The sequence below is a fragment of the Salmo salar genome, chromosome 15 (assembly GCF_965601325.2).
Source record: "Salmo salar chromosome 15, fSalSal1, whole genome shotgun sequence".
NCBI lineage: Eukaryota > Metazoa > Chordata > Actinopteri > Salmoniformes > Salmonidae > Salmo > Salmo salar.
Genome location: NC_138305.1, coordinates 75,901,512 through 75,962,790, shown reverse-complemented (window position 1 = coordinate 75,962,790; position 61,279 = coordinate 75,901,512). Strand labels below are relative to the sequence as shown.

Sequence of the window (61,279 nt, the reverse complement as noted above, 5' to 3'; positions counted from 1 at the left end):
GCATACTAGGCCTTTATTATCAATGATAGAGGGAAGCTCTAGTGATGTGCGGGTTAACTCATGACCCCGCGGGTTAAGGTCAGAAAATATAATATTTAAAATCGGGTAGGTGGCCGGCAAAATCTTAGGTTAAAAGAAAGCAAATATATAGCCTATTCTTCAATAAATCAAATGTTATTTGTCACATGCGCCGAATACAACAGGTGTGACCTTACCGTGAAATGCTTACTTACAAGCCCTTAACTAACAATGCAGAGTTGTTTTAAAGTATGAAAATATTTGCTAAAAGAAATTACAAATAATAAACTCAAGTTATTTTTTAAAGTAACACAAAATAATAAGGCTATATACAGGGGGTACCGAGTCAATGTGGGCAAGTAAAGGTTAGTCGAGATAATTGAGGTACGGGAACACGAAGTGTGGTAGGTGGGGGTAACGTGACTATTCATAGATAATAAACAGCGAGTAGCAGCAGCGTAAAAAAGGGGGTCAATGCAAATAGTCCGGGTAGCCATTTGATTAACTGTTTAGCAGTCTTACGGCTTGGGGGTAGAAGCTTTTAAGGAACCTTTCAGACCTAAACTTCATGTTCCGGTACCGCTTGCCGTGCGGTAGCAGAGAGAATAGTATGACTGGGGTGGCTGGAGTCTTTGATAATTTTTAGAGCCTTCGTCTGACCCCACCGGTATTGAGCTCATGGGTGGCAGGAAGCTTGGCCACAGTGATGTACTGGGCCATACGCACTACCCTCTGTAGCGCCTTTCGGTCGGATGCCCAGCAGTTGCCATACCAAGTGGTGATGCAACCAGTCAGGATGCTCTCGATAGCGCAGCTGTAGGACATTTTGAGGATCTAAGGACCCATGCCAAATCTTTTCAGTCTCTTGAGGGGGAATAGGCATTGTCGAGCCCTCTTCACGACTGTCTTGGTGTGTTTGGACCATGATAGTTTGTTAGTGATGTGGACCCCAAGGCACTTGAAGCTATCGACCCACTCCACTACAGCCGTGTCGATGTGAATGGGGGCATGCTCGGCCCTCCTTTTCCTGTAGTCCACGATCAGCTCCTTTGTCTTGCTCATATTGAGGGAGAGGTTGTTGTCCTGGCCCCACACTGCCAGGTCTCTGACCTCCTCCCTATAGCCTGTCTCATCGTTGATCAGGCCTACCACCGTTGTGTCGTCGGCAAACTTAATGATGGTGTTGGAGACTTGCGTGGCCACGCAGTTCTGGGTGAACAGGGAGTACAGGAGGGGATCATGGAGCAAAGAAGCCCTGGCGTGGCAGATGTGTTGTTGCCTACCCTTACCACCTGGGGGCGGCCTATCAGGTAGTCCAGGATCCAGATGCAGAGGGAGAGGGAGGTGTGAGCTTAGTGATGCGCTTTGAGGGCACTATGGTGTTGAACGCTGAGCTGTAGTCAACTAACCAAATTCTTACGTAGGTGTTCCTTTTGTCCAGGTGGGAAAGGGCACTGTGGAGTGCAATAGAGATGGAATACTATTGGTAGGAGAGAATAGGGCACTGTGGAGTGCAATAGAGATGGAATACTATTGGTAGGAGAAAATACTATTGGTATTTGAATGGCTGTCAATTACCCATTGGATATTTTGACAGTATGAAGATCGCAACATTAAGTTGATTGTCTTTAGAATTCTACCTTACTGGCATATCAAAGAGGGAAAAAAGTCAGATATGAACAGCTATGAGAACTTACCAGTTTGTGAGTGTCCTCTGCCAGGTCCAATGGTCTGAATCATCATCTGGGATCCAAACCACCCGTGGAATGTTTGATGTCATAGACAAACAAAGCTCTACAATGCACCCGTATTTGTAATGTCATAGACAAACAAAGATCCCCAATTAAATGTCATCCTTTTATGACATAATGCCACCTCCCTCTGTCAATATTTTCCACCCCTGTCCGCCGGTTATTTTTCTATTTTTTTTAACTGTTCTTTAATTTCCTCTGTATATACAGTGCCTTCAGAAATTATTCACACACCTTGACTTTTTCCACATTATTTTGTTACAGCCTGAATTTAAAATGGATTAAATTGAGATTTTGTTCCAATGATCTACACACAATACCCCACAATGTAAAAGTAGAATTACATTTTTAGAAATGTTTACAAACTAATTAAAAAAATTAAGCTGAAATGTATTGAGTCAATTCAACCCCTTTGTTATGGCAAACCTAAACACGTTCAGGAGTAAAAATGTACTTAACAAGTCACATAAGTTGCAATAATAGTGGTTAACGTGGTGTTTGAATGATTACCCTATCTCTGTACCCCACACATACAATGACCTTACACAGCCTGAAGGTGTGTTTTGGGTCATTGTCCTGTTGAAAAACAAATGATAGTCCCACTAAGCGCAAAACCGATGGTATGGCGTATCGCTGCAGAATGCTGTGGTAGCCATGCTGGTTAAGTCTGCTTTGAATTCTAAATAAATCACAGACAGTGTCACAAGCAAAACACCATTACACCTCCACCTTCATGCTTCACGGTGGGAACCGCATATGTGGAGATCATCTGTTCACGTACTCTGCGTCTCACAAAGACACGGCGGTTGGAACCAAAAATCTAAAATTTGGACTCATCAGACCAAAGGACAGATTTCCCCTGGTCTAATGTCCATTGCTCGTGTTTCTTGGCCGAAGCAAGTCTCTTCTTCTTATTGGTGTCCTTTAGTAGTGGTTTCTTTGCAGCAATTTGACCATGAAGGCCTGATTCACGCAGTCTCCTCTGTACAGTTGATGTTGATGTTGTCTGTTACTTGAACTCTGTGAAAGCCTTTAGTTTGCCTGCAAGCTGAGGTACAGTTAACTCTAATGAACTTATCCTCTGCAGCAGAGGTAACTCTGGGTCTTCCTTTCATGTGGCGGTCCTCATGAGAGCCAGTTTCATCATAGCGCTTGATGGTTTTTGCGACTGCACTTGAAGAAACTTTCAAAGTTGTAATTTTCCACATTGACTAACCTTCATATCTTAAAGTAATGTTGGACTGTCGTTTCTCTTTACTTATTTGAGCTGTTCTTGCCATAATATGGACTTGGTATTTTACCAAATAGGGCTATCTACTGTATACCACCCCTACCTTGTCACAACACAACTGATTGGCTCAAATGCATTAAGAAGGAAAAACATTCCACAAATTAACAAGATACACCTGTTAATTGAAATGCATTCCAGGTGACTACCTCATGAAGCTGGTTGAGGGAATGCCAAGAGTGTGCAAAGCTGTCATCAAGGCAAAGGTTGGCTACTTTGAAGTATCTCAAATATAAAATATATTTTGATTTGTTTAACACTTTTTTGGTTACGACATGATTCCATATGTGTTATTTCGTAGTTTATGTTTTCACTATTATTCTACAATGTAGAAAATTGTAAAAGATTAAGAAAAATCCTGGAATGAGTAGGTGCGTCCAAACTTTTGACTGGTACTGTATATACTAAGCGGTGTCAGAGGAAGGCCCAAAAAATGGTCATAGACTCCAGTCACCCAAGTCATTCGCTCTGCTCTCTCTGCTACTGCACGGCAAGTGGTACGGAGCGCCAAATCTAGGTCCAAGAGGCTCCTTAACAGCTTCTACCCCCAAGCCATAAAACTGCTGAACAATTAATCAAATGGCCACCCAGACTATTTACATTGACATCCCCCCCTTTGTTTTTACACTGCTGGTAGTCGCTGTTTATTATCTAGGCATAGTCACTTTAATCCTACCTACATGTACATATTACCTCGACTAACCTATACCCCCGCACCCCCTGTTTATAGCCTCGTCATTGTTATTTTATTTTTTACTTTAGTTTATTTAGTAAATATTTTCTTAACTCTATTTCTTGAACTGCATTTTTGGTTAAGGGCTTGTAAGTAAGCGTTTCACGGTAAGGTGTTGTATTCGGTGCATGTGACAAATGCAATTTGATTTGATTTTAATAAAAATATTCAAAAACATGCATCCTGTTTGCAATAAGGCACTAAAGTAATACTGAAAAAAATGTGACAAAGAAATTCGATTTTTGTCCTGAAAACAAAGCATTATGTTTGGGGCAAATCCAATACAACACATCACTAAGTAAGGTTACCACTTCATATTTTCAAGCATGGTGGTGGCTGCATCATGTTATGGACATGCTCGTCATGTCATCAGCAAGAGAGTATTTTTGGGGAATAAAATTTTACGGAATAAGGCTAAACACTGGCAAAATCCTAGAGCAAATCCTGGTTCAGTCTGCTTTCCAACAGACATTGGGAGACAAATGTACATTTCAGCAGGACAATAAGTGTCAGGGTGTTGGGTGCGTACTGGTAGCAAAGTCAGGTGCAGGAGAGCAGAGAGTTGTGAACGGGCGCACACTTTATTGAGGCAGGAGAAAACAGCAGACGGACGCAACTGCGTCAAAACCTCCAGCCACAATAGCAAAAGTGCAGAGCGCAAAACACAGTCACAAAAGCTAATGATATCAAAATAAACATACTACGTGCAATAACACGGATCATAAACACCAGCCTGGCGCGTAACCTCAAACACGTAACACAAAACTATTTCACACAAAGACATGGGGGGAACAGAGGAGGTGTGCAGGGAACAAGACAAAACAAATGGAACAATGAAAAATGAACAATGAAAAATGGAGCGGCGATGGCTAGAAAGCCGATGACGCCGAACGCCGCCCGAACAAGGAGAGGAGCCGACTTCGGTGGAAGTCGTGACAGTACCCCCCATTGACGTGCGGCTCCAGCGGCGCGCCGACACCAGCTTCGGGGACGACCCGGAGGGCGAGGCGCAGGGCGATCCGTCCGGCGACGGTGGAACTCCCGCAGCAGTTCAGGGTCCAACACATCCGCCACCGGAACCCAGCACCTCTCTTCCGGACCGTACACCTCCCACTCCACAAGGTACTGAAGGCCCCCCGCCTCGAATCCAGGATGGAACGAACGGAGTACGCCGGGGCCCCCTCGATGTCCAGAGGAGGTGCGGAGGAACCTCCCGCAACTCAGATTCCTGGAGTGGACCAACCACCTGAGGAGAGACACATGGAACAAGGAGTTAATGCGGTAATCAGGGGGAAGTTGTAACCTGTAACACACCTCGTTCACTCTCCTCAGGACTTTGAATGGCCCCAAAAACTACGGGCCCAGCTTCCGGCAGGGCAGGCGGAGGGGCAGGTTTCCGGTCGAGAGCCAGACCCAGTCCCCCGGTGCGAACACCGGGGCCTCACTGCGGTGATGGTCTTTGCCCATTTCTGGCACAGCCCAGCGCGCTGAAGGTGGACATGGGCGGCGTCCCATGTTTCCTCCACGCGCCGGAATCAGTCGTCCACCACAGGAGCCTCGGTCTGACTCTGATGCCAAGGAGCCAGAACCGACTGATACCCCAATAAACACTGGAAGGGGGTGAGGTTAGTGGAGGAGTGGCGGAGCGAATTCTGGGCCATCTCTTCCCAGGGCACGAACGCTGCCCACTCCCCCGGCCGGTCCTGGCAATAGGACCTCAGAAACCTACCCACATCCTGGTTTACTCTCTCCACCTGCCCGTTACTCTCGGGGTGAAAACCTGAGGTAAGTCTGACCGAGACCCCCAGACGTTCCATGAACGCCTTCCAGACCATCAACGTGAACTGGGGACCCCGATCAGACACTATATCCTCAGGCACCCCGTAGTGCCGGAAGACGTGTGTAAACAAGGCCTCCACAGTCTGTAGGGCCATAGAGAGACCGGGCAAAGGGAGGAGACGACAGGACTTAGAAAAACGATCCACAACGACCAGGATCGCGGTGTTACCCTGTGAGGGAGAAAGATCGGTCAGGAAATCTACCGACAGGTGCGACTACGGCCATTGTGGAATGGGTAAGGGTTGTAACTTACCTCTGGGAAGGTGCCTAGGAGCCTTGCACTGGGCGCACACCAAGCAGGAGGAAACATAAACCCTCACGTCCTTAGCCAAGGTGGGCCACCAGTACTTCCCAGTCAGACAGCGCACCGTCCGACCGATTCCTGGATGACCAGAGGACGGTGTCGTGTGGGCCCAATAGATCAACTGGTCACGGACAGCAGATGGAACGTACAGACGCCCCGCTCACACGACTGGCACTACCAGGCAGGAGGCCGGGAGTATGGGAGTCTGATCCATGGGCCGCTCTTCTGTGTCATACAGCCGGGACAGTGTGTCTGCCTTCATATTCTGGGAACCTGGTCTGTAGGACAGGGTAAACACAAAACGGGTAAAGAACATGGCCCACCTTGCCTGACGAGGATTCACTCTCCTCGCTGCCCGGATGTACTCCATGTTGCGGTGGTCAGTCCAGATGAGAAAAGGGTGTTTAGCCCCCTCAAGCCAATGTCTCCATGCCTTCAAAGCCCTAACCACAGCCAACAGCTTCCGGTCCCCCACATCATAGTTCCGCTCTGCCGGGCTGACTTTCTTCGAGAAGAAAGCACAGGGGCGGAGCTTCAGTGGCGTGCCCGAGATCTGAGAGAGCACGGCTCCTATCCCAGCCTCGGACGTGTCCACCTCCACTATGAACGCCAAAGAGGGATCCGGATGGGCCAGCACGGGAGCCGAGGTAAACAGAGCTCTTAGGTGCCCAAAAGCCCTGTCCGCCTCAACCGACCACTGCAGACGTACAGGACCCCCCTTCAGCAGTGAGGTAATGGGAGCCGCCACCTGGCCAAAACCCCGGATAAATCTCAGGTAGTTATTGGCAAACCCTAAAAACCGCTGCACCTCCTTTACCGTGGTGGGAGTCAGCCAATTACGCACGGCTGAAATGCGGTTACTCTCCATCTCCACCCCTGATGTGGAAATGCGATACCCTAGGAAGGAGACGGCCTGCTGGAAGGACAGGCATTTCTCGGCCTTAACGTACAGGTCATGCTCCAATAGTCATCCAAGTACCCTGCGCACCAAGGACACATGCTCGGCGCGTGTAGCGGACTATATCAGAATGTCATCGATATACACCACTACACCCTGCCCGTGCAGGTCCCTGAAAATCTCATCTACAAAGGATTGGAAGACTGATGGAGCATTCATCAACCCGTACGGCATGACGAGGTACTCATAATGCCCTGAGGTGGTACTAAACGCCGTCTTCCACTCGTCTCCCTCCCGGATACGCACCAGGTTGTACACGCTCCTGAGATCCAGTTTAGTGAAGAAGCGCGCCCCATGCATTGACTCAATTGCCGTGGCGATGAGAGGTAGTGGGTAACTGTACCTCACCGTGATTTGATTGAGACCTCGATAGTCAATGCACGGGCAGAGACCTCCCACCTTCTTCTTCACAAAAAAGAAACTCGAGGAGGCGAGTGAAATGGAGGACCGAATGTACCCCTGACGCAGGGATTCAGAGACATGTCGCAGTCTCTGCTTGCGACAGGGGATACATGTGACTCCTGGGAAGTGCAGCGTCTACCAGGAGATTTATCGCACAATCCCCCCATCAATGGGGTGGTAATTGAGTCGCCTTCTGTAAGCCAAATCAGCATATTCTGGGGGGATGCGCATGGTGGAGACCTGGTCTGGACTTTCCACCATGGTAGCATCAGCGGAAACCCCAACACACCTCCCCGAGCACTCTCGTGACCACCCCGTGTGAGCTCTCTGTTGCCATGAAATGGTGGGGTCATGATGAGCTAACCAGGGAAGGCCTAGCACCACGGGAAACACAGGAGAGTCAATGAGGAAGAGACTGATTTTCTCTTCGTGACCCCCCTGCGTCACCATGGCCAGGGAGATGGTGGCCTCCCTGATTTAGCCCGGACCCTAATGGTCGACTGTCCAGAGCGTGTACCGGGAAAGGTCTAACCACAGGAATAATGGGGATCCATAAACTAAGGGTGAACGCTCTGTCGATTTGAAATTCCCAGCCGCGCCTGAATCACCTTATGCTGGGAATGCGGGGAAAACTCAGGAAAACAAACAGGTACAAACAGGTGGACAACAGAGGACTCTGGATGAGAGTGGTGCAGACTCACCTGGGGTGACGCCAGAGTGCCCTGCCTGCTGCCTCGACTCCCAGAAGGACCGACCGGCAGTGTGCCCGCTGCGGCCACAGATGGTGACCGTGAAGACCCCTCCTCCAGCCTCCCTAAGTGTAGCCCCTCCCAGCTCCATGGGCACCGGAGCGGGGGTGCTGGAAGATGGAACCGACAGAGCCCTCTCTGGACGTCGCGGGTGACCAGCAGGCTATCCAACCGGATGGACAGATCCACTAGTTGGTCAAAAGTGATGGTGGCTTCGCTGCAGGCCAACTCCCGTCGGACGTCCTCGTGCAGGCTGCATCGGTAGTGGTCGATAAGGGCCCTGTTGTTCCATCCTGCTCCGGCGGCCAAGGTCCGGAATTCCAGGGTGAACTCCTGGGCGCTCCTCGTCCCCTGCCTCAAGTGGAAGAGCCGTTCCCCCACCGCTCTACCCTCGGGCGGATGGTCAAAGATGGCCCGGAAGCGGCGTGTGAACTCCTCGAAGTGGACAATGCGATCCATCGTGGCACCGAGATGTTGTAGCATTGCCGAGTGTTCCCGGACGCGCTCCTCGACTCCTCTGACCGGGGTACCTGCTCCTGCTGACTCAATGGGTGGTGTGAAATTCTGTCAGGGTGTTGGGTGCGTACTGGTAGCAAAGTCAGGTGCAGGAGAGCAGAGAGTTGTGAACAGGTGCACACTTTATTGAAGCAGGAGAAAACAGCAGACAGACGCAACTGCGTCAAAACCTCCAGCCACAATAGCAAAAGTGCAGAGCGCAAAACACAGTCACAAAAGCTAATGATATCAAAATAAACATACTACATGCAATAACACGGATCATAAACACCAGCCTGGCGCGTAACCTCAAACACGTAACACAAAACAATTTCACACAAAGACATGGGGGGAACAGAGGAATAAATACATGCAGTGTGATTGGGAATGTAAACCAGGTGTGCAGGGAACAAGACAAAACAAATGGAACAATGAAAAATGGAGCAGCGATGGCTAGAAAGCCAGGTGACGTCGACCGCCGAACGCCGCCCGAACAAGGAGAGGAGCAGACCTCGGCGGAAGTCGTGACACTAAGCTAAAACTCAAGGCCAAATATACACTGGAGTTGCATCCCAAGATGACATTGTATGTTCCTGAGTGGCCTGGTTAGTTTCGACTTAAATCGGCTTTAAAATCTATGGCAAGACATGAAAATGGTTGTCTAGCAATGTTCTACAACCAACTTGACAGAGCTTGAAGAATACAAAATACAAAAAAGTGCCAATATTGTACAATCCAGGTGTCCAAAGCTCTTAGTGACTTACCCCTAAAGACTCGCTGCTGTAATGGCTGCCAAAGATTATTCTTAACATGTATTGACTCGGGGTTGAATACTTATCTAATCAAGATAGTGTTTTATTTTTTACAGAGTATTTTGAGTATATCTTTTTACTTAGCCTATTTCTTTTATTTTCATGTTTGCCTGTGCCTGGTCGGCGGAGGTCTCACTTTAAAGACTAATTGTGCAGTAAAAATCGTGCACTTGATGCAGCTGTTCTGGCCAACCGGGTCAACAAAGAATCTCATCAAGCGTCTCCAAAGTGGGCTTATTTTAGTGGGTTGGGCGGGGTTTTGTGTCTGATTGGTCTACTAAGTGTCAATCAAATCTGGAAACACTTTAAGTACACAACTTTTTGACTAAAATCATATGATATCGCCAAGGAAGTGTTAGGCTGAGCATTGGTGAAGATTTAAACCGAAAATGAGAGCTTTTTCCTTATTAATATTGGCCTGGATGTCCTTGCTTGTGGTTTTACCAGTGATACGTTGTAAAGATCAGCGAGAACTATCCGAAGGTAGGACAGCTCAAATAGCAACTAAACTTGCATTCCAACTTTCCATTTTAAATGTTGCTAGTAATTAGCAATCTCGCTAGATATAAAGTTGGAGTCATGGAAGTCGCTATTCAAACGTTATTACATTGTAATTTGCATGTAACCCTCTCGGACTGATAAAAAGCAATTGCATTGCAGATACAAAGTTCCACCGGGTGTTCTCGAGAGTTCCATGCCGCTGACGTGGACTGGATCGCGTCTGATTTAATTCAGACTTGTGCCTAATGTTCTGTTGAACAAAAAATACATGACAAGAAAGATGCCTACAATGCTTGATAGTATATTATGGTTTTCATCAGAGGTTGAAGTATTTTATGCGCAAGTGGCAGAGAGCAGTTAACATTAGGTTACTTACTTTTAGCCTAGTCTAATATTTTTTTTCCTGTAGGAATTTTCTAGCTACTGTACACGTCCGAATGTTTTTTTTCTCCTTCAGTTTAGCATAATGTTTACCGAGCTATAAATCAACATTGCATGTGTGCTGGAAGTCTTTTTTTATTGATAGAGATTGATGGAAAGTATCACTTCACAGTTTTAAGAAAAGACTCATTAAACATACACTAATAGCGTACTACACAGTATGCTATCATAAGAGAGAAGGGAAACATTTCAATGGTCAAGTAGACACATCTATACATTCTCAGAGACCACCTCCGGATATATTATCCAATTGAGCATGGTTGGTACAGACATTTACTTCAAGTTTTATGTGATTTTACATTGCACAAACACTACACGGGCCAATTCTCGCATCAATTACATACGTCCATTGTTTTTAATTTATTTCAGGCAACCTTTTAGTTGTGACTGTTGCGACCAAAGAGACAGATGGCTTCAGGCGTTTCATGAGGTCTGCCCGGCACTTTAACTACACCATCAAGGTATGGAAAGTTCTGACAAGATACAACTGATCCAACACTTGTGTCCAGACAGTGACTGGCAACCCATTCACTCTCTCCCTCTGGAAAATATCAATGCCTTAGTGAGGAGCCTTTTTGAAGAAGGTATCTATCTTTTTGTTGTGGAGAATGTGGTTTGCAGTTGTTCTCTTTGGGTTTGAAGGTGCTTGGCAGAGGGGAGCCATGGAAAGGTGGGGACTATATGACCGCGCCAGGAGGGGGTCAGAAAGTGCGTCTTCTTAAAGCTGGTTTGCAGGAGATAAAGGAGGAAGACAAGGTTGTCCTCTTCATTGACAGGTAGCCTTCAATTTGCCTTCACTCTTATAAGCATTATTTAATATATTATTGAATATATTCACACACAAAATTCAGTGTACATCAAAATTCAGCTTAATAACAATTGTATTTATTTATCATTTTTTCCTAGTGGCTTTGTGATCTGCATGGCTTTAAGTTGCTATATTTGTTATATATGCACATATTTAACCAGGGATGTTTTCACTTCACACCATGAATTCAATTTTACTACAATGTTTGAAAAGAACAAATGGAGAAGAGCAGTTAGTTTGATTAAGCTAAGTTTGTTTTTTGCCATTTTTTGTACCAGAATGTATTTTTGAAAGCTTTTTGTTTTGGTTCAGCACTGGTCTTGTTCAGCACTGGTCTTACCCCACCAGACATGCCACCAGGAGTCTTTTCACAGTCCCAAGGTCCAGAACAAATTCAAGAAAATGTACAGTATTATACAGAGCCATGATTGCATGGAACTCCCTTCCATCTCATATAGGGAAAGTGAACAGCAAACTTGGTTTCAAAAAACAAATAAAGCAACACCTCACGGCACAACGCCTCTCCCCCATGTGACCTATTTGTTGTGTGTATGTACTGACATGTATGTGTAACTGATAGATGCGGGCACACACACACACACACACACACACACACACACACACACACACACACACACACACACACACACACACACAGTAAATCTTAATGTTTTTAAATGTATGTCAATTGTAAAGTATTTAGTCTGTAATGTCTTTTTCGTTATGTGTCGGACCCCAGGAAGACTAGCTGTCGCTATTGGTGTCGGCTAATGGGGATCCTAATATACCCCCCCCCCCGAACAATGAGGCTCATAAAGGTTCTCTTTTATCTCACTCTGACCAGCTATGATGTTGTCTTCGCCTCCGGTCCCAAAGAGCTGCTGAAGAAGTTCCAGCAGACAAGACACAAGGTGGTCTTCTCCGCAGAGACCCTCATCTGGCCCGACAGACATTTGGAGGACAAGCACCCCCACTTCCGAGAGGGAAAGAGGTTCTTGGGCTCAGGGGGTATGTAAACACACTCCTCTTGATAACCTAGCAATGGAAGGCAGCCATTTTGTTAACTGTCAACAGCAAGTGGTCAGTTAAACACTAATACTAACAAACACAGCTTTGCTTTTTAAACATTGACATGCAACAGTCCAGTTAGAAGTTGTCTCAAGTCTTAGTCATTTTTATAGAAAGGAGGACATTGGGCCTAAGACATAGGAACATGGCACGAATTCACCTGGCAGTTTATCCAAAAAGGTTTGAGACTGTGAATGGCAGTTTTATAATCTTAATGTTTAAGTCAGCTGCTGAAAACCAGAGGGACCCATGTCCAAACAGGAATATGAAATCACATGAATTGGACCTCTAGTACATTGACCATTTGTTTTAGAAATTCCGGTTCTACTGTTCAAACTGCTTTGTATTTGTCAAATCAACTTTTATTTGTCACGTGCCGAATACAACAGGTGTAGAACACACAAGCCCTTAACTAACAATGCAGTTTTAAGAAAAATAAGTGTTGAGTAAAAAATAGTTAAGTAAAAAATGGAAATAATTAAAGGGCAGCAGTAAAATAACATTAGCGAGGCTATATACAGGGGGTACCGGTACAGAGTCAATGTGTGGGGGCACAGGTTAGTCGAGGTAATTGAGGTAATATGTACATGTAGGTAGAGGTAAAGTGACTATCCATAGATAATAAACAGAGAGGAGCAACAGTGTAAAAGAGAGGGGGGGAGGGTGCAATGCAAATAGTCTGGGTAGCCATTTGATTAGCTGTTCAGGAGTCTTATGGCTTGGGGTTAGAACCCGTATCGTTCACACACGTTCTATCTTTGTCCCTAGGATTCATTGGCTATGTTCCTAACCTCAAAGAGATGGTTGCTGACTGGACAGGGGAGGACAATGACAGTGATCAACTTTTCTTCACCAAGATTTATATCAACCCAGAGAAAAGAGTAGGAATCTACCTCTATACTGATCTTGTTATGGCTCTTTAAGTGGTCTCTCTCAGAACTACCTCAGCACTTTACTATCTATGCATTTCTTCTTGGTATGAGTACTGTATGTGTATTATACTGTAACATTATATCTATGCAGTATGTTTCCTCATGCTGTTTTTGTGTTCTTAATAAGTGATATGTTTTTGTTTCTCCAGAAATCCATCAATATAACACTGGACAACAGATGCAGAATGTTTCAGAATCTTCATGGATCCCTTGGTGAGTTTTTAACAAATTACACATCTCTTTAGACTTAGAGCATGTCTCGCCATTGTCTCCCACTTCACCTCTAGCCAACAAGTATACACATGTACTTCAACATTTTCGAATGAAAAGGTCACTGCACCACTGAAACCTGCTGACATCAGCTTTTAAATTCTTGATCCTCCCGCCTCCTGGGACATCAAAACGGCTGTTTCAGTTGACACTTTTTCCCATTCTGTAAAGAGATGCTTGGAGAAGAAAAGAGGAAAGTGCCACCTCCCTCTGGTTTCACTTCCTGTCTGTGTTAGTCGTGATTGGCTGATTGAGGCTTTGATGAAGGTATATGGGTGTGATGCAGGTTGTCATATCCTTAGGCTTTCTGGTTCAGTGGCAGGCAGCCCCCTTTTTGGACAGCCGACAGACTGCTTTGAGCCTTTCTTCCCTCTCTTTTACTCTCTTTCTCTCTCCTCCTCTTCCCCCCCCCCCCCTCTTTTTCCTGTATGCCGCTGGCTGAGGCTGAGCCTGCGTTAGGAATTTATGAGTTTGCTGTGAGAGAGGGATGTGTCTGAGCTCACGTAGACCAGAGAGGGAAGGGGGAGGGGGGAGGGCACAGCTCCTCCATGCTTTTCCCAGATGCTCCCAAAGCACAGGGCTGGATGTGTATAAACTTTTTAAGCAGCTGCAGTTAGGTGGGCGTGCTGAGTAAACGCTACATCCTACCAACTCCACAGCAACGGCTTCCTGTTAATAGCTATAGACTTCCCTATAATAGTCAGCTTCTTGAGAGGGACAGCAAGATCATGCTTGATTGTGTTCATGTCTTGAAACCTACTTGAGGTGAAAAGGAGAGAGCTGAAATTGTCACAGCATCGTTGTAGAACCCAGTCTCCCAGAGAGTGACATGCAGTCATTCGCAAAATGTAGTGAGTGGTGACGTCACTGGTGGTTTGCCGGTTTCAACTGCAACGCCCCACAGTTGCTAAATGTTTCTTTGGTGCAGGTCAGCTTTGGAATTTTCTTTTGTATTTTTAACCTTAATTTACACAGGTAAATTACATTGAGACTTAGGCGTTGTTTATAAGTGAGCCCTGAACACATTAAATACAGAGTTGGTTAGTTTTGTAACACAATCTGTTGAATTACTGTGTAATGGAATCCATCTCCAATACATGATGTTCTGAGTGTATTGTATGTTTCAGTACTGTGGATTGATTAGCCACTGACTAGCATTGAGTGGCATGCTTCAAGTCTCTCTTGGAAGACACGTGGCCGGCCAACAATTGGCAGGCTTTACTGACTTTATTGTCCCCACAGGGAAAATTTGTTGCAGTGTCATGTACACTTTTTCTTTTTTTAATTTCACCTTTATTTAACCAGGTAGGCCAGTTGAGAACAAGTTCTCATTTACAACTGCGACCTGGCCAAGATAAAGCAAAGCAGTGTGACAAAAACAACAACAACAGAGTTACACATGGAATAAACAAACATACAGTCAATAACACAATAGACAAATCTATGTACAGTGTGTGTAAATGTAGTAAGATTAGGGAGGTAAGGCAATAAATAGGCCATAGTGGCTAAGTAATTACAATTTAGCATTAACACCGGAGTGATAGATGTGCAGATGATGATGTACAAGTAGAGATACTGGGGTGCAAAAGAGCAAAAAAATAAATAATACAATATGGGGATGAGGTAGTTGGGTGGGCTATTTACAGATGGGCTGTGTACAGGTACAGTGATCGGTAAGCTGCTCTGACAGCTGATGCTTAAACTTAGAGAGGGAGATATAAATCTCCAGCTTCAGTGATTTTTTGTTGTTGTTGTTGCAATTCGTTCCAGTCATTTTGTCGCAGGACTGGTACTGATGTTACGGTTTGTGTGTTTGCGCACAGATGAGGTCGTGTTGAAGTTTGAGGACGGGCAAGTGCGGGCCAGAAACGTGTTGTATGATACATTACCCGTCATTGTTCATGGCAACGGGCCCACCAAGGTAACCTTCCAACTTTTGACCATTTGACCCCTATTGACCATTGTAATTCTATTGACCATTGAAATTCAGACACAATAAATAGAATGTAAATGTAAGACCAAAAAATCATCCACATATTTGGAAAAAAGTAGGTAAACAACAGTATCAGGAAGTGGTAAAAATAAAATAAATGTTTTTTGTTTTAGCTCCAGATCAACTACTTGAGCAACTACATCCCCACAGTGTGGACATTTGAGACGGGTTGCAGTGTGTGTCTTGAGGACCTGCGGCCACTCTCAGGACTCAAGGTGGGTTGCCTGTCTGTTTATGTAAAGTATTCTGGTAATACACTCTTAGGGCGTATTCTCATTGAAGAGAGTTGTAGCAGAGGTATCGTGATGAAATTTCAATTTACCTAATATGTACATAAACTTTTCAATTGACATGAGCAACAGAATTTCATGTGCCTAGAGAAGGTTCGGGGGATTGGCGATGGACATTCTTGTTTCACAGCTTAAATTTACCGTAAATATCCCAGTATAGCCACCAGCCAGTAAGCATCCTGTTAACAAACTATTCAACTATGCAAGCAACTTCATCTTAACCAACTTTTCATCTTAAGCATATTACACTCTTGTATAATGCAACAATTCACAACCACGTGCAGAGTATTAAAGGGTTTATTTTCTTGTCCATACACTCATTACATTTCAGGTTAAAAAAAAGTCTTAAATATAAGGAACACATTTCAGCTGTTTCAAAAGCATTGCTCTGCCATTTAGATTTTTACTGTAGGAGCATTTCGCTTGAAGAGACCATTCTGTTTACATCTGACTGCTCAGATATGGGTGACTTTCGAGCAAGGCTCGCCTGCGACCTCCGTAGGAGAAGTGACAAGTTGACATTACACTAAAAGGTCTAGCCGAGGTTATTTTCTCGAAACCTCTAATGTATCTCTCGTAGTGAGAATACACTTTTAAGCCGAATTGTAATACACCTGTGTCGGAAACGACACACACGGCCGACACGCAATTTATACCGGTGCGATTAATGGTCACCTGTGGTGTGTGCCAATGTAGCTTGATTGCAGGTTGGGTGACAAGATTCTCTGGGGGAATTGGATGAAAAGGCATTTGATTTTTATATGCAAGGTTTTCAAGTCGACTGCAATGTACATGACAATGACATTACATGACTATTTTTAAGAGGTCTGTTTGTCTGTACAGGAGAGCGAATACCCACTGGTGGTCATTGGGATCTTCATCCAGCAGCCCACCCCCTTTGTCAGTGTGTTCTTTGAGAGCTTGCTCAAACTGGAATACCCAAAAAACCAACTCAAACTCTTCATCTACAACCAGGTGAGAGAAATACATTTTATTACATAGTACCATCGATCTAATGTTTAAAGGGATACTTTGGGGTTTTGTCAATGAAGACTTTTATCTACTCCCCCAGAGTCAGATGAACCCATGGATACCATTTTGATGTCTCTGCATCCAGTATGAAGGAAGTTACAGGTAGTATAGCGATTGTTAGCGCAGCTAGCTGTTACCATAGACTTCTAGTCATTGCCCTATCGCTAGTTAGCAACTTCCTTCAAACTGCACGCAGAGACATACAAATTGTATCCACGAGTTCATCAGGCTCTGGGCAAGTAGATCATTGTAAGTAGATACAAGTATCCCTTTAATAAATGTGTATAATTAAATATTTTCCCTTTTGATTTGAGTAACCGTTTGGTCTTGTATGAATGGAACACAGTGTTAGTTACACCCAGTAACCTCTTGTGCATTTCTCCTTCCGAATTGTTGCCAATCCACACATGTGCTCACATGCCTCTGTGTATAGTATAACAATGACAAGGAATGTGTCAGATCTGTGCAGGTACCAGTCACGGGTCAACCAACTTAACTTCAGGGTCCGTGCATGAGATATGTTGACATGAATCAAAGTTGTATTACAACACTTGACATTTGTTGTTAAAAGTTGATGCTTTCATAAGTTATATTCTTCCAGAATTAATGGGAATATATCAAGAATTGAAGTAGAGAGGAGATTCAGCAACTCTTAGTGGACAATGGAAGTTCGGGAAAACCCTGAAGAAGGCCAAAAGCTGGAACGCGTTGGTTTTCCTTTCATAAAAAAAAAAATAAGCGTTTTTATTCACTTCCAATTTCCATCAAGAGTTGCTGAATCTCTACTTCAGTTTTGCTCCTCAATTCATACACCTTGGTTGGAGAGCGAGGTAGTGTCAGTACTCCCAGTGCTCCCTTCCATATTTATCAAGAATTGAAATGACAGATTTCATTGAACAGATTCCCATATCCCACATTGTAGTTCATTGGTAAGCACAAAGGGCTTTGTTTAATTTCAACCTCAAACATCTGGTGGGCTGTAATGCTCTTCATTGTAACTCTTTATTTTTCCTATGTGTGAATGAGACTGAGACTGTTACAGAAGCACAACAACTCTTGTCTTTGCTACTGTCCCACAATGTCCTTTTACAGGAGCAGCACCACGAGGTAGAGGTCAGCTCTTTCCTGAAGGACCATGGGAAAGAGTACCAGGATGTAAAGGTCATCGGGCCTGAGGAGAACATGGACAGGGTGGCTTCCCGCAACCTCGGCCTGTGAGTTCACCTTGGCTTTCTCTCTCACACTAGCTTTGGATGCGCACATACAACCTAGCTTGACATCATTCCTAAGTTTCTCAAAGATGTTCAGCATGTGATCTGGGGTAGTTTACTGGTTAGGGCCGCTGCCTTCAGTGCATACATGTACTGTATCGATCTGGGTTCGAATCCCCAACGAAGAAAAAAATATGTTTGAGACTGCCCCATAAATGTGTGTTTATTACGTTTCCTATTTTTTGGTTCCCAGTGATATGTGCCGACAGGACAAGGACTGTGAGTATTTCTTCAGCATGGATATCGAAGTGGTTCTGAAGAACAAGGACACCCTAAAGATTCTCATCGAGCAAAATGAGTAAGCAGCAATAAAATGAGCCTGTCGATTATGCCTGACCAGATTCCCGATCTCTGACGCATGCTATAACTGCTCTCCTAAAAATACTGGACACACACGTGTATTTGGGTGGATACACTTTCAAAGCTCAGCTGGTTTTCAGTGGGACGTGATTAATCATCCCCTGTCACCCTTCAGGCCTATAATTGCACCCATGATAACCCGAGAAGGCCGCCTATGGACCAACTTCTGGGGAGCACTCAGTGCTGATGGTTACTATGCTAGGTCGGAGGACTATGTGGACATTGTGCAAGGACGCAGAGTGTAAGTCGCACACACATTATTTCCATAACTGAATATGCCAATAGGGTCATGATGGAACAATGTTATTTTATAGAGAGCTGATGTCTGACGGGTTTTTGTTATGACTCTCCCGGGGGGTGAGAGAGAATGCTCGTTTTGCTAAACTTGGCAACACTACTACAGCTTCCATGCCAGTACCATAGTCTTGATTTAGAGAGTGCTTTCAGCACAATGTATGGGAAGCCTGTTCTAAATATCGTTTCTTGTCACTACAGTGGTGTGTGGAATGTCCCCTACCTGGCCAAGGTGTACCTGGTGAAGGCCAGCCTCCTTCACGAGGAGCTCTCCGACAATGACCTCTTCAGCTCGGGCACCCTGGACCTCGACATGGCCTTCTGTCACAACGCCAGAAACAAAGTCAGTGTTGGAAAGCTATGATTGATTGATTGGTCAAATGCTCCATTTCATTTTGGGTATTAAAAATACATGACAGGCCTCCAAGTGGTGCAGTGGTCTAAGGCACTGCATCGCAGTGCTAGCTGCATCGCAGTGCTAGAGATTCTGGGTTCGAATCCAGGCTCTGTCGCAGCCGGCCGCAACCGGGAGATCCATGGGACTGCACACAATTGGCCCAGCGTCGTCCGGGTTAGGGGAGGGTTTGGCCAGCAGGGATTTCCTTGTCCCTTTGTGCACTAGTGACTCCTGTGGCGGGCCGGTCGCAGTGCACGCTGACACGGTTGCCAGGTGTATTGCGTTTCCTCCGACACATTGGTGCAGCTGGCTTCCGGGTTAAGTGGGCATTGTGTCAACAAGCAGTGCGGCTTGGTTGGGTTTCAGAGGATGCACGGCTCTCGACCTTCGCCTCTCCCGAGTCCGTACGGGAGTTGCAGCGATGAGACAAGAATGTAACTACCAATTGGATACCACGAAATTGGGGAGAAAAAGGGGTAAAATATAAAACAAAAAATGTAAGAATACTTTACTCTCCATTACCTTGCAGAGAACTTAAATGTGTATATATGCTCACAACATAAAGTGAGCATAAAGCAATGGGTCAGCTGCATGGCAGCACCCCATGGAGAAATTGTAGTAATTAAGTGCCTTGCTCAAGGGCGCAGCGGCAGACAATGGCATGTAGGATTCCATCGGAAGTTATTCTGAAGTCTCGGCTTGCTCTCAGTCCATCAGTGTCCAGTATCAGTCAAGGGTGCTTAGGTTTCAAAAGATAGCAAAACTCTGATTAGAAGTGAGACACCCAAACAGTGTCGAACCCGTAGAAGTCCCAAAACTTAGGCCAGGTATCAAATATTTTAACGTTATAGCTTCAAACTATATTATAAAAAAAAAGTTAACGCCCTTTGCTTCAATTTCTCAGGGAGTCTTCATGTATGTTACGAATATGCACACCTTTGGACGGATGCTGTCGACAGAAAACTACCAGATGAGCCATCTCCACAACGATCTGTGGCAGATCTTTGAAAACCCTAAGGTGAGAATTGGGTTGTCAAGTAGTCTTGGGGGGGGGGGGGGACTCAATTCAGGCCTAGATGTACCTCAATTCATCATCATGTACCTCACAACTTTTATTTAGTTTGTTTGAAGACTAATTGCATCACTCAGCTGCAGAAGAGCTTATTGCATGTCATTACATGCAAGTGTATGTTCTGCAGGGCTTTACAACAGTAAGAATGCCATTGTCTTTTATATAAATCTGCTTATGTGGACACTTTGTATCTGTTCATGTGTTAACTTGTCTAATCACAATAAATATAGTAATGCATCTCTACACTGAGTATACTAAACATTAGGAGCACCTTCCTAATATTTAGTTGCACCCCCTTTTGCCCTCAGAACAGCCTCAATTCGTTGGGGCATGGGCTCTACAAGGTGTCGAAAGCGTTCCACAGGGATGCTGGCCCATGCTGACTCCAGTCTGATCGCCTTGAGAAAGAAGCTGTTTTTCAGTCTCTGTCCCAGCTTTGATGCACCTGTACTGACCTCGCCTTCTGGATGATAGCGGGGCGAACAGGCCGTGACTCGGGTGGTTGATGTCCTTGATGATCTTTTTGACCTTCCTGTGACATCGGGTGCTGTAGGTGTCCTGGAGGGAAGGTAGTTTGCCCCCGGTGATGCATTGGGCAGACCGTACCACTCTCTGGAGAGCCCTGCGGTTGCGGGCGGTGCAGTTGCCGTACATGGCGGTGATACAGCCCGACAGGATGCTCTTAATTGTGCATCTGTAAAAGTTTGAGGGTTTTAGGAGCCAAGCCAACCTTCTTCACCACATTGTCTGTGTGGGTGGACCATTTCAGATCATCAGATATGTGTACGCCGAGGAACTTGACGCTTTCCACCTTCTCCACTGCGATCCAGTCAATGTGGATAGGGGGGTACTCCCCCTGCTGTTTCCTGAAGTCCACGATCAGCTCCTTTGTTTTGTTGACATTGAGTAAGAGGTTCTTTTCCTAGCACCACTCTCCCAGGGCCCTCACCTCCTCTCTGTAGGCTGTCTCATCATTGTTGGTAATCTGGCCTACTACTGTTGTGTCGTCGGCAAACTTGATGATTGAGTTGGAGGCGTGTGTGGCCTGCGGTTATGGGTGAACAGGGAGTACAGGAGGGGGCTGAGTATGTACCCTTCAAGGGCCCCTGTGTTGAGGATCAGCGTAGTGGAGATGTTGTTTCCTACCTTCACCACTTGGGGGCGGCCCATCAGGAAGTCCAGGACCCAGTTGCACAGGGCGGGGTTCAGACCCATGGACCTGAGCTTAATGATGAGCTTGGAGGGTACTAAGGTGTTGAATGCTGGGATAGGGAGAGATCGAATATGTCTGTAAACATTCCAGCCAGCTGGTCTGCACATGCTCTGATGACACTGCTAGGGATGCCGTCTGGGCCGGCAGCCTTGCGAGGATTAACAAGCTTAAATATCTTACTCACGTCGGCCACGGAGGAGAGCCCACAGTCCTTGGTAGCGGGCCACGTCGGTGGCAATGTGTTATCCTCAAAGCGGGCGAAGAAGGTGTTTAGCTTGTCCAGAAGCAAGACCGCTACGTGGCTGCTTTTACCTTTGTAATCTGTGATTGTAGACCCTGCCACATACGTCTCGTGTCTGAGCTGTTGAATTGCGACTCCACTTCGTCTCTGTACCGATGTTTTGCCTGTTTGATTGCCTTACGGAGGGAATAACTACACTGTTTGTATTCGGCCATATTCCCAGCCACCTTGCCATGGTTAAATGCAGTGGTTCGCGCTTTCAGTTTAGCTTTCACCTGGATTCAGCTGGTCAGTCCATGTCATGGAAAGAGCAGGTGTCCTTAATGTTTTGTACACTCACTGTATATTCTTAATTTTCCTCAGGATTGGGAGGAGCGTTACATCCATGAGAACTACACAAAGATAATGAGAGACAAACTGATTGAAACAGTGAGTACTTGTTTTTCTATCAAAGTATAATATTTCAACGCTCACTCAAGATCACCGACATTGCCTATTGCTACATATAAAATTATTATGATAATGGCTGATAAAGGTGATAACCGAAGTTTCTTAATATATAATAATATATACCATGTAGCAGACCCTTTCATCCTAAGCGACTTACAAATCATGTGTGCATACATTTGACGTACGGGTGGCCTCGGAAATCGAACCCACTATTTCGAGCGCCATGCTCTACCAACTTAGCTACAGAAGACTATTTCCGGGTGGTCAAAGTCCAGTTGGCTACAAATGAAGACCACAAACTGCATGCTCAAAATATTTTTACAATGTACTGTTTATGGAGAGAGTAGAAATTCCATGCCTATCTGCTACTCTTTGAAAATGCAAGGTCACTCAATTGTACTTTTTTGTCCCCCCCCCTTCCAGCCTTGCCCTGATGTATACTGGTTCCCGCTATTCTCTGATATCGGATGTGACCACATTGTTCAAGAAATGGAAAACTTTGGACAGTGGTCCGGTGGCCGAAATACGGTATGTATTTATACTCCTAAACCAATGTAGCCTACAATATTATCTTACCTAACAAACCTGTAAATGTAGTAACTTGAGCATTGTATCACGTTTTTAAATTTTCTTATTTACTGAAGGACACAAGGATCCAGGGCGGCTATGAGAATGTCCCCACCATTGATATCCACATGACTCAAATCAATTATGAGAAAGAGTGGCAGAAGCTTCTGTTGGATTACATCGCCCCAATCACAGAGACAATGTATCCTGGATACTACACCAAGGTATGGTTTTAAAAAACACATTTGTACTCATTTTAGATGGATTTATGCGCAGCTCAACAGAAATTCATATTTTCATTACTCTACACATTTTTCATGGATTTTAACTCCTGAATTATATCATTAGAACGTGGAGAACAATAGAGAAAATCCATAAATGATCAGTAAAGTTTTATTTTACAGTCCACGTTCAGCTGGTCAGTTGTTTGTGTGGTTAAATTGGTATATCGTGGTTCTTGCTTTAGTAACTCCCACAAAATGTAAATATTTGTGCACCATTTTGTTACATATCGCCACCGTGTGGCCTGATATCTGTTAGTTTAGCCAAGTAGTTATGTTTGTTTATCTAAATATGTTTAAATGCACATCTCCTGTTATTTGATTAACTTTTGAAAATTACTTTGTTCACAGGTTAACAATAATATTCTTATTTATGTTTTCAAAATGTAGAATTGTACTGTATGCTGCTGATTTACAGTAGAACAGTCTACATTTATACAATTCGTCATTCATTTCATACAAATGCAACAGACGTGTTTAATTATATTGCAAATATATTTGGGAATAGAATCTTATGTATAGAACGGGGTCCCTCTGTGCTACCATGTTGACCCTGACATGCGTCTCTTCTCTTATCAGTGTATCTCTTACCTCAACTTCGTAGTGAGGTACAAACCTGACGAGCAGCCCCTGCTCACCCCTCACCACGATGCATCTACTTTCACTATTAATGTAGCTCTCAACAGCAAAGAAATTGACTATCAGGTAAATGAGTATTAGGTGTCCAGTCCAGCAAGACACACTAAACTGGCAGGTAACCTAGACAAATACCCCTTAAGCCCTTGTTTTAGGACAGGATGCAGGTGTTCTGTCCTCTTTCCTGTCTCTTCTCTGGGAATGTATGCTGGAATCAGGGAGCTCGCTCTTTCTCTTTCTTAGCTGAGGTTTCAACCAGGAGGTCAAGGGGCACGCGGCCTGTCCCGGCAGCCCTCCCGGCTCGTTTGTGAATGCTGCATGACTCTTTGCATCACTCTGGTATTTTCTGTCTGTCTCTCTCTTTGCAGGCTCAGTTTGACTTGGCGTTTGTAGTTAGATATAAGCCAGACGAGCAGCCCTTTTTAAGGCCACACCATGACGCGTCCACATTTACTATAAATATTGCACTCAATCAAAAAGTGCTTGATTACCAGGTGAGTGTGTTTGTGTGATGATTAACACATTGACTTGGGGAGTTGGCCTCTAAAGACTGGGTTGGACCAACTTTGATATGTGAACACTTGTAGGGCTACCCCCATGGTAATATTTGTAACACTTATGGATGTGCCCTGATTTGTTAGACCCTCAGGCACCTCTGTAATTCAAACCCTGTGTCCCACTATTATTAACATCTATTCAAATTGGTTAGGATAACCCGACAACTGTATACGGTAATTTAGTGTGAAATTGGAACAGAAAGATCAGTGAAGTTGTGTATTTTCCTGAAATGTTGCAATCAAGTTTGCCAATCAACTTATTTCAAGTAGGAATGCAGGTATATGTATGTACAGTATGTCTTCTGAAATGTTCTGAGCATGCAGACCATTAGTTGCTTTGTATGTTTTCATCACCGTTTGTTTCTATGATACAATTATTCCAGGATGAGTTTCCCAAAAACATCACGTTCATCTTTAGCATTAAGATACTCGTTCCTCCATTGCCCACCAATGGATTTAAGATGATCTTATTGCTAAAGATGGTCTTTATGTTTTTGGGAAACTCACCCCAGATTGTTTTCATCAGAATCATTTTGGTGACTCTCATTCTTTCTCCTTTGCACGTAAAAAAACAACCAACATTTGAAAGGCTTCTGAAGATGTGTTGTATTGCATCCGTGTCATTACCCTGCATCTTTCAAACTTGGACTAGAATAGGTGCATAATCTGGTTTGTTTTGAGAAGAAAGTGCTTTCCGCACAGTTACTGTTCACAATGTGTTATTCGCACATAGTTATGTACCTATGATGAAAGCCTTCAGTGTTCTCCTGTGCAGTATGACCTTGAGTCCTAGACAAGTTGACGTTTCTCTATGTATAGAATGTGAAGTATGTGTGAATCTCCTGGCTGGATATACCTTTCCTGACTTCATCTCTCTCTGTTTGCTTTCCCATTGAAGGGTGGGGGATGCAGGTTCATACGGTATAACTGCTCCGTCGAGGCACCCCGCAAAGGCTGGGCCCTCATGCACCCTGGACGGCTCACCCACTATCACGAGGGCCTGCGAACCACTGCAGGCACTCGATACATCGCAGTGTCATTTGTGGACCCCTGAGTGCCAATGGCAATGAGCTGCCACTTCCAGGTGTCAGCTTTTGTTTCTATGGTGCCTTTACTGAACTTTTGTTAATTCAGGAAAACTCCATTAACCAAATCCAAGTGGGCGTTGCGGGAGACCTTTTCTCTTGAAACCCCTTTCCACTGAAAGTCATTTGAAACTTTTGTGAGACAAATGTACTGTTTTAGTATTATTATTTTAACTGTCAAAATAACTTGTTTTGTTGAATCAAGACACTCCTACATACAGTATGAGGCAATAAGAATAACTTTATTTGTAGAGAGCCCTTCATTTCCAAATACACTCCTAATACAGTATGCAATGCACCATGGTCTAGGAGATTATTAAAACATCTGTCCTATTTATTATTTTGATATTTGTATAATAGGAATTTATTCCAAAGATTCCGTGTGGCTTTTCGAATGTGTAACATCTAAAGAACACAGCTCGTAACACATTCTCGGTCCCCTTGTCATTTTCATGTTGAAAACAAGTCCATGTTCAGTACCCAAACATTGCCAAACATTGTAGATAGAGATGCAATGAATAGAGCCGACGTGAGTCCTTATTCTACATGTCAGACAGGCATGTTTATTCTACATTGCCTATTTCTATCAGAATGTTCCAAAACGTTGCATCATGCTGAAAGCGCACCAGAACATATACTGTATGCTTCTCTTAAATAACTATACATTTTTTTACATTCCATGACAAGTAATCATTGAGGACAAAGTTTGACTGAATTGATCTGATGCTGCCTGGGCATACTCTGAAAAATGTTGTAAATGTTAGTAGAGATAGTTGTGAAGATTTATATTTTGGTCATTTGTCAATAAAACACTGAACCAAACTGTGATTCCATTGTGCAACCAATCTTTTGAGTAGTTGGTTCTGTATCAAAAGCCAAAATACTGTTTTCATTATGGCCCTAACAAAGAGAGGAATGAATGAGACAATTACAGAATAGACTGTTCAGTCAGAGATTATTCCAATGGCATGTCCTAAATAAATGTATATTCATTGATTGGTCCCAACATAGTGTATACAATACCTGCTTCTCCACAAATCTCATGGCCAAATGCCTTTACTTTGATGAATACTTAGACAGCAGCTGCTGTTTAGGCTGGGGTAGGGTGAAGTTGCCCCTAAACTTAGATTCTGATCTTGGGTCAGTTTAGCATTTTCCCCACTAATGGTTAAGGTTCGGATTGGGGGAGGGGAAAATAATCCTAGATCTGTATTTTGGGGAAACAGCTTTTAGGCTGTGACTTTTCAACTGATGTGTTGTTGTTATAGTGATTACAGTTTGTTTATTGATTAATCTATTTCCATACATATTTTTTGAAATATTTATTGATAGATCTTACTAGTTAATTATTTTATTTTACTCTAAAGCCACAAAGTATTGTCTCTCGAGATAGAAGGTGTATATGGTTTCTTTATCTGGAATAATTTCAAAATGTGTTGATTTATCGATATTTTGTATTTATTTGCGTACTTCTTTCTGTATACCTACGTTTACGTTTAATGGTTGATTTATCTATTTACAGTGATTTTTAGGTACTCCATAGTTACACTCCACTCCAGTAGGTGGCGATAATGTGCCTTTGCTGTAGTTGTCAACCACCACAAAAATAATCAAGGACGTGAAAATTACAAAATTTACTCCTTTTACATTCATTGGCTAGGTCATTTAATTGTCTAGGTCGGCGAAAACAGCTAACTAACTAGATTTTGTAACATTTGAGTACATATTCATTGCTATAATCGAAGGACCAAGATGCAAGAAGACTGGTTATAAATCAGTCCACCCTTTCGTGGTAAGACTTCTCCAGTGATGCTAAATCTAGCTAACGTTAGCTAGCTGCTAACGTTGTTACATTCACGTGAGACAACGTGAAGCATCGGAGCCTTCTAGCTAGCTACCTTTGTAGCGAACTCTTTAGCTAGCTATGTAATGTCCAAAGTCAGAAACTTGTAAAACCAGCGCAAATGTCACTTGTGGTTAGTTAACGGCAGCTATCTACCCGCTATTAGCCAGTCTTCGGCAAATGACAGGAGTGGGATGTTAGCTAAAAGACTGGTAACCCAGACTATACAAACGTAGCTAACTACCCCACAATGATACCAAAGTCAATATCAGCATGTGAAATATTTAGCTAGTTATAACATTTCACAATTGTCAACGTGGTTCCAGTTTTCGCAAGGCCAACGGCCCTTTCACACAGAAACAAACAGGGCGAGTAGGACAAGACGAGAAGCGAAAATCACGTTGCGTGATGGTACTTGAAGGAAAAACTGAGCTGATTAATTGGGTCCACTATTTCGTTTTAGCACATGTCTATGAAATGTATACACTTTTGTCATGACGATATACAAGGCCTGTGTTCTATCTCTAGGCAAATGATCCCCTATCTCCAGTCATGAGAACGTTATCATGACGTAGCACGTTTCATTTTTAGGGTGGATTATCCCTCAGGTCACTGCGGTAACGTTAATGTAGCTAGCTTGTCCACTGCAGCCTCGGCTGAGTCTCTTGCGAAATGTAGGTGAATGTTAACGATCAAGTTCTTGTCCAGCTAACTAGATAAAGTAACATTAGCCAAGTATTTTCCCTGAAGGTTGATCTAACAAGTAGGTAAGGTAAGTGGCACCTACCCTCTGTTTTACTCAATGCTGAATCTCTTTTGATGGGAATTTTTCTACTCTTTACACAAAAGGTCAAATAGGGTCCGCTTCTAGTTGTCCTTTTTCACATATGTACAAGTGTGAAATGTAAATGTTTTTTTTTCTTCATATCCAGCTCTCTCTGAGACGCCCTCGGACAGTTGGGTCACGGCCAGGGATCACAGACAGTCATCCGGGGGAGTGGTGCCTATGCACATAGTCAGGCAGTTAGCTACAGATTGTACATACACCAAATGTGATGGGTGCTTTCAAGTCAACTAGGAATCCATTAGTTAAAATTTTCACACGCTTTTTGCACATAGCTTCCTATTAGTTGATTCTGATATTTTCCAAGTGGGAAACTGAGCACTTTTTTTTGTCTGGAAAGCGGCATTAAAGGGAAATTCTATCCAAACGATCTTTTTTTTGGTCATAAGTCAACTGTTGATTTAGTCCGAAATTGTTTTGCATGTCAGCGGTCACATTTTCAAGATATTGCACATTTGACTGCTTAAATGCAAAACACATTTGAGATTGCAATTGAGAATTGACTGCAAAGAATGGACTGTGGCTGAAAAAGACATCTGAGTTTTACATGGGCTACAATATGCTTGTCGCTTGAGCTTTGCCATTACTGACAGGGCAGTAGTCCATGTGAACCACGGCTGTCTGACACGGGGAATGGGGACAGCTGCCAAAAGCAAATCATGCTTGTCCTTACAGTGTAGGCATACTGAAGGTGACGCACAGAGCTGCTCTCTCTCTCTCTCTCTCTCTCTCTCTCTCTCTCTCTGTTGAACACTCATTGACTGAGTCACTAGGGTTGGGTAGGTTTAGGATCATATTGAACAATAAAAAATTAAGATTCTGTACTTTGAGCTCTTTACTATCATTATTAAGAGTGCATTCTAAGATCCTGTTGGATATCATGAGTTGATGCATTGCTTGCTGATGTCAACTCTACAATATGACAGATATAAGGTTTCAGGAGTTGTTGTTAACTCACTCAGGCACTCTAATCACAGATTACCATGGAGTTTTGGTAGATTATCAGATGGCAATGTCTAAGGCTTCATTTAGGTTGACACCTGACACTAGTAACCTGGTGCCAAGAGCTCCTGGTGACAGTCAATTGGCTGTGAAGTCTGGCACTCCTGCAGAGCACGTACCAGTGCATGTGCTCTTTGCCTTAGATCTGTAGGCCTATACTGTCTCTGTCTCTAGGACTACAAAAATGCTTTGATAGAAGACGCATTATCTTTTTATATCTATCACGAAGTCAAATGAACCTGGTTGAGATGTTTATGGTGGTTGTGTGATTCACTAGGCTATGCATCAGTAATATAGGCGATATGACGATGTCATTAGTTTAGATTAAAACTAGGGCTGGGAATTTAACCTTTATTTAACTAGGCAAGTCAGTTAAGAACACATTTTTATTTAAAATGACAGCCTAGGAACAGTGGGTTAACTGCCTTGTTCAGGGGCAGAACGACAGATTTTTACCTTGTCAGCTCGGGGATTCGATCTAGCAACCTTTCGGTTACTGGCCCAATGCGCTAACCACTAGGCTGCCTGCTGATATGACATTATCACCATACTTAGGTGCCGATACTATATGTAGGCCTATTGCGATTCTCAAGATTTATTGTGATTTGATGTTCCAAAAGTATTGCTCACCATATGTTTTCTGCAGTGGGCCAATTCCACGGTAACAAAGTGATGCTGAGACTCGCATTATACACTTTAAAATGTATGCCAAACAAAAACCAATGATTTCAAAGTGAAAACAACAACAACTCTATGCACAAGTACTAATTAAAAAATAAAATCCTCGAACTTTGACAAACACATTGTACTTGAAGAACAGTGCGGATGCGAAGTATGTTAAAATAATGACATTTTGTGCTTTTTGTGCCGTCATTCTGTTACCAAATTTTGCATCTGCCCTGATAAACATTTTAAAGTGAAAAATCTGAGTCGCGGCATCACTCTATTAATGTGGAATTGCCCAGAGGGACAAGAGAGCCATGAGAAAACAAGTTTTGATCCGTCATGGAAATAAAAGTGCTGAAAACAAATTGGCTCACTATTGAAAAAGATGGAGAACAAGATATGTATGGAAAAATACTGCCGTTTTTGATGCAGTTACAGCCAACTAACACACAAGTAATATTGCGTTATATTGTTAAATAATATCCCGATATGTACCTATTGATTTCCTCCCCCCCAATCACTAGTTAAAAGTAAGCTGATTGACCATTAGCCTATTGTTTGTCAATGTTATTTATGGAAACTAAACTGATTCTTTTCAAGCTATTCTAGCTGGTTTTCATTCTGAAGTCGATTTTTCTCCTGTGTAATTATGTCATCTGATAATGAGGTGTGTGTCGTTCAGCTCCAAAAATATTCACAATCTATCTTGCATATGGTACCCAAATCTAAAGCACTCTCCTGAAAAAGTAAACTGTAAAAAAAAGTTTAGAGTGGATATTAGCCTATAGCCGAGGCTTACTAGCTGAAAAGGGATCTGGAAACATCCCGATTTCCATTCTGTGGGATCCTAATAGGAGAGTGAATGTATTGTTTACATCCTCACCATTTTGAACAGGGCAGCATTTTTCCTATTAGCAGCTGGCATTCAAAGGACCGTTCTACTCTACATTTGACTCCCCAATGAACAATGTAGCCTATGTTTTAAATAGGTTTCAGTTAATGAAGTTTTTAGTTTTTTTCATTGAAACGTAAGCCATTGTTATGCTACTATTTGACTAGTAAGGTGTCTTGTCATTCCTTCCGTTTTCACTGTTGAAACACTTCGAATGCCTTCTACAATTTGTATTTTAAGCAGGTAGGCTAAGAAATGTAGCCTTATCACGTAACATGGTATTATCTTTTTTAAAGACCTTATCAACTGGAATATGATAAGGATTTGGCTTCGTTTTATTTTCTCCCTGGGTTTTGAACTTTCAGTTGGGATTAGTCGCTCGCTAAGCCTATCCTTCCAATATCATCACCATTTCAGAGGAAGCTAGGGCCTACATGTTAGTGACAGCCTACATTTGTAAATGATTCCATCCTTTTTTTTCCCCCCTTTTTATTTTTTTTAAATAAAAAAATAAAATGTAATGTATTTTTTACCTAGGATGATCTGTTCTCAGTAATACACGTTTTGTCTCTTTGCTCTCTTTTTCAGTGCAATGTCTCTGGTTTTCACGCGACCTAACCCCAACGCTATTGGCAAGAAAGACAAAAGACTCATGGCGGAGGTAAACGCCAGTCCGCTCAAGCACTTTGTCACGGCCAAGAAGAAAATCAACGGCATCTTCGAGCAGCTGGCTGCATACATCAAAGAAAGCTCCTACTTTCTGGAAGGTAGCTACTAGCCTTCCACCTTACCACAAGTTGTGGTCGATAAAGCTGGCTTTCTTTTACACGTTTACACCAATGAAAAGCACAATGTTTTGTGGTGTGGAATTGATTGACACTTGCCTGTTCTATTGGCAGCAAGGTTTCAGTCCAAACAGTACCGTGTGTGGACTACAATGGAAATCTTATTCCGCCTGTCTTTGGCACTCAACACCCACATGTCATTCACTAAGTGAATTTGCCGCCTCAAGTTTGCGTCGTAGGGCTGATTACAATGTATTTTCTCAGTGTTGGTCTAGTTTAGAGGTCGACCGATTATGATTTTTCAACACCGATGCCGATTTATTGGAGGACCCAAACATTTTTCTTTTATTTATTTGTATTTATTTGTAATAATGACAATTACAACAATACTGAATGAACACTTTTATTTTAACTTAATCTAATACATCAACAAAATCAATTTAGCCTCAAGTAAATAATGAAACATGTTCAATTTGGTTTAAATAATGCAAAAACAAAGTGTTGGAGAAGAAAGTAAAAGTGCAATATGTGCCATGTAAAAAAGCTAACGTTTAAGTTCCTTGCTCAGAACATGAGAACATATGAAAGCTGGTGGTTCCTTTTAACATGAGTCTTCAATATTCCCAGGTAAGAAGTTTTAGGTTGTAGTTATTATAGGAATTATGACTATTTCTCTCTCTACCATTTGTATTTCATATACCTTTGACTATTGGATGTTCTTATAGGCACTATAGTATTGCCAGTGTAACAGTATAGCTTCTGTCCCTCTCCTCGCCCCTACCTGGGCTCGAACCAGGGACACATCGACAACAGCCACCCTCGAAGCATCGTTACTCATCGCTCCACAAAAGCCGCGGCCCTTGCAGTGCAAGGGGAACAACTACTTCAAGGTCTCAGAGCGAGTGACGTCACTGATTGAAACGCTATTAGTGCGCACCCTGCTAACTAGCTAGCCATTTCACATCGGTTACACCAGCCTAATCTCGGGAGTTGATACGCTTGAAGTCATAAACAACTCAATGCTTGAAGCACAGCGAAGAGCTGCTGGCAAATGCACAAAAGTGCTGTTTGAATGAATGCTTACGAGCCTGCTGCTGCCTACCATCGCTCAGTCAGACTGCTCTATCAAATATCAAATCATAGACTTAATTATAATATAATAACACACAGAAATACGAGCCTTAGGTCATTAATATGGTCAAATCCGGAAACTATCATTTCGATAACAAAACGTTTATTCTTTCAGTGAAATATGGAACCGTTCCGTATTTTATCCAGCGGGGGGCATCCCTAAGTCTAGATATTGCTGTTACATTGCACAACCTTCAATGTTATGTCATAATTATGTACAATTCTGGCAAATTAATTACAGTCTTTGTTAGGAAGAAATGGTCTTCACACAGTTCGCAACGAGCCAGATGGCCCAAACTGTTGCATATATCCTGACTCTGCTTGCACAGAACGTAAGAGAAGTGACACAATTTCCCTAGTTAAAAGAAATTCATGTTAGCAGGCAATATTAACTAAATGTGCAGGTTTAAAAAAACATACTTGTGTATTGATTTTAAGAAAGGCATTGATGCTTATGGTTAGGTACAAATTGGTGCAACGGCAGTTCTTTTTTTCGCGAATGCGCTTGTTAAATCATCACCCGTTTGGCGAAGTAGGCTGTGATTCGATGAGAAATTAACAGGCACCGCATCAATTATATGCAACGCAGGACACGCTAGATAAACTAGTAATATCATCAACCGTGTGTAGTTAACTAGTGATTATGTTAAGATTGATTGTTTTTTTATACGATACGTTTAATGCTGGCTAGCAACTTACCTTGGCTTCTTGCTGCAGTCGCGTAACAGGTAGTCAGCCTGCCACGCAGTCTCCTCGTGGAGTGCAATGTAATCGGCCACAATCGGTGTCCAAAAATGCCGATTTCCGATTGTTATGAAAACCTGAAATCGGCCCTAATTAATCGGCCATTCCGGTTAATCGGTTGACCTCTAGTCTAGTTCCTAGGGGTTTACAATGGTTGTGTGATTACATTTTTTTCTACTGCTCACAGACACATATAGGAATGAGGAGCTGGACCCAGTCACTACAGAGGAGCAGGTTCAGGAGGTGCACGGTTACCTGTCAAAGGTGGCAGGGATCGGAGAGGTGCTGGCACGCAGACACATGAAGTGTGTCTTCTTCGGAAGGTACGTTCCCTCCACCGCGTAATGACCACTGGCAATGCCGCCACCAGTCATTGGAGTTGGGAAGCTGCATGTATTCCCCGCTATTCATTTTTCAATGAATCACACAAACAATTTTGTCCCTCCAAAAATGGGTTAGATTACTGCACATTTCTGGAAAATGCTCTAGACCTGTGTTAAATGTTCCTCACTCAGTGTGTTCTACTTTATAGGACAAGTAACGGGAAGAGCTCGGTGATCAACGCCATGCTATGTGATAAGGTGCTCCCCTCTGGGATAGGACATACCACCAACTGTTTCCTGCAGGTGGAGGGGACCGACGGCAACGAGTCCTTCCTGCTCACAGAGGGATCAGAGGAGAAGAAGAGCATCAAAGTCAGTACCTCCACACAAGGTTAAAGAGAGACTTTAAAAAAGCAACAGGGACAAGTGTTTACTTTTTGGAATAAAATTAATTGGAGGTAAAAAAAAAACAAGACGTTACTTAAAGCTCCTTAAAGGTGAATACTGCACCCTGGAAGACTTCTCTGAACTCTTAGCATGCTAGCTAAGTGCACACACACCCAATAAGTTTGTGAGGCGCTGAATAACGGAATAAAAAAAAACGTTATAAAAAATAAAGTCGCACATGTGTCCTCCCAAACATTTAATAAAGATAACAAATGTTTCGGCACTGCGCCTTCCTCGGGGTTTGCTCAGCACAACACACAAATCCTTTAGAGTAAGTTTAGATTTAAATTGAATGTAGTTGGACAAGAACATGCTCTCAACCTTTTGATGTGTTCAAATCTCCCAAGCCCATCTTAGTTTAGGCATTGTAATTACTGTGATGCAATGCCCATCTAAGTATAACAGCAGTAAACGAGATTGATCGAAATGTTGGTGCAATGTATCACAATCACCTAAAGGAGCTCAGAAATGTCCCCTTCCCTGTTGACTGTAGTTTATGACCCAGATATGGCTGCGTGCCTATGAAATGCATCCCGATCAAACCTGTTACTGACCCGCGTGTCCAAACATAGCAACAGAATCAACAAAACACCAGCAACCCTGAATGCTCTGTCGCTCTTATCATGTGTTCGCATTCCAGCTGTGTAAGTCCAAACCAGATGGGATGGCGTACCGCTGTGGTAGCCATGCTGGTTAAGTGTGCCTTGAATTCTAAATAAATCACAGACAGTGTCACCAGCAAAGCACCATCACACCACCTCTTCCGTGCTTCACGGTTGGAACCACACATGCGGAGATCATCCGTTCACCTACTCTGCGTCTCGCAAAGACACAGGGATTGGACCCAAAAATCTCAAATTTGGACTCATCAGACCAAAGGACAGATTTCTCCTGGTCTAAGTTTCTTCTTATTATTGGTGTCTTTTAGTAGTGGTTTCTTTGCAGCAATTTGACCATGAAGGCCTGATTCACACAGTCTCCTCTGAACAGTTGATGTTGAGATGTGTCTGTTACTTGAACTCTGAAGCATTTATTTGGGATGCAATTTCTGAGGCTGGTAACTCTAATGAACATATCCTCTGCAGCAGAGGCAACTCTGGGTCTTCCATTCCTGTGGCGGTCCTCATGAGAGCCAATTTCATCATAGCGCTTGATGGTTTTTGTGATTGCATTTGAAGAAACTTTCATGGTTCTTAATTTTCCGTATTGACAGACCTTGTCTTAAAGTAGTGATGGACTGTCGTTTCTCCTTGCCTATTTGAGCTTTTCTTGCCATAATATGGACTTGGTCTTTTAACAAATAGGGCTATCTTCTGTATACCACCCTACCTTGTCACAACACAACTGATTGGCTCAAACGCGTTAAGAAGGAAAGAAATTCCACAAATTAACTTTGAACAAGGCACACCTGTTAATTGAAATACATTCCAGGTGACTACCTCATGAAGCTGGTTGAGAGAATGCCAAGCGGGTGCAAAGCTGTCATCAAGGCAAAGGGTAGCTATTTTGAAGAATCTCAAATATAAAATAAACAAATCAAAATATAACTTTTTTGTTACTACATGATTCCACATGTGTTATTTCATAGTTTTGATGTCTTCACTGTTATTCTACAATGTAAAAATAAAAACCCTTGAATGAGAAGGTGTATCCAAACTTTTGACTGTACTGTAGGTCTGGGTGAAGCATGCTGGCTGCTAACAACTTTCCCAGGTCTCTCCTCTCTCCCCGTGGGGACGAAAGCCGGTCATTTCCGCTGGCTAATGATCAACACAGACCTCTGCTCTGCTCATAGGAAAAATCTCTGCCTGGCTACTTTATTTGTTGGCACAGATGAGTAACCTTTTTCCATAGAATCCTTATCTCTATGGAAATATGTTATGTCATCGTGGTATCGTTGCTATGGGTTTTAATAGGGACACATGCCAATAGATTATGAATCTATTTCCTTCCTAGTAATCTGTCCTTTTATTATAATGACTCATACAATCAAATGTAGTCAAAGTTCAAATGTGAACACATGTTATTGCATGTTTTCTCTCTCTCTTGCGCAATCACTTTCTATTTCTGTCTCGCTCACTGTTTCTCAGACGGTGAACCAGCTAGCTCATGCTCTACATCAGGATGAGGACCTGGATGCAGGAAGCCTGGTGTGTGTCATGTGGCCCAAAGTCAAGTGTGCCCTGCTTAGGGACGACCTGGTGCTGGTGGACAGGTGAGGGCAACACACACCACACATCTAAAAGGATCAGGTAGACCATTCCCTTTTGGCATTCAGTCCTCTGGAAGTGCTCGGGGGTTGATGTTGGAATGGGTACCACTCTTCACTTCGCCGTTAATCTTTGTATGCATACTCCTGTTCTACAAACTACAATATCCTCATATACACTGAACAAAAATGTAAACGCAACATGTAAAGTCTTGGTCCCATGTTTCATGGGCTGAAATAAAATATTCCAGAATTGTTTCATATGCAGAAAGTGTATTTATCTCAAATTTTGTGCACAATTTATTTTTACTGTTGGCGAGCATTTTTACTTTGCGAAGATAATCCATCCACCTGACAGGTGTGGCATATCAAGAAGCTGATTAAACAGCATGATCATTACACAGGTGCACCTTGTGCTGAGGGACAAAGGCCACTCTAAAATGTGCAGTTATGTCACACAACACAATGCCACAGATGTCTCAAGTTTTGAGGGAGCGTGCAATTGGCATGACTGCCGAAATGTCCACCAGAGCTGTTGCCAGAATTTAATGTTCATTTCCCTACCATAAGCCGCCTCCAACGTTGTTTTAGAGAATTTGGCAGTACGTCCAACCGGCCTCACAACCGCAGACCATGTGTATGGCGTCGTGTGGGCGAGAGGTTTACTGATATCAACATTGTGAACAGAGTCCCCACTGGTGGCGGTGGGGTTATGGTCTGGGCAAGCATAAGCTACGGACCACGAACGCAATTGCATTTTATTGATGGAGATTTGAATGCACAGAGATTCCGTGACGAGATCCTGAGGCCCATTGTTGTCCCATTCATCCACAGCCATCACCTCATGTTTCAGCATGATAATGCATGTTGCAAGGGTCTGTACACAATTCCTGGAAGCTGAAAATGTCCCAGTTCTTTCCTGGCCTGCATACTCACCAGACATGTCTCCCATCTGAGCATGTTTGGGATGCTCTGAATTGACGTGTACGACAGTGTGTTCCAGTTCCCGCCAATATCCAGCAACTTCGCCCAGCCATTGAAGAGTGGGACAACATTCCACAGACCACAATCAACAGCCTTATCAACTCTATGCGGAGATGTTGCGCTGCATGGGGCAAATGGTGGTCACACCAGATACTGACTAGTTTTCTGATCCACGCCTCTACGCCTCTCTCTCTTGTTTTAAGGTGTCTGTGACCAAGAGATGCATATCTGTATTCCCAATCCATGTGAAATCCATAGATTAAGGCCTGTGATTTACTTCATTTGACTGATATGACTTGTAACTCAGTAAAATCTTTTGAAATTGTTGCATTTATTTTTGTTCAGTATAGTTTCTACTGTGGCCTTGTGACCTGAAGTTATCCCATATTTCTGCTCCTACAGCCCCGGTATTGACGTCACGACAGAGCTGGACAGCTGGATCGACAAGTTCTGCCTGGACGCCGACGTCTTTGTCCTGGTGGCAAACTCTGAGTCCACTCTGATGCAGACGGTAAGAAACATGTTTCTACTCTAGAAAGAAATCCACTCGGCCCGAACTTGCATGTTGGCCAAATGCCAGTCAAGATGTCTGAGGGTATACTGTATATTGGATTTTGAACAGACAAATACTACTCTTTGCAGGAGAAGTCATTCTTCCACAAGGTCAACGAGCGTCTCTCCAGTCCAAACATCTTCATCTTAAACAACCGCTGGGATGCCTCTGCCTCGGAGCCGGAGTATATGGAGGAGGTGAGTTGGCAGTCATTTGTTACGCTGAGGTTAGTTTTAGCATTGGCGGTCATTTGTTATGCTGAGGTTAGTTTTAGCATTGGCGGTCATTTGTTACGCTGAGGTCAGTTTTAGCATTGGCGGTCATTTGTTACGCTGAGGTTAGTTTTAGCATCGGCGGTCATTTGTTACGCTGAGGTTAGTTTTAGCATCGGCGGTCATTTGTTACGCTGAGGTTAGTTTTAGCATTGGCGGTCATTTGTTACGCTGAGGTTAGTTTTAGCATTGGCGGTCATTTGTTACGCTGAGGTTAGTTTTAGCATTGGCGGTCATTTGTTACGCTGAGGTTAGTTTTAGCATTGGCGGTCATTTGTTACGCTGAGGTTAGTTTTAGCATTGGCAGTCATTTGTTACGCTGAGGTTAGTTTTAGCATTGGCAGTCAGGGCTAAACGTATTTTATTTTAGGACTAATCTTCCAAGAGTCTTTAAAACATTTACAAAACAATTTTATAATACAATCACATTTTTACAACACACTGACATATTGACAACAGAAAGAATACACTGACATATTAACATGTAAGAAAAATACTGGTTCAATACAGACCGCGGGCCCTGACTACTAAAAATATATATAAATGTAGGAACTCGGGCAGGCTCCGACCCCCCCCCCCCCCCCGGTATCATATAAACACACAAGAAATGGATTTTCCCTCCGAATTGCAGTAAATTAGCTTTTTAAAACGGCAACATTTTAACCGTGAACAGTTTGGTTTGGCTTTGGTTGTGAGGTGAGGGTTTGTTTCTACGCTGATGAATGACAATATCCATACATTTCCTTGGTGGCAAAGGTCCGTATGTGACCGGATTAGGGGTGTGACATTTAAACGAAATTGGGATTGTTAACGTTTCTACAACTTCATTTAATTTTTTTTTTTTTTACAGAGTTAGGATCACAAAGCTGCCACTAACAGGTCCTGATCATCATCAAGGGAAAATGTTTGATTAAATACTTACAGCATTGTTACATTAGTAGGAGGAGATGTGCATCTTTCAAATGATTTGCCACGCATATTAAGCGCTTCGCACGTCATCGTTGTTAACAGTTGGAAAAATTGTCAGTGAGACAGGGAAGCGATAGCAAAGTCCTGTATGGCAATACTTTGAGAAGTTTTTAAAGGAGAAGGTGGTGAAATGCAAACTTTGCGAGGTGCAATTGAGCTACTGTGGCAGTACAGGTGCAATGCTGAAAGGGAAGCACCGTGAGACGCAACCCATTGCTGGCAGCATTGCGATAAGGGACAGACTGAGAAAATCACAACACTGATTACAGAAAGGATTGCATTTGATATGCAGCCATTGTCAAAGGTAGAGGATGTCAGCTTCAATGTTGCCCTAATGGAATGTCTAGAAACCTACTACAAGATGCCATGTCGAAAAATCGTGACGGTCCGGATGGAGAAGTTGTACAAAGCGCACCATACGTGGCATTAACAGATTGTTGGACGTCTATGAACACGCTGTTACATATATCACTGGAACGATCCATCACAATGATAAGTGAGAACCTGGAGGAGAGGCACACAGCAGAGAATTGTTGCTGAATGGGTGGGGAACACTAGTAAGGTGAGCGCCGTCTGGTAGGGGTTTGGACTAGATGGCACAACCACAGTCAGAATTGGCTATATTGTAAAGATTCATGAATTTTTGTTGCTTTTTGGTCTTAACTTTATGCCTAACCTTAAATTATCAGTGTGGTTAGGTTTAAAATCACATTTTAAGAAGATCAATTGTAGTAATAGACAGGTTTTATGACTTTGTGGCTGTGGTAACTAGTGACAACCCTATGGTAGGTAGCCAAAATTGAGGTAGATTGATTTGCATTGCCCCCTAGCGGTCATACACAAGACCATATCTGAATTGTGGATTCACGTCATTTCTTTTCTTATTATCGTTTGAACGAGAGAGAAGTTTAAAACATGAAGAACATTTTTACATTTCACATCCCCAGACCGGACCTTCTCAAATAATATTTAAAAAAGATGGTGGACAATCTATTCCTATTATTGACTGAATCTCTCTTACCAACTGAATCCGGTTGTGAATGGAGTTTGGACGGTTTTAAAATGGTGTACATTGTGAAAGAAAGTGAACTGTGAACTCTCAGGTGAGTTAGAATTAGCCGTCAGGGTTACAATGAGAATTCTGAGGTGAGTTAGCGTTAGCGTTAGCTTTGACCCTTAGATCACAGTTACACCAAATACCAGTGTTTTGGTGAGCATTAGCTATAGTTTTTTGGGCTAATAAATGGAATAGGTGAAAGGTGTTCCGGGTAACATTATACAAGGAGAGGCTAGATGGGTTTGTGCCAGATTCTAGGTCGTGGTTGAGCCGAGTACATGGGGTAACTACTGCCTGCAAGAGTACAGTGTTAGATTCAGCAATTAAGTTAATGGTGAGGTAGGGTTGGCACTAGGGTCTGCCCAAGTGTTGATTTCAAGTATAGGGTTGCAACTCACATGGCCGTATCATGCCGGTGGTTGAGCGAGACCTTGTGGGACTTGCCTGTCTTTCTGACTTGTGATACTCAACCCACCTCTCTCTGTGCTGTCTACTTCACCCAAAGAAGTTGGATGTTTCCTTATCTTGAACGTCATCTATGGGCCGGGAGAGGTTGTAATCCACCACAGTCTTATTAATAAGTTATACATTTACATTTGAGTCATTTTAGCAGGTGCTCTTATCCAGAGAGACTTACAGAACCAATTTTGGTTGAAGTGCCTTGCTCAAGGGTTATGACATTTTGGGTAAACTATCCATTTTTTAAACAGTTATGGGAGTCATCCAACAAGGGAAACACTTCAGATGTTTGATATAATACAACCCAATACAGAATCTGAGGACACTACACCTGGAGATTAGCCAGGAAACTGATCTGGGACTGACTGCCCTCAGTCTGGCTTTATGCCCTTGAAATAAATGTCAGGTTGAACATGAGGGCTGTAACGATGCCAGTATCACAATACTTTTTCCATGGGGACAAATAAAAACATGAAACGGACTCTTTGGTCCTTTTTTAAAAGCCTGCTATATGTAAAATATTGTGTGCTATAGACTTGAAAATAAATAAATGTGACTCTGGATGACAACATAATGATGTTTGTTTTCAACATTGGGGCTGTATTCCCGAAGAAGTTAATACCGCTTGGCGTTTTGTTTCCTTGGCACGACACCAACAAGTATCGCGATACTGGTAACGTCCCGGCCCTTAGTGAACATCCCATATTTTGTGACCATTTCAGGTCTGCCAATACAACTTGTTAAAGGAAGAGTGTGTGCCTGTAGGTTTGTTTACACTAGGTGTGTGTTAGACCCCGTCATGAAAAGTTGCGTGCGCATCAGAAAGCGGTTTGTTTACATGGAAGTTGATACAACCACTTGCAACTTCAAATGGCGCTCGTGTGAGTTAACATGTAATCAGACTGTCTACATATGTCATTAGAGGTTTGATAACCTAGAAACCTACTACATGCCAGTGAGGCAAGGTACAATATTCCAAATAAAGCTAGATGAATAATATTGTTGAAAAATAGCCATCAGTCTTGCATGTCCTCATGGTCCTTACTCACGCACTGCAAGTTTGTCAAGGTCCTGACATCAACGTCAGCTATCCAGCTACAGAGCTTTTTGACGTTGGGATGCGCACACATCACTCAAACATGACATTTAAGGGTAAACAGAAATGGCTCTATTGAACCCGGCCACTCTGTGTCCCCCCCACCCAGGTGAGGAGGCAGCACATGGACCGCTGCAGCAGTTTCCTGGTGGACGAGCTGGGCGTGGTTGACCGGGCCCAGGCCAGCGACCGCATCTTCTTTGTGTCTGCAAAGGAGGTCCTACAGGCCCGTGTTCAGAAGGCCCAGGGGATGCCAGAAGCGGGTACATACACACACTTGTCTATGACGCTACATACACACACTTGGGTATGACGCTACAAGCTTTGCACACCTGTATTTGGGGAGTTTCTCCCATTCTTCTCTGCAGATCCTCTCAAGCTCTGTCAGGTTGGATGGGGAGCCTCGCTGCACAGCTATTTTCAGGTCTCTCCAGAGATGTTCGATCGGGTTCAAGTCCGGGCTCTGGCTGGGCCACTCAAGAACATTCAGAGAATTGTCCCGAAGCCACTCCTGCCTTGTCTTGGCTGTGTGCTTAGCGTTGTCCTGTTGGAAGGTGAACCTTTGCCCCGGTCTGAGGTCCTGAGCGCTCTGGAGCAGGTTTTCATCAAGGATCTCTCTCTACTTTGCTCCGTTCATTTTTCCCTCGGTCCTGACTAGTCTCCCAGTCCCTGCCGCTGAAAACCATCCCCACAGCATGATGCTGCCACCACCATGCTTCACCGTAAGGACGGTGCCAAGTTTCCTCCAGACGTGATGCTTGGCATTCAGGCCAAAGAGTTCAATATTGGTTTCATCAGACCAGAGAATCTTGTTTCTCAAGGTCTGAGAGTCCTTTAGATGCCTTTTGGCAAACTCCAAGCAGGCTGTCATGTGCCTTTTTACTGAGGAGTGGCTTCTGTCTGGCCACCACTGATTGGTGGAGTGCTATAGAGATGGTTGTCCTTCTGGAAGGTTCTCCCATCTCCACAGAGGAACTCTGGAGCTCTGTTAGAGTGACCATCGGGTTCTTGGTCACTTCCCTGACCAAGGCTCTTCTCCCCCGATTGCTCAGTTTGGCCAGGCGGCCAGCTCTAGGAAGAGTCTTGGTGGTTTCTAACTTCTTCCATTTAAGAATGATGGAGGCCACAGTTCTTAGGGCCCTTCAATGCTGCAGAAATGTTTTGGTACCCTTCCCCAGATCTGTACCTCGACACAATCTTGTCTCTGAGCTCTACAGACAATTCCTTCAACCTCAGGGCTTGTTTTTTTTCTCTGACATGCGCTGTCTACTGTGGGATCTTTATATAGACAGGTGTGTGTGCCTTTCCAAATCATGTCCAATCAAATGAATTTACCACAGGTGGACTTCAATAAAGTTGTAGAAACATCTCAAGGATGGTCAATGGAAACAGGATGAACCTGAGCTCAATTTTGAGTCTCATAGTAAAGGGTTGTATACTTACGTGAATAAGCTATTTGTTTATTTTTTTTTTATACAAAAATGTTTATTCGCTTTATCATTGTGGGGTATTCTGTGTAGATTGAGATTTTATTTAATCAATTTTAGAATAAGGATGTAAAGTAACAATGTGGATAAAGTCAAGGGGTCTGAATACTTCCCAAATGCACTGTATGCCACACAGGTAGACATTCACAGAAAAACAAGGATGTAATATCCAAGAAAAATAAAGTTAAACACTCTCCATACTTGTTCAGGTGGTGCTCTGGCCGAGGGATTCCAGGCCAGGATGTTTGAGTTCCAGAACTTTGAGAGGCGCTTCGAGGTAAGGCTTTCTAATGAAATAACCTCTCGGAGTGAATGTGGTATACAGTTTACAATACTTCGTCTAGGTTCCCATTAGAGATGTACCGAACTCTGCTCAAGTGCCGGTGCAGTTCACTTCCAATCCAACACCATTCTTTTATCACTTGTTTCACGTCTGCATGCTCTAGTTAGGAGAGCGTGAGCTCTACATTTGAAAGCCGTTGAACGTATGAGGATATTTCTGCCCATTCACTAGGCCCTCTTATGAAACTCTGTTTTTCCCTGTTGTAGGAGTGTATCTCTCAGTCTGCGGTGAAGACCAAGTTTGAGCAGCACACTGTGAGGGCCAAGCAGATCTCGGAGACCCTACGGCTCATCATGGACTCGGTGCACGTGGCGGCTCAGGAGCAGAGGTGACTTCTCGGGTCACGCCACGTACCCAGGCTGCCTCAATTGTCAAAATGTCTTCCTTGTCTCCTTTCCTTCATTTGAACTGATATGATAGAAGTGATGGGGAATGGCTGCCGTGCGAGGTAAACAGTTGTGCTCCATGTTTTGTGAACCTTGTGTGTTCAGGATTCACTGCCTAGAAACCAGGGAGGAGCGCCAGGACCGCATGGAGTTCATCGACAAACAGCTGGACCTGCTGACTCTGGACTGCAAGAGCAAGATCAAGAAGATCACAGAGGAAGTAGAGCGACAGGTAGGTCACGTTTAAAATGGGCTGCCGCGCTACGATTGAATTCTAAGAATGGTCTACTGAATGTTGTTCTTCCCTCACACCCTGTGTTTACCTGTGTGTTTACCTGTGTGTGTGTAGGTGTCCAACGCCATGGCAGAAGAGATCAGGCGACTCTTTGTGCTGGTGGATGACTTCCACATGGACTTCCATCCTTCTCAGGTGGTGCTCAAGGTGTACAAGAACGTGAGTGATTCCCTGGCCTCCAACACAAACAAGCGCACATACACACACACCTCCTCCCGCTCCTTTTGCTACTGGGTGTTTATGCTTGATTCTACTAATCGGCTGTCATCGTGACTTTGATTAGCTGAATCAGATGTTTGAGCAGGGCTGGAACAAAAGCCTGCATACCCAGTAGATCTCTAGGAGGAGGATGGGCCGCTGCTGCCGTAGGCCTCAATCCTTTTCAGAGTGTTAGTGGAATTCTCCCTAGAGCCAATTTTGTCCTGGTGTCTATCATCTCTAAGAGAACAACCCTTGCAGGGAATTACCTGAACACACCCTTTGACATTTTAGGGTATGTTCAGATTGGCAAACTGCCATGAACTTGGATTGTTTTATATTTTAGTGTATGTTCACGATGTCATACTGTACAGTTTCTGTTTTCTCTCTGACCAAATGTGTTGCACTATGTACAGAATAGGGTGTCCATTTTGGAAGTGGCTGTAGTGTAAGGGTCAGGCCAAAAGCAGTGCATTACATAGGTAATAGGGTGTCCATTTGGGACTGAACCATTGCGATTGCGTTGGTGGTGATGTACTGTGTGTGTGTGTGTTTGTTCCAGGAGCTCCACAGGCACATTGAGGAGGGCCTGGGCAGGAACATGTCTGAGAGGTGTTCCACAGCCATCACCGCCGCCCTGCAGTCCACCCAGACAGAGATGATCGGTCAGTCCCGCAGCAGCGGCACTCACACAATTCCAAACCCCATCCCATGCTTAAAGGAACCTTTTGGTCCACCAGCCACACTGGCTGAAATATTCCCAGTAAATTAAATTGTTGTTCAGTTGTGAAACCACGTGGAGATGTTGTCAACTAGCATCCCCCTTCTCAGATGGTCTGAAGCCCCTGCTGCCGGGGCCGGTCCAGGAGCAGGTGGACAAACTGGTGCCGCGGCAGCAGATCTTCACCCTCAGCTACGACCTGGCCTGCGACAAGTTGTGCAGTGACTTCCAGGAGGACATTGGCTTCCACTTCTCCCTGGGCTGGACCATGCTGGTCAACCGCTTTCTGGGACCCAAGAACACACGACGTGCCCTCATGGGCTACAACGACCAGGTGTGTGTGAATTCCGTAAGGAAAGGGTTAGGTAGAGGTAGCTCACCACACATCTAGGATCAGATTTACACCAGCCCCCAATCCTGACCCTAAAGGCGTCATTGTGATCGCTTCCTCAATTTTTCGACTTTTAAATGTATTTATTCTTAAAGAATATAATATACAATGCCTCGAGTTTAGTTACATTTTCTTACCCCATCAGAACCCCCAAAATAAATATAAGCTTGTTTTACTCCTTTGTAAATTATGTAATTGTAAGCGAACACTGTATAGGCTAAAAACATAATTTTAACTATCATTTTGATCTCATGGATGATCATCCATAGCGCTGTCTATTCGTTTGTGGTTACATTTCTCCAGCACCATCCCTCAGCTATTTACCAAGTCATTGGCTGGGTGACTGCTTTGTTAATTTTTGAAAAGCATATTGTCCCTGTAAAGGGATAAGATAAAATAATACCTTTTCTCAGTGGAACAAGGGGCGAATCCTCTTTGGTATCAGACAAGCATCTTCCATTCTGGGTTCTTATTCCTGTGCTTGCTCAGTGCTTTGAAATAACGCTGATGTAAAGTTAGTCCCCCATGATGCCAGTAAAAAGAGCCATGAGTTAGTTACTATTGGTACAGTAAACCTAGGAACTGGTTCACTCATGGATAGGTTGGTTGTTCAGCAGAGAGATTGTTGACATGTAAGATGCATTTCATCTTCTATGTTTATTGAAAAAAATACATTTGAGTAGTTGTCTCTCAAATACATTTGTTACAGTTGTTGGTTAGCTAGTGAATTTTTGCCAAATTAACGTTGACATGAAATCCAGTCAAAACGCCTCAAAACAAGACATGGTATCAAGAACAAAATGAAATGAGCTGAAACGAGCCACTTACGAATCCCCAGATGGCAGTTTGTCATTCTTGCAAACAATCTGGGCCTCCAGAATCACAACAGCAAGCCGACTTCTGCCCCATTTGAAGCGCGCACATTTGTGGCGTTGTCGGCTAACCCATCTATAGACTGTAAACACTGGGTTCACTGGTGGCCTTTTTCCATACAGCATGTCATATAGCAGCACCAGGCTGGCTGCTGATAACTACATTCATTGTTAATGCACAATATTTGTTCAACAGCTGTGAAAGGATTATTAGAAAATCCATAAGAACAGCCGTTCAATTACACACGTATCGCCACGTCATCCATGCTTTATATTGTTTTGTAAGCTAGCTAGCATACAGACATTTACTTGCGTGCGTTGCTGTGGTTACACCGTACCGCAGACTGCTCCTGACAGCTTATCTCTTAAAATGGACCAAAAAGTACTACACTAATAATTTCGATACTTGCATATGAAATGTCTTCCCACATCGCTTGAATTGGTGCTGGCTGCATCCATATTCCGCACATTGTGGCATTGTTGACAAGTTGGATATTTTAATGTGGGGATATTGTTTTTTTCCCCCCCTGATTCACTTATCAAATCTCCGAAAGGAGGAGTATGATAATGGTGGAACGGTGGATTTGAAGGCTCTAATTGGTCAAGACATAGCATCAGCTGTGCAGGGTTTATATACGTCATTGGTGTCTGTCCTGTAGGTTCCTCGGCCCATGGCCCTCACCCCGGTCAGCACCAGCATGCCCCCGTTCCCCCAGAACTCCATGACCCAGGAGGAGCTGATGGTCTCCATGGTGACCGGCCTGGCCTCCCTCACCTCCCGTACATCCATGGGCATCATAGTCGTCGGTGGCGTGGTAAGGATAGAGGAAACACGCACTGTGAAGCCTTTAAAGAATGTGCAAATGGTTGTTGACAAAGCCCTAAACCAAAAGTGTCGTCTCCATAAACAAGTTGGAAAGGAGTTGACACTTTCAGTGTTTTCCCCTGTTTAACCCAGGCATGAAATGTATTTTCTTCCTTTGCACTCAACAACGGTTCATTTGAAAATCAAAGTATTCAAAATGTGTGTGTCAGATCTGGAAGGCAGTGGGCTGGCGTCTGATTGCCCTTTCGGTAGGGTTGTACGGCCTGCTGTACGTGTACGAGCGCCTCACTTGGACCACCAAGGCCAAGGAGAGGGCCTTCAAGCGCCAGTTTGTGGACTACGCCAGCGAGAAGCTGCAGCTCATCGTCAGCTACACCGGCTCCAACTGCAGCCACCAGGTTCAGCAGTGAGTAATGGACACCCCATCCACAGCGGTCTGTTTTGTCTGACTCACTCACTCCCTTTCTCACTACATCTCCTTTCTTCCTATCTATCCCTCTTTCACTACACTCCATCTCACTTTCTCCCTCTGTCCATTTGCTCTTTCCATCTATTTCTCCATCTGCCCGCTGCCCTCCTACGCCACCACAACCGGGTCTTACAAGGCCAGTATAATCCCCTCAACAAAGAGATGGCATGTTTGGCAGGGCTCCACACTGCCACTCTCCGTAGTTCAGTTCCTGCATGTTTGACAGCTAGTGTAGAATTAGCTAAAGCCTCTTCTAGAACCACTGGCCAGTCAATCTGTCACACAACGTTATGTAAGCCTGTTTTATATAAATAGTCTCCTGCAGTGTGGGAGCTGTTCTCTGAACATGCCTCATAGAGGCCCTCTGGTGGTGAGAGGAGGGACTGGCAGTGGAATCCGGTTTGCCTATAAGCTACCGAGTGAGTCTATTACTCTTTGCAGTTGTAGGTCATTCTGAAAACAAAGCTGACTTAACAGTCGTAAGTAGGACCCAAGGACTCCTGATTTTTCGATCAGTTTTCGTTTTTTATATCACGAGGCCTAAAAGGACACGGATAGGGGAAAACTGATCCTAGATGAGGACCTCTACTCAGAGATGCTCGGTACACATATGGCCCCTGAATCTCAAAGCGTTATTCCTCAAAATGCCTAAACGCTTGAGGACATGCTGAAGTTGACATGGCTCCATAGGAATCTTGTTCAGCGAGTTCACTAAGTGAGTTTAGACTGCGTGGCCCTGAGCTTCTGGTGTGTGTCTGTCTGTGCAGGGAGCTGGCCGGCACCTTTGCTCAGCTGTGTCAGCAGGTGGACGTGACGCGGCAGAACTTGGAGGATGAGATCACAGACATGAACACGAAGATCGAGCTGCTGGATGCGCTGCAGAGCAAGGCCAAACTGCTCCGGTAAGACATGAGGCGCGGTAACACACTGATCGCGTCTGAAATGGCACCCTATTCCCTATGAAACCTAGTGCCCAAAAGACTCTGGGCGGAAGTAGAGCACGGCATAGGGGATAGGGTACTATTTCGGACACTGCTCAGTCATCGTTGCTCAGTGTTCAAGGCTCCTTGGCATTCTCAATAACTTCAACTCTCAACGGGCTCATAGTAAAGGGGAAAAAATTATTGGGCATAACTGCACTGAACAAGAATATATTTCATGAACTGAAATAAAAGTTCCCCGAAATGTTCCATATGCACAAAAAGCTTATTTCTCTAAAATTGTGCACAAATTTGTTTACATCCCTGTTAGTGAGCATTTCTCCTTTGCCAAGATAATCCATCCACCTGACAGGTGTGACATATCAAGAAGGTGATTAAACAGCATGATCATTAAACAGGTGCACCTTGTGCTGGGGACAATAAAAGGCCACTCTAAAATGTGCAGTTTTGTCGCACAACACAATGCCACAGATGTCTCAAGTTTTGAGGGAGCGTGCAATTGGCATGCTGATTGCAGGAATGTCCACCAGAGCTGTTTCCAGATAGAGAAATGATCTACCATAAGCCGCCTCCAATGTTTTAGAGAATTTGGCAGTAGGTCGAACCGGCTTCACAACCGCAGTCCACATGTAACTACACCAGCCCAGGACCACTACACCAGCCCAGGACCACTACACCAGCCCAGGACCTCTACACCCGGCTTCTTCACCTGCGGGATTGAGAGGGGTGGGGGGTGCTGAGGAGTATTTCTGTCTGTAATAAAGCCCTTTTGTGGGGGGAAAACTCATTCTGATTGGCTGGTTCCCTGCCCAGTCATGTGAGATCCATAGATTAGGGCCTAATGAATTCATTTCAATTGACTGATTTACTTATATGAACTGTAACGCAATCTTTGAAATTGTTGCATGTTGCGATTTATTTTTGTTCAGTATGGTATTAAAGTACCATCGGCTTTCATTGAAGACAAGGCACTACTACTGTCTTGATGGTGTGTACCTATCTCTGTACCTGAGTGTGGTGTTGTCTTGTCCCCTGGCAGGAATAAGGCTGGCTGGCTGGACAGTGAGTTGAACATGTTCACCCAGCAGTACTTGCAGCAGGGCCGGTAGAAGTGACCACTGACCGACCGTGAGGTGAACCGTGGAGAGAACGTTGACTGTGAAAAGACCAAGGCTGTCCTGTGTTAACCAGAGGGGGAGAGTCCTCACTACCTAGACAATGGGGTCGGGGTCAATTTGGTTTTCAATGTGGTCAAATCAGGAAGTGAACTGAAATTCAATGGATGAATTTGAAAATGTCATATTGTAAAAAAAAATACTTTCAAAAAAGTGGAATGGCTTGAAAATTAATTGACACTCAACCCTGCTAGACATGGACAGCCCCTCAAATCATTCACTCTCTCCTTTAGGACATTTTAGAATATTTTTTTGGCGCTCACATTCATTTAAAGATAACATCTTTTATCAGTGCATTTTATGGAAGATAAATTTATTTGATACCAAGTACAGCCATATGATATGTAGTCATGTGTTGCAAAAGAGGTTGCATATCGTTTGTGTACTTGATTTGACGTTACATGCCTTTTGAACACGGAAGATTAAGTGCCACCCTGAAATAATGGCAATCTGAAGATGGTCACGAAAAAAAACCTTTGTGTTGTAAATACCAGGGAACATCCAAAAAGTGTAGCAGAAATGCAAAGTGATTTATTCCTATAAGCTTACTGCACCACGGTGTGGTGGTAACTCTATATTCAGACTATGAAATGACACTGGCTATATGAAACACTGGCTATATGAAACAGAGTAGACTAGCATTCTAGGTGATGGAGACGTTAGGCCGTTCTGAATGCACTCGCATGCCTTGGGGTCGTGCACTGTATTATGTCATTCTTGCTTTCTTTGATTTGTCTTCTGCTCCATGTAAATCAATGTTGGACAGAGTGGATCACGCTCTGTCCGAGCTGTTGCCTGTAGCAATTCAGCGATCATTGTTGAGAAGTCGTAGCTGTTTAGACTGCTTGTTTAGTGCTAAGACACTAAACAATCCTTTTGGGCTTTATAATCATTTACAAACAGGCTTCTATTTAAAATGACAAAAAAAATGCTAATAAACTACAAGTAAGGATCTTTTTAAAAAGAACTTGCAGTGTGTGGTCCATGACCCTGTGCTTTTTCATCGTAGCGACTCTAAAGGATCGTTATAGTGGAAACATCACCGTTATTTATCATGATCAAACCTCTGCACCCCAAAGCCTTGCTTCTCAGTAGGTGAGATTTTAGATTGTGAAAGCTACATGTACTTGCTATGTTGGCATATTGCTTTTCTTTTTTTTCTTTTTTTAATATGATATTCAGGCATTAGCACTATCATTTGAAAGGCCTATTTATGACTTGTAAATGTCTCTCGACCTTAATGTCTCTGAATAGTGTCACTAATGGCAGTTGTCCTTCAGGTGTATGTCTGGCTGTGTGTTTGCTTTGGGTCGTGGTTGTGCCAAGGCAGTTGGAAAGTGGTCTGGAAAGTTCTGAATGAAAATGTGCACTTTATACTTTGCTGCTTCTGTTTAATTTTTTGTACTTGACAATTTGGCTTTTAGTTTATTTTCCCCCTAGTTACAAAGCAAATACAATGTTGGATAGATGTTTGAGGTAGATTGTAATGTGTAAACTTGCATGCAATGACTGTTTGTAATTTTGTTGTCATGTTAACCATTAATGTAAAAAGGTACAGTTAAGTGCATTAAAGAAGTGTTGATGAAGAAGAATGAAATGTGTATGGACAAGGTGTTCATTTTATTTTGCTTAACCCTTCGAGTTGCAGGGATCTGCGTTATGGTGGAATCAGTGACTTGTATTGATTAACATTAGTTTCAGCTCAGGGGAGCATAATTGAATACACAGGATAATGACATTTACAGTCCAATTAGCTCCTTTGCTTTAAGATACATTTTTATTGGCTGTAAATCACAGTAATGAGTCCCCTTGCACCTGTCAGGAGCTGGATATGGAAATATAGTGCTTAATTAAAGAACTATAGGATTTAAAGTGATAACTTATTTAAATTGCTGTTGAACGTAATATAGAAGAAAAAAAAAAGTTTAACCAAATGTATAATGTTAGTATACCAGATAGAATATTCTATGGTATGAGTACCTCATATGTATACTGAACAAAATATAAATGCAACATGTAAACTGTTGGACCCTAATTTTCATGAGCTGAAATAAAAGATCCCAGAAATGTTCCATACGCACAAAAATATTATCTTATTTTGTGCACAAATTTGTTTACATCCCTGTTGGTGAGCATTTCTACTTTCCCACGATAATCCATCCACCTGACAGGTGTGGCATATTAAACAGCATGATCATTACACAGCACCTTGTGCTGGGGAGGATAAAAGGCCACTAAAATGTGCAGTTACAGTTGAAGTGGGAAGTTTACATAAACTTATGTTGGAGTCATTAAATCTCGTTTTTTCAACCACTCCACACATTTCTTGTTAACAAACTATAGTTTTGGCAAGTTGGTTTGCACATCTACTTTGTGCATAACATAAGTAATTTTTCCAACAATTGTTTACAGATTATTTCATTGTATCACAATTCCAGTGGGTCAGAAGTTTACATACACTAAGTTGACTGTGCCTTTAAACAACTTGGAAAATTCCAGAAAATGATGTCATAGCTTTAGAAGCTTCTGATAGGCTAATTGACATCATTTGAGTAAATTGGAGGTGTACCTGTGGATGTATTTCAAAGCCTACCTTCAAACTCAGTGCCTCTTTGCTTGACATCATGGGAAAATCAAAAGAAATCAGCCAAGACCTCAGAATTGTTTTTTTTAGACCACAAGTCTGTTTCATCCTTGGGAGCAATTTCCAAACGCCTGAAGGTACCACGTTCATCTGTACAAACAATAGTACGCAAATATAAACACCATGGGACCTTGCAGCCGTCATTCCGCTCAGGAAGGAGACGCGTTCTGTCTCCTAGAGAAGAACGTACTTTGGTGCGAAAAGTGCAAATCAATCCCAGAACAACAGCAAAAGGAGGAAATGGGTACAAAAGTATCTATATCCACAGTAAAACGAGTCCTATATTGACATAACCTGAAAGGCCGCTCAGCAAGGAAGAAGCCACTGGTCCAAAACCGCCATAAAAAAAGCCAGACTACGGTTTGCAACTGTATATGGGGACAAAGATCGTACTTTTTGGAGAAATGTCCTTTGGTCTGATGAAACAAAAATAGAACTGTTTGGCCATAATGACCATCATTATGTTTGGAGGAAAAAGGGGGAGGCTTGCAAGCCGAAGAACACCCTCCCAACTGTGAAACACAGGGGTGGCAGCATCATGTTGTTTGGCTGCTTTGCTGCAGGAGAGACTGGTGCACTTCACGAAATAGATGGCATCATGAGGGGAAATTATGTGGATATATTGAAGCAACATCTCAAGACATCAGTCAGGAAGTTAAAGCTTGGTCGCAAATGGGTCTTCCAAATAAATGGACAATGACCCCAAGCATACTTCCAAAGTTGTGGCAAAATGGCTTAAGGACAACAATGTCAAGGTATTGGAGTGGCCATCACAAAGCCCTGACCTCAATCCTATAGAAAATGTGTGGGCAGAACTGAAAAGTGTGTGTCAGCAAGGAGGCCTACAAACCTGACTCAGTTACACCAGCTCTGTCAAGAAATGGGCCAAAAATCACTTATTGTGGGAAGCTTGTGGAAGACTACCCGAAACATTTGACCCAAGTTAAATAATTTAAAGGCAATGCTACCAAATACTAATTGAGTGTATGTAAACTTCTGACCCACTGGGAATGTGATGAAAGAAATAAAAGCTGAAATAAATAATTCTCTCTACTATTATTCTGACATTTCACATTCTTAAAATAAAGTGGTGATCCTAACTGACCTAAGACATGGAATTTTTACTAGGATTAAATGTCAGGAATTGTGAAAAACTGAGTTTAAATGTATTTTGCAAAGGTGTACGTAAACTTCCGACGTCATCTGTATGTCACACGACACAATGCCACAGATATCTCAAGTTTTGAGGAAGCGTGCAATTAGCATGCTGACTACAATAATGTCCCCCAGAGCTGTTGCCAGTGAATTGAATGTTAAATTCTCTACCATAAACCGCCTACAACATTGTTTAAGAGAATTTGGCTGTACATCCAACCAGCTTTGCAACCGCAGACCACATGTAACCACGCCAGCCCAGGACCTCTACATCCGGCTTCTTCACCTGCGGGATCGTCTGAGAGCAGCCACCCAGACAGCTGATGAAACAGAGTAGTATTTCTGTCTGTAATGATGCCCTTTTGTGGAGAGAACTAATTTTGATTGGCTGGGCCTGGCTCCCCAGTGGGTGGGCCTATGCCACCAATGGTTGCGCCCCTGCTCAGTCATGTGAAATCCATAGATTAAGGCCTAATTAATTTATTACAATTGACTGATTTCCTTATGAACTGTAACTCAGTAAAATCATTGAAATTATTGCATGTTGCGTTTATGTTTTTTGTTCAGTATAAATTATAGGACTGACTGGCCATTCACTTGAGCCACCTAATAAATGAGCATTAACTTTGTCTCATCAAACATCAGTATTGCTGTCACTTTGCAGAATCTCTTAGTTGGTCCAATGATTAGTTCAGAGTGTAATAACCACTGTCTACTTCACCTTTACAGTATATCAAGCCAAGTAAGTAAAGCGCTCAATGGCTGTGGCATCAGTTTGCTGGGGCACCAACAACAGAGCATTTCTCTAGGTGTCATAACCCTAATTATTGTCCTGCCCATTACCTGAAATGCTCCCATTTATAACCATGATATTCCACTGTTCAAACAGTAATTAAGTCAGTAATGAACAGAGAACCGCTGTGCCTCCTTTACGATCCCCAGACTCATTTGCATGTTAATTATCATTAGTGGTGGGGGAAACAAGCCCTATCAGCCAAATTAGCAATTTAATAATTCTCTCCACCAACATTTCTCTCAGATCTGAAGTGTTCGCTGTAAGCCCCGGGAATGAATTAAATCTGATTAGGGTTTTGCTACCTTTGTTGCCATTGTTTTGGATGGCTCTGAGGTCAACATTATTACATGTCATTTCCCCATAATTCATTCTCTATAAGCTATATCTCTTAATTGTGCTTTGATGCAAATCACCTTTAATGTATTTCAATGAAAAGACTCACAAATGTGCATTTAAGTAGTGGTAGTCTGAGAATAAAGAATACAGCATATACTGTCTCTATTATATCTAACCCAACAAAGTCTGAGTGTGTGGTAAGTCATAGAACATAGAACTCTTTTTTTGTTGAATGTCTGTATATGTAAAAGTGTAAAATAGTATGTATATTACTGTACAACCCTTCAGTTTCTGTCTTGATTTTTTACTATGTATTTGCTATGCTCTGTGGTGATGCGTGGCCCACACTTACCAGAGGAGGGCGACAAAATGTCGTTTTTGGCCACTAGACTTCCTCCGTCTGAGAGAGGAGCAATATGTGTCCAACCGAAACAAACCTATATTTAAGATTAGCGACTTACATTTGAATGTCATATACTAATGCTTTTTATTATGGTAAACATCAATATAACATTTGCGTAGAGCAGGTTAATCTTTTTAGGATTAAAACCTAACTTTCAAAGTACAGATATTTCAAATAACATGAGGGCCAAAATTGTTTAGAAGATTAAATGTAATCTGTCAAATATATTTATATTTATTGAATATTATATTAATAGGCTATTAGTATTTTTATTTAAGGACGCATACCTGAATTAATCGTGCGTAATGGCGTAAAACAGGTAATAATATTTTAGTTAAACAGGCGAGCATTGAGGAGGAACCACGACAAAAGCAACATTTTATCAACGGGCTATTTGAACGATCCAAAACCATTAAATTACAAATGTCTGTTTACAACTCAGTGACCGTAGTAGTAGGTAATTTATTCAATCTCGGTGGATTTGTGGGGACTGGGGATAATTGAAGTTTCCAATTAATGAAAAGACGCTTAAATGACAACGAAAACCCTTTGCGCGAGACCGAATCGACAAGCACCAGACAGGGTGAGTAATGATTTTTATTTTATCATTAGATTGAATTTTGGTGTAATTTCGAAACCTAAATTGAAATAGTTTTTTTTTTGCTAATTCCATTTTCTTAACTCTGCTTATATTGGATAGTTCAGTCAGGTCGTTATCCCTTCAATTGTAGTAGGCCTAGTCTGGTTTTATGGGACCTTTTTAGGCCTATCCACCAAATGTTTACCCTCCTGGATTATAGATTAGAACAATTATGCTATCAGTATGACAATTAACACAGATTGTAGAGGATGACTTTCTCCCATTCACTTTTGTTGAGTGGGCCAGGTACAACCCCATAACACCTGGGGTCTAGGCCTATTCATTAGTCAGATTCCGTTGCAAAACGTTTTATGTTTACCGTTTACTCATGGAATCAAATTAAAGCAAACCGAGTAAGCGGAAACGGGGCAGGACCTTCCTGAATTTGTCCAATAGAAACTCGCGTTTTGTTGCAATGCGTTTTCCAAATGTACCTATTGTCCCTCCTCGTTTCGTCCGTTTGCTTCCGTTTAAGAGACGTTTTGCAACAGAATCGGCGTAATGAATACACCCCTGGTAGGTCCCGTTCAGTTTGATTCCGTTAGGTTCCTAGAGTAATGGTAAACAGTTTTTGCAACGGAAACCGTTTACTCCAAGGTCCCTCCCTGTTTGGTTAAATTTGTGTCCGCTTGGTTCCTAAAGTAAACGGTAAAGGATTTCCGTTGCAAAACGTTTTGCATCGGGAATCCAATTAATGAATACACCCATATAAAACCTTGTTAATTTACTGTAGGCCTAGGCCCTACTTTAAAGGGACAATCTGTGGATGCTACATGCATTTTTGGACTTCTAAATTAATGATTCGTAGCAATTGATTCTTGAAGAATATAACTTATAAAAATGCCACATTAAGCTTAGTTCAACTGTTGTACCCCATCAGAACCCAAAATATAAGGTTTGCTTTACTCTGTTTGTGAACAAAGTAAATGTAAACAAACACTGTGTAGCCTCTGCATGATTAAAACTATAATTTTGATACACTACATGGCCAAATGTATGTGGACACCCTTTCAAATTAGTGGATACGGCTATTTCAGCCATACCTGTTGCTGACAGGCATATAAAATCAAACACACAGCCATGCAATCTCCATAGACAAACATTGGGGCAGCAGGTAGCCTAGTGGTTAGTGTTGGATCAGTAACTGAAAGATCAAATCCCCGAGCTGACAAGGTAAAAATCTGTCGTTCTGCCCCTGAACAAGGCAGTTAACCCACTGTTCCTAGGCCGTCATTGTAAATAAGAATTTGTTCTTAACTGACTTGCCTAGTTAAATATAGGTTAAATAAAAAAATTGGCAGTAGAATGGTCCGTACTGAAGTGCTCAGTGACTTTCAATGTGGCACCGTCATAGGATGCCACCTTTCCAACAAGTCAGTTTATCAAGTGTCTACTCTGCTGGAGCTGCCCCGGTCAACTGTAAGTACTGTTATTGTGAAGTGGAAACGTGTGCATGACAATCCCCCTGTGCACAAAGTGAGGTCCATACAGAAATGGTTTGTTGAGATCGGTGTGGAAGAACTTTACTGGCCTGCACAGAGACCTGACCTCAACCCCATCGAACACCTTGATGAATTGGCACGCCGACTGCGAGCCAGGCTTAATCGTCCAACAACAGTGCCCGACCTCACTAATGCTCTTGTGGCCGAATGGAAGCAAGTCCCTGCAGCAATGTTCCAACATCTAGTGGAAAGTCTTCCCAGAAGAGTGGAGGCTGTTATAGCAGCAAAGGGGGGACCAACTCCATATTAATACCCATGATTTTGGAGTGAGACGTTTGACGAGCAGGTGTCCACATACTTTTGGCCATGTAGTGTATCATGGATTCTCTGTCCTTGTATCCATTGAACTGTTTAGGAATTTAAGTGGTTACTTTTCCCCAGCCCCATCTCTCAACTTTTATACCGAAACAGTGCCAGGGAAACACTATTGTTTCAGCTGCAGATTATCCCTGTGAATCTGACTTTATAGTAGATTGCATGTTATGGCATGAAAGTGAAACCAATGTAATGACGCATGTGAACTTTACACATGCACACTTATCACATCACAGACATTTCAGCTGCCTGTGTTCACATGTCAGCAGATAAGAAGCTTTGAGGGTGATAAAACAGAAAAATGTCAATTTTATTCACATTCATGTTTGATTTGTGAGATCTGTCAAAACTAAAGCAACTGCACAGATGTCAAGCTGAATACATGAAAATCTAATGCCTTTACAGAAGCATTGAGATCTGTGTTGATATTATGCGCTTTCCCTCCGATCCGAAGTCTCAAGTAATAACAATGGCATAGCTTTGGACACCAGCAGGTGCGAGGCTTCACCAGCCGGGCGCTAAAACTTACACGCAGTAATGTCGAACAAATGCCACCTTTCGGCTTCTCCCAAGCTGAGCGGAGATGTTTTTGACGCGCTCCTCTCTTCGTGCTGCAGAATTCCTGTGGCTCTGCTGCTCTACTCTGACCTGGCTCCATCTGTTGGCATGTTCAGAGGTTGGAGGGCAGAGTGTGTGTCACATGTTTCTGGCCCGGTTAGATGATGCCTCCCATCACATGGAGGAAGTGATATGGACATGGTGAAGGACTATGTGGGTACTGGCTTAGGTAGACGTGTATGTCTGCCCAGGTAAACATGTATGTCTGCCCATCAACCAAGTTCAAGTGGTTTCACCTATACTATGTGGGGTATCAAAGTACCAGCATCAGAAACTCTGCAAGGTTTATTTTATTGGTGTAAAATATTCTTTATCAATTGATACAGTATCTGGATCATGGTGTGGTATCATAACCATGGACAGTAGCTTTCAGTAAGAGGTGAAATCCCCGTCCATTATGAGTATTGGCTAACAACCAACCCATGATGGCTAACAACAATGGCTAACAACCAACCCATCCGCAACCGCCCGACTATATGTGAAAATCTGAAGCTACAGTCAGACAGCGGAACAATTTTTCGACAGGGGGTGCAGATTTTTTGGGGGGAGTGATTTTAGATAAGAAGTAGCAATAATCTATTTTTTACTTCAGTTTATTTTAGTAAATACTTTAACACTTATTTTTCTTAAAGCTGCATTGTTGGTTAAGGGCTTGTAAGTAAGCATTTCACAGTAAGGTCTAAACCTGTTGTATTCGGCGCATGTGACAAATCAAATTGGATTTGATGTTGCTCTAGAAGACAACATAAACCCTGACTCACCAGAATATCATAAATCAATAGAAGGAATGTTTCAATGAATGCTGGTTGAAATACTATCAGCTTTTATGATGTTGATGAAGATAGCACCTCTACAGACGGTACCTAACTGCCATTTGTATTCTCTTAAGATGCTGGAAGAAAGCAATCATATTTCTCCACTACAGTTCCTGAGTAAAAAGGTAGCCTACAATTGGTGTATCATTTTACTGCAAGAAATGCTTCATTCTGCAGGAGTTAATATTAAGGCTATGTGAGACGTTATAGACCTACAGTCAGTGTCCAGATTTCAGTTTCCATTTAAGCTTTCTGAACAGTAGGCTACAGTTCCCTTGACGTGCCATAGGCCTATTTGAAGTCCCCGTCTTGTGACTGATGAATTTGGATAGCATCCTCACCATCACACATAACATAGCCAGCACTGCTACTAAATAACTTCTATGCTCGCTTCGAGGCAGGTAACACTGAAACATGCATGAGAGTCTCAGCTGTTCCGGACGACTGTGTGATCACGCTCTCCGCAGCCGATGTGAGGAAGACCTTCGAACAGGTCAACATTCACAAGGCCGCAGGGCCAGAAGGATTACCAGGACGTGTACTCCGAGCATGCGCTGACCAACTAGCAACTGTCTTCACTGACATTTTCAACCTCTCCCTGTCTGAGTCTGTAATACCAACATGTTTCAAGCAGACCACCATAGTCCCTGTGCCCAAGAAAAACTAAGATAACCTGCCTAAATGACTACCGACCCGTAGCACTCACGTCTATAGCCATGAAATGATTTGAAAGGCTGGTCATGGCTCACATCAACACCATTATCCCAGAAACTCTAGACCCACTCCAATTTGCATACCACACCAAAAGATCCACAGATGATGCAATCTCTTTTGCACTCCACACTGCCTTGTCACACCTGGACAAAAGGAACTCCTATGTGAGAATGCTATTCATTGACTACAGCTCAGTGTTCAACACTATAGTGCCCTCAAAGCTCATCACTAAGCTAAGGACCCTGGGACTGAACACCTCCCTCTGTAACTGGATCCTGGACTTCATGATGGGCCGCCCCCAGGTGGTAAGGGTAGGGGTGTGTGCTCAGCCCCCTCCTGTACTCCCTGTTCACTCATGACTGCACGGCCAGGCACGACTCCAACACCATTATTAAGGTTGCTGATTACACAACGATGAGACAGCCTATAGGGAGGAGGTCAGAGACGTGACCGTGTGGTGCAAGGACAACAACCCCCCTCAACGTGAACAAGACAAAGGAGATGATTGTGGACTGCAGGAAAAGGAGGACCGAGCACGCCCCCATTCTCATTGACGGGGCTGTCGTGGAGCAGGATGAGAGCTTCAAGTTCCTTGGGGTCCACATCACCAACAAACTAACATGGTCAAAGCACACCAAGACAGTTGTGAAGAGGGCACAACAAAACCTATTCCCCCTCAGTAGACTGAAAAGATTTGGCATTGGTCCTCAGATCCTCAAAGGTTTTACTCCTGCACCATTGAGAGCATCCTGACGGGTTGGTTCACTGCCTGGTATGGCAACTGCTTGGCCTCCGACCGCAAGGCACTACAGAGGGTAGTGCTGACGGCCCAGTACATCACCGAGGCCAAGCTTCCTGCCAACCAGGACCTCTATACCAGGCGGTGTCAGAGGAAGGCCCTAAAAATTGTCAAAGACTCCACCCACCCTAGTCATAGACTGTTCTCTCTGCTACCGCACGGCAAGCGGTACCTGAGCACCAAGTCTAGGTCCAAGAGGCTCCTAAATAGCTTCTACCAAAACTCATAAGACTCCTGAACAGCGAATCAAATGGCTAATCACTTTGTCAACCACAACGTATTATAGACTGACTGTACAAAACATTATGAACATTATTAATTTCACCTGTTAAAACCACTTTAATCAGTGTAGATGAAGGGTAGGAGACAGGTTAACAGTCAGTCATATAGAATGTAATGTGTATAGTCCTACAACGTTATTGTGAGAGAATAATGTAAGAAAATCCAATGTTGAGCATTTATTTAGTTCGCCACAAGATATCAGTGTAGTGAAATGATAAACGCGTATCGGTCTGCCCATCATGAACTTGACAGATGAGAGAGAAAAGCATTGATAGAAATTAAAAAAGTTACTTTGGAACATGTATAGGCCTATTTCTTAAGATGAATTACAAGTAAATATCATATACCATGTAAACAGAGCGAGCCCAACCGTTGTCGAAAAATCAACCCATCAACAGTGTTATAGCTCTCCACATACTGTACTTTGAAACATTTCGTTATGAATCATTATTCATTGTGGATTTTCACCTGCAGTTTAACAGAAATGCATTCAGTCATTGAACTATAAACTTAGTTGAAGACACACTATGGACGTTTAGTTGTTAATTTTTTACATCAAATTTTGGCTTAATATCTGGACAATATGACTCTCCATTTGGGGGACCACTTTTGGATCAAGAGCACCCCCAGAGGCACAAGTTCCATATATCCTCTTTAATTATTCTTATGTGATGTGACCTAAGCAAGTGTTCGGATCCGAACACGGAATGTAAATTGATGGGCATAGGGACCCTGCAGGTGCATTGTTCCTTGTGCATTCATCTTTTCTATG

The 61,279-nt window shown here is 43.2% G+C and overlaps 2 protein-coding genes across 6 annotated transcripts; both read left to right on the top strand.

Annotated features, from left to right (window-relative positions):
- Positions 1–9,587: 9,587 nt before the first annotated feature.
- Positions 9,588–25,936, top strand: plod1a (procollagen-lysine, 2-oxoglutarate 5-dioxygenase 1a). Of its 3 annotated transcripts, XM_014146141.3 has the most exons (20): positions 9,588–9,832; positions 10,661–10,752; positions 10,934–11,067; positions 11,944–12,107; positions 12,936–13,048; positions 13,249–13,312; positions 15,193–15,290; positions 15,476–15,577; positions 16,496–16,627; positions 17,777–17,898; positions 18,149–18,253; positions 18,431–18,556; positions 18,811–18,952; positions 19,911–20,024; positions 21,896–21,961; positions 22,406–22,510; positions 22,627–22,773; positions 23,410–23,535; positions 23,835–23,960; positions 24,922–25,936. In XM_014146141.3, the coding sequence occupies exons 1-20, from the start codon at positions 9,739–9,741 to the stop codon at positions 25,075–25,077; spliced, it is 2,328 nt and encodes a 775-aa protein (XP_014001616.2). In that variant the 5' UTR covers positions 9,588–9,738; the 3' UTR covers positions 25,078–25,936. The 3 variants fall into 3 exon arrangements, with proteins under 3 accessions (XP_014001616.2, XP_014001618.2, XP_014001617.2); XM_014146143.3 differs by lacking the exon at positions 23,410–23,535; XM_014146142.3 differs by lacking the exon at positions 23,835–23,960.
- Positions 25,937–26,680: 744 nt separating this feature from the next.
- mfn2 (mitofusin 2) lies at positions 26,681–51,085 on the top strand. 3 transcript variants are annotated; one of them, XM_014146144.3, is made up of 18 exons: positions 26,681–26,900; positions 30,944–31,122; positions 33,203–33,338; positions 33,548–33,710; positions 35,876–36,000; positions 37,381–37,489; positions 37,621–37,728; positions 41,494–41,647; positions 43,081–43,148; positions 43,421–43,542; positions 43,706–43,832; positions 43,950–44,054; positions 44,656–44,758; positions 44,925–45,148; positions 46,737–46,892; positions 47,113–47,309; positions 48,140–48,274; positions 49,353–51,085. In XM_014146144.3, exons 2-18 carry the CDS (start codon positions 30,948–30,950, stop codon positions 49,420–49,422), a joined length of 2,277 nt encoding a protein of 758 aa, XP_014001619.1. In that variant the 5' UTR covers positions 26,681–26,900; positions 30,944–30,947; the 3' UTR covers positions 49,423–51,085. The 3 variants fall into 3 exon arrangements, with proteins under 3 accessions (XP_014001619.1, XP_014001620.1, XP_014001621.1); XM_014146145.3 differs by lacking the exon at positions 26,681–26,900 and adding an exon at positions 27,494–27,723; XM_014146146.3 differs by lacking the exon at positions 26,681–26,900 and adding an exon at positions 27,536–27,718.
- Positions 51,086–61,279: the final 10,194 nt, after the last annotated feature.

Bases quoted from the DNA above. Each gene is read 5' to 3' on its own strand.
- plod1a (XM_014146141.3), top strand. From the start codon at position 9,739: ATGAGAGCTTTTTCCTTATTAATATTGGCCTGGATGTCCTTGCTTGTG. The intron at 18,254-18,430 runs GTAAGCAGCAAT...GTCACCCTTCAG, and splicing joins ATTCTCATCGAGCAAAATGA to GCCTATAATTGCACCCATGA. The intron at 23,536-23,834 runs GTAAATGAGTAT...CTCTCTTTGCAG, and splicing joins GCAAAGAAATTGACTATCAG to GCTCAGTTTGACTTGGCGTT.
- mfn2 (XM_014146144.3), top strand. From the start codon at position 30,948: ATGTCTCTGGTTTTCACGCGACCTAACCCCAACGCTATTGGCAAGAAA. The intron at 44,055-44,655 runs GTGAGTGATTCC...TGTTTGTTCCAG, and splicing joins TGCTCAAGGTGTACAAGAAC to GAGCTCCACAGGCACATTGA. The intron at 44,759-44,924 runs GTCAGTCCCGCA...CCCCCTTCTCAG, and splicing joins CACCCAGACAGAGATGATCG to ATGGTCTGAAGCCCCTGCTG.